This window comes from Theobroma cacao, chromosome 5 (assembly GCF_053813885.1).
Source record: "Theobroma cacao isolate CCN51 chromosome 5, ASM5381388v1, whole genome shotgun sequence".
NCBI classification, from domain to species: domain Eukaryota; kingdom Viridiplantae; phylum Streptophyta; class Magnoliopsida; order Malvales; family Malvaceae; genus Theobroma; species Theobroma cacao.
This window is the reverse complement of record NC_142643.1, coordinates 34490193-34557101: the sequence shown is the minus strand read 5'-3', so window position 1 is coordinate 34557101 and position 66909 is coordinate 34490193. Positions and strand designations below refer to the sequence as shown.

Here is a 66909-nt window from a genome sequence, read left to right as displayed (position 1 = left end):
AAAAAGATTAAAAAAAAATAACACTAAAATGAATATTTCATAAAAAGTAAAAAAAAATCTCTCTTTTCGTTGCAGTTAATTTTTTTACTATTTTTTAATCAAATTAAAAGTATAATGTTATAATTACAATACTTGATTAAACATTGAGAATAAATTTGGCCCATCACCTTAAATAAAACTGATAAATTTGAATTTTATTATCTTTTTACTTTTTCTTTTATTTTGAGGAATGAAACTTTGATCATATAAATATATATATATATGCAATTACCATTAAATTAAATATTTAAATGATGATTTATTTACTAATTAATTATAGATTTATTGCGCATTACAACAAAGCGACAAATTTGCGTGGCGAATATTCGAATTTATAGAATGGAACGATAATAGGTTAAAAATGGTGTAGCTTGCTTCTTTTTTCAGTACGTGAAAATGACTCTACTTTTACGTGATCAGGATCAACTTTTCCTAAGGAAGTGAGATTACTTATAACGATGTGATTGGATTACTTGACACAATGGCAACGTTTGCTATAAGAGCAGTTATTAACATTCCTTGCAACGTGAGTGGTAAGAATATTTTAAGTGAAATTATGCGATTAATCTCTATTTTTTATTTAAGAAATGTATTTAATTTTTATATAATAATTTTTATAAATTAAATTTTTAGACTTTTTGAAATTGATAATGTTAATTTAATGATTAATAATGTTAAAATTTTTTCGTTATCTATATTGACTTAATATTTGACTTTATTGACGTGATATTTAAATACGATGATATAGTATTGAATCTAATAATATAACATCTAATAATCATGTAATGATTATTGTTTAGGGACATAATCATTACATCATTATTGAATGCCACATCATCAAATTTAATACCACATCATTATATTCAAAGTTATTTATACAATCAAATATCATGTCAGCATAAATAGAGAAAAAATTTTAATGTCGTTAATGATTGAAATGATATTAAAATTTTTAATGGCATTAATGATTGAAATGATATTATCAATTTTGAAAGTATAAAGACTTATTTCTTACAAATTATTGTACAAAATTAAATCCACAACTTTAATCGAATGTAGTCATTAATTATATAATTTTATCAATATTTTATAATGTTTGGTAAGAAAAAAATCAATGTAATGAAACATTACATTACGATCACATTACACTTAACAAAGATAATCATACTACAACTAAAAATCAGTATAATCTCACTTTTCCACTTACTTGAAGGGTAAAAAATTTGATCACCATTATTATCCATTTTCACTTCAGCAAACAGTCGAAACCCTCTCCCATTCTATTCTAACCCAAGGGCATTGCCATTGGTCTCTTCTTCTTCTTACTCCTCCTAACTTGAAATCTGATTGGGTTATTTTGGTTTTGAATTTTTATTGTTGAAATCAGAATTTTTTCGGTTTTTCTTATTTGGGCTCAGGGTTGTTGAAATCTGATATCTTTTTTTTTTTTTCACTTCTATTGTAGGAAAACCAGACTCTAACCAAATCAAATCACTCAAAGTTTTGACTCTTTCGTTGGTAAATATTTTGATTTTTTCTAGTTTAAGGTTTAGATTTCATCCACCATGAGGCTTGATCCATACTATGCATGGTTTGTTGAAATTTTGGGATATGATCCAATTTAAAATCAATTGGTAAAGGTTGAGAAGTTTTTATTATATTTAAATTCTCATGATATCCCTAAATTAGTAAATGCGAGATTTATTTTATCAATATTTCAATACTTTCTCTCACGTGTAAAGATCGTGGATTTGTCACATGCAGGGATAGATTAAAAAATTTTCTTGAGTGATGTCATAATTAAAATAATAATTAAAAATAAATATATTAAAATTCATAAAGTAGAAGTTTTAACATTAAATTAAAGAAAATGTAAATTCAATACATTCATTTAATACTTCAAAGAAAATTATAATTGTCCAAGATGATTTTTCATATTTTGAATTGTTCTATGATAGTATCAGTAAAAACACTATCAAATATATCTTTTTCAATATATGTTACCAAGCAATCATTCATCCATTTGTCACTTATTCGATTGCGTAACTTGTGCTTTATAATTATGAATCCAAACTATCAAATTAATCAAAAATTATTTAGACATTAAATATTTAAAAAACTTAACTTGGATTGAAAATTACTTCTAGTTGAAGCTTAATTGAATTGTTTTGAGAAAGTGAAAAACACAGCTAAGGACCGAGATTAGAAATGTCACTGTAGGTCTTAAGAATAAGACTTAAATTTTTTAAGAAAGAGAAGTTTAGGTTTTGATTTTTTTTAATAGAATCTTAAATTATAGAAGGAAATTTTTTATCTTTTCATGTAGAATTTAAAAATTAATATATAAATTATTTTTTGATAAATCAATTTTTTTGATAATATTTAAATATTATTTTTAAAATATATATTAAAATATTATTAATATAAATTTTTTTTTAATAAAATCACCTTTTAACCCCACTTCCTATAAAATTACAAAAAAATTAATGGGTTTATAGTATTATTAAATATATAAAATTCTAAAAAATAATATAATAAATAAATTTTTTAATTGAGTGGTGTCATGTGACACCACTCTCATGAACATGAGTCCGCCCATGATCACATAGCATGAATCAACGAAGGAACACGCTCGGAAGTGCTAACAAATGAGAATAACTCTTACTCAATATCATGTTAAATTAAGATGGACATCCAATCTAAAACTAATTGGTTATAAGTGAAAGAAGCTCTTATTGTATTTATATGTTCAAGATATCTTTAATTTAACATATGTGACACTATCTCCATTTTAATATTTCCTTTCATTTATAGAAATCATAAACCTATCACGTGACATGGATCAACTGAAAAAGGGTCAATGAATGAGGCAGTGTTTGTTCTAATATTATGTTAAATTTTTAAATAGACATACAACCTAAAACTAATTGATAACAGGTGGAGAGGCCATTATTATATTCATTTGTTCAAGATACCTCCAATATAACAAATGTAAAATTTCTTTATCACCACTCTAATAATTCTTCTTACATGTATGGATAATGGACATAAAAATTGGTAACTCATCGTAGAGAGGACAACCTAAAAGCAATTGATTTTATGGTCGTCATGAGTCTCAGGTTAGTGAGTTGTCCCTAAGATGACAATTAGTGATAAATTGCTAATAAATGTCAAGTCGAAGTTAAATCACGCGTAGATTTAGTTTGTGTTTTATTATTAATTATGTTTAATTTATTATTAATTCTTTATTCATCTATAATATATCATATATATATATTGAAAATTATTTTATTGCAATTACAACTTTTTACTTATATTGTATACTAAAAGAAAATCATGAATGAATTTTTTTTTCCTTTGATAACATATGTCAAAATATTAATTAAAGTAGCTGTGTCCTTATATTAGAGGTGTTGGTGAACTGAATTCCAATGACATCCCTAAAACTCAAGTTGGGGTTGAATCCGAGCTGAGCTACCATGTTTCGGTTGGAGGCCAAGACTATTCAAGTCCAAGGCACTCGAGCTAGCTATAAAGTTGCTATATACAGTCGTTATGGGTCTGACCATGGGATGCAACATCCCACCTAACAATGATACATATACTTGTTGCTGTCATCTGGTGGTCAAATTTATTGTACGGGCTTGTAGAAATATTTGATACTACAATACAATAAATGGCTGCGAGAAATACAATAATGCAATATTAATACATTATACTAATGCATCATGTGACAGCGACCTAAAAGATTTATGTTATGGCCTGTCTTTTTACGTGGCCTTACCTTAGCTGGCTTCTCTTCATTCCTTATTTAAATTCTAATCAGGCTTGTCATCTCAATATATGAAGTGGCTTCATCACTTTTGCGTACTGCCGTACGACTTTCTCCGACCTTTTTTTATTTTATATAATATATATATATATATATAATATACTCATCTTGCTTTATTTGAAGTGCCTCAAAATTCTTCTTAATGAATTACACTGGTATTTTGTTATTGGTATTGATAATTTAAAATAAGATTTGTTAATTAATTTCTATCATTCCAATATTTTTTTATCGATTTGGCCCTAGCCGACGAGGGAGAGTAAGAGAGGAGAAAGAGGAAAACAAATAGAAAAAGAGAGACAAATAAAAATAAAGAATAAGAAAGAAAACAATTTAGGTTTTTTTTTATAAGTTTTCAAATACATTTTATAAAATATCTAATTTAAGATAAATACTTTTAATAAATAATTTTTATTTTTATTTTTAAATATAATATAAAATTTTAAAATTAAAATTAAATAATTTATACACCATAGTTAACGAAAACTGACAAAATGATCAATATGACATTAAAAATATAAGAATTATTAAGTTTTTTTTAATGGCATGAGAATGAAGAATCAATAAGTTACCTTTTAAATAATAGGACCAAAATGGTATGCCCGTAAAATTTTAGGATCAAGAGTGTAATTTATTCTTTCTTTTTTACATTTATTCTCTTTTTACTTTTTGAAATTTAAAAACATTCACCTTTGATATTATAACAGAATTTAATATAATATATATTTAAAATTAAAATATTTTTATTAATTTTCATATCAAATCAAAATAAAAAAAAATTCAAAGCTGAGGAAGCACATTTCTATCTCGAGATGGCTATTTGGTCCAAATTTATCAAAATTAAAGTACAGATATTACTCTTGGAGATACCATTTCTTTTTGTTTATCAAAATTAAAGTACGAAGATTCGTTCAATGGTAGGTTAGGGTGTTTTTTGTCAAAATTTTGCAAACCATTGAAAATAAAAAAATTTAATAATTTAATTTTTCAATATATATATATTTTTAAAAGTTGTGTAGAACTTATATTGAAAAAAGCTCAAATAAGCTAAGATAAAATCTTAGCTTAAGCTTATTGGAGTTACAAAATTTTTCAATATATTTGATAAATCAATTTTAAGAACCACTTAATGGAAGATTTTCAATACAAAAGTGTTGAAAATCTTAAGTAACTTTTAGAAACTCAATGTATTAAATCAATTTTATTTAATAAAATATTATTATTTAATTATATTAATCTTATTTTTTTCCTTTTAACCATTTATTCTTTCTCTTTTTAACTATTATCAATGTATTAAGTCAATTTTTATTTCTGAAAAAAATTTTATATTTAGTTACATTAATTTTATACTTTTTCATTTTCATCATTTATTCTTTATTACAACTATTATCAATGCAAAATATTTCTAAAATTATATTTCCCTTTTAAAAAAAGATACAATAAAAGATATACTAAACATATAATTTTATGAAGCATATCAAACAATTTTTATATTATAAATTCAGTACTTATATTTTCAGAATTCGAAATTCAAAACTTTACAATATCTTATTTTCTTGTACTGTATATTAATTTCAATATATTTACACATCCTAGAAATGAATTAAATCTTTATTTCGTCATTACTTAGAGGGAAAAAAATAGATTTAATATCTAGCAAAGTAATGTAATATAGATGTAGAGTTGCTCCAAGAAAAATAATGCTCGTGTGAGAAGCAAAAGAGACCACTTTGTTTTTTGTTTTTTGGTTTACAATATTAGTTATTTTTCATGCAAATAAATAAATGGCTATTTATTATTATTTATTACTGGACAGTGCTATTAAGAAGCTTAAATTGGCTGTCACTTCTACCCATGATTAATAATATATGGATAATTATATCACCTCTAACCATAATAAATTTAGTCACAAATTCAATTCTAAAATTAATACGGTGAGTTTTGTCTAAATAAATATATATTTTTTTGAAAGGTAAACAAATAAATATTTAGATTACCAATTTATACATTGACCAGAATAGTCCATGTCATGAAGGTTTTTTGTTTTTGACATTTTCTAAATATACAACAACTAAGTGCAGAATAATTTCATAATTAATATATATACATACATATATATATATATATATATATATATATATGCACACACTCCTTACATTTCAATTCTTTAACTACTTTTTCTTTTTTGAATTTTCTAAAATTATGATCTCTTTCTTTCTTTTAAATCTAAAATTTTTATTTTACTATACATATTTCAATATTTTATTTTATTTTTTTACAGTTTGACAATTAAAAACATGAAACATCCATCATATAAAAAATTAAAATTTTAATACAGAATATACTAACATAAAAAAATTCCGTTAAAATAAAATAGAAAAATAAGAAAGATTAAGTATTAGTTGGGTCATTTGCTTTGTTTTATTTTTTAAAAACCAATTAGCAAAGAGGTTAATAAACGAATATTGCTATGGTGACAAAGTGTCAACATTTATTGCTTTGACTAATGACATGGTTGACAAGATTAAAAAAATTCATAAATATGTGAAAATAAAATTATAAAATAAATAGTAATGTTTTTATTTATGTACTGATTTGAAAGAGCTCAAATAAATTATAGTTATTCTCTTAGCCAGGTAAGGTAGGGATAAGTTATTCCTATGGGTGAAGAGAATAAACTATTCCAAGTTTGATAAAAACAAAAAACAAAAAGCCCTAATGATTGGATTAACTATTCCAAGTAAAAAGTAGCTAATCCCCAAGAATAGAATGGAGTGGAATTGGCTATTCCCATGATCCAAATGCAAGGTTAAAAAGGTCACCAAGTATGATCTTAATTTAATAATTACTAGCAACACTATAGTCTTATCTTTCAAGTATTTTTTAAAGGCCTAGCCATAATAACATTAAAAAGGCCGTAATAGTTTCTCCATTAGGTAAATAAGGCATACTTTTAAACTAATCTTTAATTTTAATGGAAGCAAATAATATTGACTATCTTGTACCCATTAACATAACTTATAGGAGTTTGGTACCATCAATCTATTATTATTATTATTATTATTTTGATTAAAGGAAAAAAAAAGCAGAGAATGAGCCAATTAATCCTTTTGTTGTTTTGTTTTAGTTTTGTTGAGAAGTCGAGTCAATTCACTGCAAGTACACATCAGCTTTTGAACGGTAGTTGCTACGGCTGCTGACTCTTGGTGGACTCGTGCATGTCTTACAAGTAACTTGCTTGGAAACCGAAAGTGACCTTTGGCTTGATACGTTAGGAAATACAGGTGTCTATGCGTAGCGTTACAGGCTTAAAAGAAAATTATAAATTTTACATCGATTATCTATTATAGTATGATTAGGCATTTAGATGTTGTGAGATATTTTTTGTAAGATAAAATCATGAGTTTTAATAAATTAAATCGAACAACACTGTGGTGGTTAATATGAATCGCGACACAAAACAAGAGCTACTCACCCATGCTCAAGCCAGACTCATAAATTTTTAAGTTTTGATAAAGAATATTATTATATTAATTAAAAAAATATAGTTACTTAATTTTGAATTTAAAATATTAATATAAAAATATTTTAATTATTAATTATGTCAAGCAGACTTGATCCGACCAACCACATGGACAGCTCTAGTACTAAATTTATTGTCCATATATGGCATAACTTAAATGTCAGAACTTAGAATCCTGATTTTGATGAATTTCTTTCAATAGATTATTATTCTTTACTACATTAGTGATGGATTTTTTAAACTCCTCAAACAATTTTACAAGATTATCACATGTTCATTTATTAATTATATTAATTCATCAATTTTGTTATATGTGGTAATCCTCTAAATTTACTTGTACATGAAGCTCAAAACTCCACTATAACAATATATTGAAGAATTTCTCATAAGTTAATAAAAACTTTTATTAACTTTATATATATATATATATATATATATATATGAGTATTTGAAAATAATAAGTCTATATCCCTTCTTATTCGAAAAGTGTTCTTGAGAAAAAAAATTATAAAGTAAAATAATGAAAGAATAAGTATCAAGAGACACTCTAAACAAATTTGTACTAATCGCTGAACTATTATTATACCTTCTCATGTAAAATTTAAAATAAGATTTAAATTTTAATCTCTCTTTGGATTTTCTAATGTGTAGAAAAAAAAAAAGATGTCACAGATTCAATTCCTATTAACTATATGGGCTTCATTCAATTTTAAGTTAGTTTGTTGATTAATTTAACTTTGAATGCAATATTTATGTAATTTATTGGAGTAATGTTTCACTGGATGAGTATAATTTCTTGTACAAGTAATATAATCAAAAACAAAAAGTCAAAAGAATGGGTTGGAATAACAATAAGTGGTCTTAGAATTTATTTTTAACTATTCTAATCAACAAATAACTATTAATGAGGTAATAGCTATTTAAAATTATTACGGTTTTTATTTGACTTAATGGTAATTATATATATTAACCAAAAAAATGGTAATTATATATATATGAAATAAAAACATTTATGTCTCACGAGATTGGTGCTATTAAAGGTGTCTATGAATCGGGTAGAGCCATTCTTACCAAGCCTTTCTTTTTAAAAATCAAGGCTGAACCTAACTTGACATGCTCATTGAACTATTAATTTATTAATAAATCAGTAAATCATTATTTTCATATTGAAATCTTAATATTTTAAATAAATTTTCAAATTAAAATTTAATAAAATAATCTAACCAAGTTTCTAGCTAAAATTTGATGGCCAAGCCCAACCCCTAGATACTATTTTTATAAGACAAAAATATATCAACTAATTTTTTAAATAAAAATATCATTTTGTATCATTTTCAAAAATCATCGTTAGTGGTAGAGCGAAGATAATGTCTATAAAATAGTCATACTAGAAGTTCAATACTTGACAAAAACATAAAGTACTTGATGAAAAAAATTCATGTAAAAATTATATAAATAATTTCAATTACGTGTTAAGTACAAAATAAAGATATTTTTTTAACAACTATTGTATACTAAGATTGAATATCTTTAATTGAGCTCCACAGTCTTTCATAGAGTTGAAGGCCCATAACTAAGTCAATGTCAAAGTCTCGAATGATTTATTTTCAATGAGAATGATTAACAAATTTTTAAAAAAATTACCTAACATTTTAATACGAGTCTCGTTCTTAACGTGTTTTATAGTAGAAAATGCATGCTCTAATATTTTAGTAAGAGTCAAAACAAGTCAAATCAATATTTCAATAAGGAAGCAAACTTTTAATATTCTCTTATTCTTCACCACTTGACATAACTCAGAAAGTGTATATACATTTTTTTAAAGCTTGATTATGAAAAATGTTAAGCTTGAATAGATCTAGTTGATAGCTTAGATGCATTTTATCATGCTTAGTAAAGTCGTCAAGATAATATTTATTTGCAAAGTTGTAAATACTTTCAACATCAAACAATTTGAAATCATTCTAAATGTCCAAAAATGTGCCAAGAGCAAGCAACTCCGCTACATTTTCATTAAATCTATAATCCAATTCTTGTAAGAATGAGTCAATAGCAATCATGAACAAATCAACTCAACAATGATGCTCAATTATGGAATGAGACGACTTTTATCTAATTTATATCTAACCCCCAATGTCAAGAATCTCAATTTTATATTTCTTACAAAACTTCATTTCTGACATAAGCAAAAGTTTCTATCTAGCTTCTCTCAATTATTGGAGACACTTTTTAGTAAGTGATACTAAATGAATTACATTTAGTATGTCTTGAGACTTAAGTTGTAAAGCTTTTGAGAGGTCATTTATTATCTCCAACAACTCCCTTACAAGTTGTAAAATAAACATAAATTCAAATGAGATATTGGTATGTTATAAAAATTATAAAATAAAGAGCAAAATTATAAAATTATTATGAGAGTAAAATTATAAAATTCTAAAAAAATATAGGTATATATAAAATTAGTTAGGGGCAAAGTTATAAAATTACAAAAAAAATAACAATTGTTATAAAAATTTTAAAATTTTTGAGAGGGCAAAGGCCCCTACTAACCCCCCCTTCCACCCCTACTCATCATGATGGTTTATTTGTCATGAGATTCTTGATATTATAATGATAATATATAAATAGTGAACTAAAATCACTATGTTAATGTTAATTTATTTAGCCATTATAAATCACAATTAAAGATCATCATGTTAGTAGCCTATAGAAGTCAAACATTATTTAGTATAAAATATTTAAAATAAGAGTAAAACATCCTCACCTCCTTAACTTTTAGTTATAATTTCAGATGAGTTTATTAATTTTTGAAATGGACACTTTCTTCAAAAGTTTAAACACCGTTAACAAAAATAATGACATGATTAAAATATCTTTTCTTCTTTCTCCCATTTTTTTTTCTCTCAAACAATGTGGATGGCCAACAATGCTCTTATTCGCCGATCAACCACCTCACTACAAGTGTTCTCCAAAGAAGGGAACACCGATCAAGTGCTCTTTAGGGGAGGGGAGCACCATTGGGATGGAAGGGAGAGATCTAGTGCTCCTTTGAAATTTTTTTTACAAAAAAAATATAATAGTAATTTTTAAAATTAATAAAAAGTAAAATTATCTTTTTGATATTATCACGTCATCAAACAAATGAACATACCAATGATGCTCCCAAGGGAAGGAAGAGATGGTGCTCCCCTGAATTTTTTTTTACAAAAGAAAAAACTTATATAATAGTAATTTTTAAAATTAATAAAGGGTAAAATTATCTTTTCAATATTACCATGTTATCAAATAAACGAAAATATTAATGATTGACTAAAAATTGAACCTATGTATCTAGCAAAAGATTTTTTTTTTAGGACAAAGTGTCCATTTCGAAAACTAATGGACTTATCTAGAATTATGGCTAGAAGTTAATAGATGGGAGTATTTTATCTTTAAAATAATCATATTAAACAATTAATAATAAATCTTATAAAAATTAAAAATAAATATTTTTAAAATTATTTTAAAATACAATTTATAAATATTAATATCTTATTTCCTGTATAAAATATAAATTAAATTATGCAATCAACAAATATAAAAAACACATTATTAATATCATGGACAAAATAACTTGAGTATTTGGCTAATTGATTAGTGTATGATTTTCGTGCTTAAAGAACATATTCGAATTCCCTTTTTTTCAATTCCAAAAAAAAAAAAATATCATGGACAAAATAACTTTTAGTATTATAAATTAAATCTATTGATAGTAAATCACTAAAATTAAATAAAACATATATTTGATAAAAAACGAGAGAAATAACTTGTGTGACGGATCTCATATATATATATAAAGATGAGTCTTGGATTTATAAGTAAGGGTTTTCTTCCACTTAATAAATATGTCTTTTAGGTAAAAAGTATGATCTTGTAACTAGTGGTATTGGAACTTATCTAACTCTTCGTTGATGTAGGATCCTTCAAGAGAGATATGAAGATCGATGTAGGTTTATACCAAAGTGGATTCATCTCCTTTATGTGTGAAAGAGTTTATGCAACGAAAGTATTATACAATGAGTAGAATATAACGAGTCTCGTATCAATAAGAGATGAAATGAGTTTTGAACTTATAAGTAAGGCTATAAAACCTTTCCTCTACTCAATAGAGACCTTTCCTCCCCTTCATAGACATATTTTTTGAGCTGGAATATAATCCCATAACACTTACATGTAGCTTTGGATATTAAAATAGTAAAATTATTCATGAATTAATTTCACACATTACTAAACTTTTGAATATTACATATGGCATGCCCATTAGGGATAAAATTGGAGTCTCAAGTATAGAGTTTTTTTGGAATCTCAAATTTAGAGATCTCTTACTCCGAATCTTAAGATTTATGAAATACGAGAAAAATACTTCCTATTTTATATCTTAACATCATATGTGTAGGTATCGGGATATATAATGTAATATAATTATCATATTCAATACATAAGGAAAAGAGAAAAGAAAAATGATAAAAATTGCTTAACTAAATGAAGTTAAGTTGTCTGTCGAAAAGAGAGAAAAAAACAGAAAGAGTGAGAAATGAAATATTTTCCAAATAATTAAAAAAACAATATAAAAATAGAAAAAGAAAAAAAAAAGAAAGGATAAAGAGAAATAAAAATATAAAAGTAATTAGTAATCCATCTAAGCAAAAGAGAAAGCCAACATGGCCGGTGCCATCGTCACCGGATCTTTTTTGCCTTAAATAACGACTTTGTCTGCCCCAAACTCTCAAAAATCTTTTTCATTTCTTTCCTTCCAAAAACCAAAAAAAAAGAAAAAAAGAAAAAAACCTTCTCTCTTGTGTTCTCAATCTATTCTTCGCTTCACCATCATAATTCATTCATTCGTCCATCTCTCACTCTCAATTTGCAAATCTCAAAAAGTCCCAAACTAAAGAGATAAAGTTAGAGAGAGAAACGCTCACCCAACACATACCACTGCAATAATTCTCTTTCTTCTTTCCAAGTATCTTCCCTTTCTTTCCTATCTTTTAATTGCCAGCTCTGCTTAGCTCCTTCCCTTCGCTCTTCCAAACTCAAACAGAGAGATCTCTCTCTCAAGGTACCCTTTTCTTCTTCTTTGATCATCGTCTATTTCTGTTTTTCTCTGTCTCCCTTGGATATGCTATGATCAGAGGAAAGGCCATTGCTTTGATCACTTTTTTTTTTTTTTAAATTTGTGGGCTGTGGCTCATTTGGATCTCTGTTTTCTTTTTTGCATGTTTGATTTGATGCTTGTTGATCTGGGTTTGCTTGATCTTGTCTTAATTTTAATGGGTTTTGTTTCTTTTCCCTTAGTTCTTGTTTTGATCTGCTCGTCTGATGCTGATGTCAAGTTTTCAGATGTTCTACTTTTTTGTCATTAAGCTTGTTGATCATAATGGTTTTTGTTTGTTTACTGCTTGTTAAATCTTGTTTTTTTTTTTCCACAACTCTCTATTGTAAGTGTACGGAAATTTTTGAATTCTGTTTATAGCATTAGCTGTGGAAATGATTTGATTGTTATTGTAACTGAACATTAGAGTTTGAAAGATCTTAGCTTTGAGCCAAGTTTTGATTGATTGTTGGGTTCATCCAATTCTGTTTTTTCTTGCTTTTTGATCCCGTGATCGATCGTGGTAAGTGTTGCTTGGATAGCTGATCAATGGCACTAGTGCTAAAATTCTTTGCTGCCATGCTACCTTCTGTTTATTTGTGCGATCAAATCAAACAGTACATTGCTTTCCGTAGAGTGCTCATTATTGGATTGATGCTTCAGATGCCGAGATTTGAGCAAGTTTGATGAGGGTATTCTCCTAAGAGCTTGGAACAACTGCAAGCAAATACTTGATACTTGGCATGTGTGGGATAAGTGGACTTGTGTTAGATTAGTGTGGAAATGATGGATGATTGGTTTAAAGAATAGGAGTTTATTTTATGTTATATTTTTGGCTAGAAGAATAGGAATTTATTAACTTCGAATTAGGTGGAGTTGGCAATTATGTGCATATATAGAAAGATGATTATTTTTACTTTAAGAAAGAATGCTGATTGGAGATCCCCTGTCAATTATGTGAACTTCATCTTGATGTTTTAAGTTCTGCAATGCAAGATGCATGGACATAACACATTCTTCATGTTTATTCATGCTGAAAAGTTGCTCCTATTTCTTCATATATGGTGCAGGAATATGAAATTTGTAATCTGAGATCAACTTTGTGAAAGAGTTCTTTTGCATGCTAATTTTGTCATTAGTTGTAAGACCAGGATCAGCTAAGTGTTGAGTCTTTGGATGGATAATTATCATTAGGAACTGAAGATGTAATAAGTGTAGTAGCCTAAACTACTCGTGGAACATTAGGATTGGACAAGTAGATCTTATTTTTATAGCACCATGTAATATGGCTTGGGTGAATGGAAGATTAAATTCATAGCACATTAACTACAAGGACTATTTGATCAGTTTTCTTCTGTGGATCAACGTCCAAGCATTAATGTAAAGAAGGTGACAGTGTTTATGCTCATCAGTTGTCCATGTGTTTAGGAATTCTTTTAAGAAGATTATCATTCTCACAACCAAACGCATACTTCTTTGATAGTTGGTTTCTCAACTCATTATGAAATGATGATGGGGTTTCTTTGTTAATATAATGAGTATTCAAATAAATGGCAGTTTTCTATGGGAAGTTGGTCATCATGCTGCCTTGTGGAAGGTTATAGGGAAGGCAGTGTTGGGGTACTAAGTTAATTAAGGTTATGTGCAATAATTTTAATTGGAAGTAATATATGTTAAGTGACCTGGGTTGTGTGCTAGGACACATAGAGACACACATGCTTTAGTGGTTACTTGAATGATGAAAGAATGAATCAAGTTAACATGCATACGGGATGTCATCCTCAGAGGAGAATAATCAAATGCCAGTTGTTGATTTATTGTATGCCTAACCATTTAGATAAGTCTGTGCAGCTATGTTAGATGGACTTGGTACGGGTGGTCGCATGCTGCACGTTAATTTTTTTTGTATGTTTTAATTCATTTAGAGGTTCCAAAATACATGAAGTAGAAATATCTGATATTGGTCATTCAAGTATCTTGTTTTTCAATCTGGTAGGCTACTTGTCTTTGTCCTGGATAAACAAATCATTGTGTGTGTGTGTGTGTGAGTGCGCACTCTTTAAATTAATGGAAATCAGGAAAGTACCCCATCTTGCTAATCAAACTATCGTGCAGCTTGTCTGAAATTTATTTATGCTAGACCTTGATAATATATTGCCAACATTGGCTTGTTGCTGAAGATTGGGAAAAGCTGGCTCTTCATAGAAAGCAAAACTGATTTGCTTTTTTCCTGATTATTAGACTCTTGTTTTTTGTTCTCTGCTTATATAGTGCATTGTGAAATGGGAGCATATTTTTAGTCAGCTTAAATTGCTGTAAGTATCAGTTAAAAAGGTTTTCTTGTATTTTCTCCAGAGCTGTGAAGCTTTGTGCAATTTCGGGACTACTGAAGGTTGGATTATCAAGTTGAGCTGTACTCTTTTAACACAGTAATAAAGAGTTCTGAGAAATGTCTAGCTCTGCAAAAGTTCTGGATCCTGCATTTCAAGGAGTGGGTCAGAAACCGTATCCTTAAAATGAAGAGCATATAAGTTGTGAAGTTGTGCACTTAAATTTTGTTTTGGTTTTAGCTTTTTCTTTTAGATAACAGTATATTGATATTTTAATTGATAAGAGAGGTTGGAATCAATAACTATGTTGTTTCCAATGCCAGCAGGAAAAAAGAAAAGATAATGCCATCTGCTCTTTTTTTTTTTTAAAAAAAAAAAATTGAGATGTGTGCTTATGTTGCATATATGTCCTGGTAATTTCTTATGTTAAGGCTGTTGAACTTGACATCTTGTAGCGGGACTGAAATCTGGCGTATTGAGGATTTTCAGCCAGTTACGTTGCCAAAGTCTGACTATGGAAAATTCTACATGGGTGATTCTTACATTGTCTTACAGGTGCAGACTCTCTCTCTCTCTCTCTCTCTGGTGTGCATGCACACCTACACAACATTTATTTCTCTCCCTTATTTTGGGCCTTGATAACTCATTTAAAGTTTTCTTTTTTTTTTTTTTCATTTGCTCTTTTCTTTTTATATATATTTTTTGTAGACAACGCCTAGCAAGGGAGGTTCATATCTGTATGACATACACTTCTGGATGGGAAAAGATACAAGTCAGGTGCTGCTTCATCTACTTCTACTTTTATTAATTTGTTGTGGATTTAAATGTTCCTTCAAATGAACTAAAACATAATTTGAGATCATGCTGTCACATGTAGGATGAGGCGGGAACAGCTGCTATCAAAACTGTTGAGCTAGATGCAGTGCTAGGAGGGCGTGCTGTGCAGCACAGGGAACTTCAAGGCCATGAATCTGACAAATTTTTGTCATACTTTAAGCCTTGCATTATACCATTGGAGGGTGGTATTGCTTCTGGGTTTAAAAAACCAGAAGAAGAAGAGTTTGAAACACGGTTGTATGTCTGCAGAGGAAAGCGAGTTGTCAGGTTGAAGCAGGTATCTCATGCTCTTTACATAAGTTTATGAGTATGGATTGAAAGAAGAAAAAAGAAAAGAAAAGTTTGTGAACTAATTATGAACTTCCATTGAACATGAGATTATTGTGGATCAGGAAATACCATTTTTTATTATGCTCTTGCAGGTTCCTTTTGCTCGGTCTTCACTGAATCACGATGATGTATTTATCCTGGACACTCAGAATAAGATTTATCAGTTCAATGGTGCAAACTCTAATATTCAGGAAAGGGCAAAGGCATTGGAAGTTATTCAGTTTTTAAAGGAAAAGTATCATGAGGGAAAATGTGACGTTGCAATTGTTGGTAAGGGTGCATGCATTTACAGTATTGGTGATGCTGTTTTTCTAGCTTTTCTACTTCTCCACTTATATTTATCGAATTGCATGCAAGGTTCATTTATTTTAATCTTTCTAAAGAGGGCACTTTTTCGATCTTCACTTATATATGCGTAAATGGTCATCACTCTGCCAGATGATGGGAAGTTGGATACAGAGTCCGACTCCGGTGAGTTCTGGGTTCTCTTTGGTGGTTTTGCTCCAATAGGCAAGAAGGTTGCCGGTGAAGATGATGTTATTCCTGAGACCACTCCTGCTAAACTTTATAGGTAATTGTATCTTCTGTTTTTTCTTCTGCTGCAGAAATGAAAATTGAGTTGCATCTAGAATTTTGCTAGAGCTAGACACTAATGATATGTATCCTATTTTTATGTTGGTAAGAGTACTTCAGTTTCTTAGTTCTCGCAACCAGATTAATACGCAAAGAATTAATTTTGCATAGTTTTATTTATATTACTTATTCATGCATGCATGATCAAATACACTCTCATCGGAGATTGACAAAAGAAGAGAAAAACTAAAGGGCTTTGTAGCCATTCACCCTCTTTGTTCTAAGAGTTCTCTGAGAATGAACTTACTTGGCTGAAAATATTTTTATGTAGAGGTTTGAGAATTGTTTCAACTTTCTTGGCTGTGTCTTTTAGTGGGGAGGTGATCATCCTGTTCATATTTTCGTTAACATACTGTTTCATGCTGTATACTTGAGAAATTATACCTTAGAGAGTTTTTAATTTAAATAGTAGTGACCTTTGGAGTTTATGAAAATATTTATAAATTGTGTTTCTGATGTTATTTATAGAGATTATGCCTTTATATGGGTCTTATCAATTCTCCAATCTGATGGTGTTGATAACTACTAAGCTGGAACTTCAAGTATTCCTCTGAGTAGGAACAAGTTAGTGTTACCATTGTTTAAAAACAACTATACAAGAAAGCAAGCCTTTTCTCTCTATGAGGCGTTGGTTATATGCATCATAATACAGTGCTCTAAATCATATCCTTAGTAAGGTTAGTAAAAGTGAGGAGTGCAGATGTAGTATGTGTATAAATATAAAATCACACCATCGTTCTTCATGTGTATGTATATATGCTTGCTCTTCTATTAAACGCAGGCGGATTAAAACATGAAACTTGTTTTGTTTTGGTCCTATTTAGTCAGTCATATTTTTGGCACGTTATCAGAGTGGTTGAAGATGTTGAAGCTAAGAGTCAAAGTCATGACTCTAATGAGAAAAAAAGAAGTTTTTTGGTCCAAGGACACCTGCTTATAGCAGTTTTTAGGTCAGCTGGTCGCTAATCTAGTAGTTTATGAAGGTTTAGTCTTCAGATGTTCTTTTGTTTTATTTTTTCTAGAACAAGCAGAAGTTTTGTTCATTTATCTACATAAAGATGCTGGCTGGTGTATATAATGTGCTTCATTAATTCAGGTTGTTGCTAATATTGTGATTTTAAGGGTCTTAGTCTTGCTACGATTGGAGTCTTAACTGATATAATTATTTCCATGAAACTAGAGCGTATAGTTTTATGAAAATTTAGCAGTGTCTTTTTGTGTATCTTTTGATGATTTGGGAGCTGGGGGTTATCTTCTTCATCCCTTTGTTCTTCTACTCTTAATTCTATGTTGCTGTATTTACTGGATTATTCTCTTCGTTTCTAGTTCTTTAAGGCAAATCTTGTAGCTCCAACCTCTTGCCTGCGTGAAATCATCAGATAAAATTAACCAGTCGTTCCAAGAAACTGTTCATGGTACTGGAACAGCACTCATTACCCTTTTTTTTCTTCCTTGTTGCAAGCTTGCATCAAAGGCTTTTTTTATGTTCTTGAAATCCTTAAGCTTCCATATAGTTCTGTATCTGTTTTTATTTATTACCTTCAACATAACAACCCATAAAATCAAGCTGTCCTAATCCAGCTAATATTTTACCCTAAAATCTCAACCAGTGGAACCTTGTTAGTTCAAAGCAAACAACTCTAAAACCGTTTTCTCATTTCAAACTCTAGAACCCATTCTATTTAGTTCATCCAATCTGTTCAAAGTCATATGTTTCTCACATGTTCTTTTTGGAATTCCTGTCAATTATCTTTATGCTTCAAGAAATATAAAATCAAGTTCTTTGCTGTTATCAAGCATGTTTTGACTAGTACTGAAGTCATGGGCCAGCATTATAGATTAAGGTCAGAATTGTTAATTCTTACATTCTACGTCAATTGCCTCTTTTCTTTATCAAAAAGGAAAAGGAGATAAGATTATATATTAAAGCTTTTCCCGTGTATAGTTAATTTTACTGCAGTGAGTGAAAGAACACATTAAGCTTATTTTAATTTGTTCCCCAGACAGCCTTAAGGATATTTTTGTGGTTGCCATTATTATAGGTAACATAGATGAACTGAACTTTCTTTGGTAAGATGCTTGTGTTGAGGTAGGGCATCTATTGAGGCACTCCTGATTGAAATCCTTTTTGTGTTAATATTAGTTTATGTTACTGTTTTTTTAAAGGTGTATGTCTTAATTAACTGCCAATTTGAAATCACTGGTTCCTGTAGCATAACTGATGGTGAGGTGAAGATCGTAGAAGGCGAACTATCGAAAGGTCTCTTGGAAAACAACAAGTGCTATCTACTAGACTGTGGTGTTGAGGTTTTTGTTTGGGTTGGACGGGTGACACAAGTAGAGGATAGAAAAGCTGCCAGTCAAGTTGCTGAGGTAGAGCTAGAGTCATGGCATTTATATCTTCATGAATTTCAAGAATACAGATTCTCATTCCCTACCTTTTATCTCCAGGAATTTGTTGCTGGCCACAATAGACCAAAAGCAACACGCATGACCCGTGTCATCCAAGGGTATGAGACCAATTCATTCAAGTCCAACTTTGATTCTTGGCCTGCAGGGTCTGCAGCTCCTGGTGGTGAGGAGGGAAGAGGAAAAGTAGCCGGTAGGTTTCACTTAATAAGCTACAAATGACACTATTATGTTTTGTAAATTTACATTATTGAATGGTATTTTTCTACTGCTAGCTCTGCTGAAGCAACAAGGGGTTGGTGTGAAGGGGATGAGCAAAAGTGCTCCTGTAAATGAGGAAGTTCCTCCTTTGCTTGAAGGGGGTGGAAAGATGGAGGTCGAGTTACTAGTCTGTTTTTAGTTGGTTTTTGGGATTTGGCTTTGAAGACATAAACTGTTTACATGAGTATGGTATTGCTTGTTTGTCAGGTGTGGTGCATCAATGGCAGTGCCAAGACACCGTTGCCAAAAGAGGATATTGGTAAATTCTATAGTGGAGACTGCTACATTGTGCTTTATACCTACCACTCAGGTGACAGGAAAGAAGATTACTTTCTCTGCTGTTGGATTGGAAAGGATAGCATTGAGGTAATTAACATTGTTCTCGATGGGTTTAACATAATTTAAATTAATACACCCTTTCAGTCATTCATCTCAACTTTTTGTTGATGATAGAACTGCCTTCCACATTTTAATGGGAAACAGTGAACTTGATGTGTTATAATATAGACTAGAGTGCTGCCAAGATGAGCTCCTTGTCATTATTGAAAGAACAATAGATATGCCTACCAGTATGAGTGCCTCCATCAGATGTGAAATTTGAAAGTTGCCTTCCTAATTTCATGCACATCATCAACTAGGCCTGCCACATTATCTGGATTCTTAAGCTGCCTAATTAGTTTCCTTTTGGCAGGCTTACTCTATCTAGGCATTCATAGGTACCATTAATGGTCCCTAGTCAATCTTGAAGCATCTCTAATCGAACCATTGATGGAGGGTAGAATTTTGACTGCACCATTTGGATTCTATAAATATAAGATCAGGCTATGAAAATAGTGATGCAAGTGCACATACGGGCATATAACAGATCTAAGACCCTTCAGTTTAAGTCATGGAAATTTGTGGACAAATAATATTTGGTAAAATATCAGGCTATGAAAATAGTGAATTGAAGCACACATGGGTACATATAACAGATATGCAACCCTTCAGTTTAGTCATGGAAATTTGAGGGAGTCCTAATCCAGGTGCATCTGCAATGGGTGTGAATGGTTAGGGGTTCCCCATTGTAAAAAATACAGCAATTAGTGGCTGGGAATTAAGATTACTTGACAAATTAAACAAATAAAAGAAGATAAATTGAAGAAAAGTAAGGCCCATAATCCTCACCCATTCTGGAATCTGACAAAATTGCCACAGCACCCATGCTATCATGAACATAAAATTAAAAGGAAAAAGAAAAACCTGAAATCTCTGATATGAAGTTAAGAAAGAAAAAGAAAATTGAAAGCTGCTATATTTTTTTTCCCATTGATGAGGCTGCATTAACAATCACCTGTATCTTTGCTGGTGATACCTAGTGCAGCTCATAGTTTTTGTTTCTTAAATATAATTTTTACACGTTAAATTTCTTTGCAACAAGTTCAACTTTTGTTGTTACTGTTGATTTTTGAGAATTTGAGCATATTCTTTATAATTTGTTGTGCTTACTTCTTACGATGAATTGGCTTCTAACTCATATAGCGGTGACAATATCTACTTCATTCGGCGTGTTCTCTACATTGAATTTATATCCTGTTTTTCATTACTTTCCTAATCGTAGCTTCCATATGTCGTGTTTGCTGTATAGAAGAAAGAGGTGCTTATGTAGTTACATGTTAATATGATGGACTTTATTCTGGTGATGGTCATTCGCACTAGTTAAAATTTTATTTTCTAAAAGTATATATATTTCTTAATTGTGCTTATATATACATTTCTTAATTGTGCTTACTTCTTACGATGAATTGGCTTCTAACTCATATAGCAGTGACAATATCTACTTCATTCGGTGTGTTCTCTACATTGAATTTATATCCCGTTTTTCATTACTTTCCTAATCGTAGCTTCCATATGTCGTGTTTGCTGTATAGAAGAAAGAGGTGCTTATGTAGTTACATGTTAATATGATGGACTTTATTCTGGTGATGGTCATTCTCACTAGTTAAAATTTTATTTTCTAAAAGTATATATATTTCTTAATTCAGGAGGACCAAAAGATGGCTGCTCGGTTGGCTAATACAATGTCTAACTCACTTAAGGGGAGGCCTGTTCAGGTATCATATTACCTTTGGCTGATTGGTATGATTCTGAGGCTCATGTTCCTAATAGATGCTTCTTGCAGGGTCGAGTTTTTGAAGGTAAAGAGCCACCCCAATTCATTGCGCTTTTTCAACCTATGGTGGTCCTTAAGGTATTTATTTTGTCCTCATAGTTTAGAATCTCAATACCAATAACTTGGAAGATTTTGGTTTAGAATTGCTGGTTATCAACTAATTTTCCTATGATTGATTCCTCTTTAGGGTGGTCTAAGCACTGGTTACAAAAAGAGTATAGCAGACAAAGGCTTGACAGATGAAACCTACACAGCAGATTGTGTTGCTCTCTTTCGGATATCAGGAACCTCTGTCCACAATAATAAAGCATTGCAAGTTGATGCGGTATGTAATTATTGGTTGTTTTGACTCTTTTTGCCTTTTAAAATTATGTTTGGTTGGTGATTTGGAATTCCCAATGTTCATGGTTTTTCCTTAAAACTTATAGGCAAAGACTAGTTTACTGTTGTTTGGCAAGCAAGTGGATTTTAGACCATAATATTTCCAGTTGCCAGTATTAAGTGTAGAATCATGTTTGACGTTACATCTTTTTCAATTTGCACTGAGAAGTTGATAGTTTTAAGTTTTCTTTTGACTTTGAGAAATTTGATTGAAAATCCAGCAATTAAGCATGTAAACCATCAAATATTTGTGTGTTCTTTTGCCAAGTTTTCTGGAATTGTGTTGTTTCATTCTCAAAATTTACATTTCATTGCTGTAGCCTAACTTTAATGGCCTTTCCTATCTTAAATGATTTGAGATATTTTTCAGGTCTTTTTTTATGAAATATCCTATATTAAAGTGCTTTAGCATAACTCTTAACATCCCTTTCTTTATCATGCTTCAAGAGCATTATTGTATGTATCTTGGTAATTGTTCAGTGCTTGTCCAGAATCTTTCTGACCGTGGTAGGATGATTGGCAGTGTCCTATCACCATGATTTAAAATAGAAGAAATAGCTTGTCAAGCAGAAGGTCCCCGTCTCTTTTGCTATTATTTTTCTAAATTTCAAGCAATTTATCATCTGTCATATTTATTTAGTCAAGGAAGCTTCAAGCATAGTTCCGTTGGTTTTTTGTTTTTCCTTTTTTATTGTGGTCTCATTGTGCTTTAAGTTCAGTAGTCTCATAAAAGAAATTTGTTTTCCCTTGATAAGCTGGTTTTATTTGTCAATTACTCATGATTAATTACTAATGTAAAAGTGAACATGTGTGATAAATATTTATTTGTACTTGAAACTGAATTAGTTGCTGTCTTGCATTGGTTGAAATATTGAAATGTAAGTCTTCTGAGGATTTGGTTGTTTCTTAAGGACAAAACTCTACCTCTGGCTTTTGTTGTTCACTAATGCTGCAATTATGATTGTGAAACTAGTTAATAAAAGGTCTCATAACTCATGCAAGATGTGATTTGGAAGTTTAGGATTAAAAACAACTTTGAAAAGAGCAATTGTTGGTGAAATGATGGCCTCGAATCCTGAAATGTTAGATAAAGATTGTTTGATTTGAGAAGGTTTTAACTTTACAACTATGACTACCAACCTAGTCGATGTCATTAGATGTAATAGAAGAAAGCTAAGACTTTTCTTTATCAAGAAAGCTTGATTTGGTTCAAAACTTAAAGGCATCAAAGAGGCAGCGAAAAGAGTACTTGGTAAACACATGAGAAAGGAACATGAAAGCCTTGGGATTGAGTTAAGTGCTCATAATACACCTACCCGGATTATGGACGTTAAAGGGCAGAGAAGGGAACCAAAAATGCAACTTCCATAGTGCCTCCATTTATTTTACTAGTATCAAATGTGTGATGATGACTGTATTCCTGCAGTTGTTATTATGATGTGTGCAGCATCATGGCATATTCCTATTGTATCCTAGCTGCAATACCTCCTTGTTTTGTAACTATTGTTCAGGTGGCAACATCATTGAACTCTACTGAGTGTTTCCTTCTGCAATCTGGATCTTCAATTTTCACTTGGCATGGAAATCAAAGCACCTATGAACAGCAGCAATTAGCTGCTAAAGTTGCTGAATTTTTAAAGGTATATTCTTTGCAGAAAATTTTTTACTTTTGGTCTTTGGTGTGACACAAGATTCAAGAATGGGTTTATTTGGGAAACCTGGTGATAACTTGATGTAGTTACAGTCTAGCGTCTAACAAGTCAAGTCAACCAATTAATCAATACAACTAAACAATCTAAGTAATTTATGCCTATATGATCCTCTTCCAATGACATGGTAAGATTTAATTCTTAGATAATGATTATAGTTCTTTTCAGTTGACTGTTGCAGTTAACTTTTTATTTTATCACAAATCTCCAGCTGGGTACATTTCACAGTCTAGCATAATGTATCTTCCTGACATTAAACTTATGATTTGCTCCTCAATAATAAAAGTTAATAATAGCACATGGTTCTTTTAAACAACTTCCTTCCCATGTCAATCAATCATCTATAATCTTTTGCCTTCAGCCTGGAGTTGCTCTCAAACATGCTAAAGAAGGAACAGAGAGTTCTACCTTCTGGTTTGCACTTGGGGGGAAACAAAGTTATACCAGCAAAAAAGCATCTACCGAGACTGTCAGGGATCCCCACTTGTTCATGTTCTCTCTTAACAAAGGTGTCTTTCCTTGTTCTTAAATGTGATTTGCTTTAATATCAAATTTGTGCTCTATGCTTTCTTCCTCCTCCTTGAAGTTGTTGAAGAAGCTTATTACCATTCTAACTGTTCTTTCCATGATTTTATCTGTTTCCACGTGGATGCCTCAGGAAAGTTTGAGGTGAGTTTGAGACTTCTAATGTAATTGAAACTCCTTTCCTCCAGGTATCCAGTGTCTTCTACATGTAATTTTGCATTTTGTTTTGCAGGTTGAGGAAGTTTACAACTTCTCTCAAGATGATCTCTTGACAGAAGATAGTTTGATACTTGACACACATGCTGAAGTGTTTGTTTGGGTTGGTCAGTCTGTAGACACCAAAGAAAAGCAAAATGTTTTTGAAATTGGTCAGGTAATAAATAAAAACCTGATTTCTTTGTCATTTTATCCTTTCAATCTGCTCGTTATTCATTTTGAAGTTCTTTACAGAAATACATAGACATGGCTGCATCTCTAGAGGGTTTGTCTCCAAATGTTCCACTTTACAAAGTTACTGAAGGAAATGAACCCTGCTTCTTCACAACATTCTTTTCATGGGATTCCACACGAGCTACTGTATGTGTGTTCTTGACTAGATCTTTCTACTTTATGCTTGAGCTACTGTTACTTCAAATTATTGTTAGATCACTTTCATCTTCATCAGCAACAAATTATGAGAAGTTATATTCTCAGCTTGTCTATGCGAAATGGACAATATTGAGAAAATGCATAGCACATGGTTTAAATCAATGCAATTGTATTGTGGATGACGAAATGTTTGAATGTGAGTCTGATGGAGAGCCTGTAGAGGATTATATGACTATTTAACCACACCTTTAAGCATCAAATTTAGCCTGGGTTCATGAGTTTCTATCTACGCAGAAAAAAACAAATAAGGAGAAAAGAAAAAAAAAAAAACTTTAGAGCTGGTGTGAGGTGCAGGAAATAAGAAGTCAAAGCATGAGGACTCCAAAATTTAAACTGAGATGAGAGAGCCCCAAGGATGAAAAGTTATGATAGTATTATGATGATGCTACTTGGACCAGAGCGGAAGTCTTGATTAGCATAGTGCACTTTGTTAAAAGTACCATCTACTTCAAAAAAAAAAATTTAAATGAAAGGATCAAACCATTGAAAGCCTCTTTTATCTTGAATAAATATCGCAATTACTTTAATTGTTGCCACTCACAGTATACCAAAAAAAAAACGGTTCAGCTTATTCTATACCCACACTATGAAAGAGTTATGAAATACTATTTTGTTTCTTTAAGGGTTAACAGCTCTTCCACTGATATGGTTCATCCTTCCTTTCATGTGTGTTGCATTCAACTGCATATGTTTGATATATATGCTTAGATGTTCTCTTTGGAACACAGGTACAAGGAAATTCATTCCAGAAGAAGGTGGCATTGCTCTTTGGGGCTAGCCATGCTGTAGAGGTAAATTCTTTCTTTAATTCACATGAGCTGACCAATTCTCGCTATATGAAGTTTCTGTCAAGCATACAGTGAAATTTGGATCATAAAAATTAAATGGGAGTCTATTTTTAAGGCTCCTTGTAAGGGAAATAACTTATTAAAGCAGGTTTTGTTTTGATGGATTGAAAGCATGGATGAGATTTGTTATAATATTACTCCTTTTGATGTTGTTATATATGGCTTCCTTTTGGCTTCCTGTTATCGACTTTGCTTTGCTTATCCATTGTGGGCATCAATAATCATTTTTCTATAAGGCATATTGTTGCTGAATTTAATTCAGAAAGAGGAAGCCTCTTGTTTAAGTGACATGTAAAGAAAACTTTTAAGATGAATTAAGATATCATCTGTTACAATGTGATGACATTGAACTTCAGTAGCAGTTGCCTTAAGGTGGAGCCTTAGATCCTGACCTTGTTGTCTTTTTGGGTAATAATTTGAATTCGTAAATTAAGGATAGTGGCATTAGGTCTTATGTGAAGATGATAATCTCTCTCTCTCTCTCTCCATTCGTTTGCTAAACTAGTTCCCTGACTGATGGATTCTATGCTGCCGAGACAGGAGAAGTCCAATGGGAACCAAGGGGGTCCCACTCAAAGGGCTTCAGCTTTAGCTGCCTTGTCTTCTGCATTCAATCCATCTTCTGCAAAATCAACCCTTTCGGTAATAAACTGCTCCATGCCACTAAACTTTTTCTGAACCCTTTTCTATATACTTTTTTAATTTTGACTGCATTTACTTTTGAGTCTCAGTTAGTAACAGCTGAAAAGGAACTAGTAAGTTGAACCGGTTGTACCGTCTGAATTAGTTTGAGAATGGTAGGACTATTAGCTGCTTCGGTTTAGGAGAAAACAATTGTGCTTTATGGCAGCCTTTCATTGAAAATTTGTAATGTTTGAAGTTTTGATTCTTATATTCTGTTCTTTGCATTGTTGGTTTGATGTAGTTGGGCGCTTACACTGCTGACAACCCACCTAATGAAGTTCCCAAAACATTTGGAAGGGGGTGTTAGAAAACTGGAAATGAATGCCTTTTAAGAATACATGTAGGATTTCATTGCTAAGAGATATCACCTGCAGCACAAAAAGTAGTCTCTATCATGAGTAACCTATACTTGCTTACAGATATCCAAGTATAGTTCATCAACTTGCTTCATGTTGTCTTTTGTCTAATGAATTATTTACTTTCTGGCTCCTTTGAATAATGTTTCTCATCTATGCTAGCTGCCATTGCAGGATACCAAAAGCCAGAAAAAAAAAATTTATGTAAATGAAACGAGGAGAATTATGAATCCTGTTTCTTCTTAATTTTACAATGTTTAATTTGCCTTTTTAAATATATATTTTTGTTTTTGGCCGGACTTGTTTTGGATTATTATTTTTTGTTTTCCCCCTTTTTCCCGGTTAATTTCAGCTTCATAATGCATTTCTTTCCCCTTTCTTAATTAGCGTGAATATTAGTTCTGCTTATTTTCATTAATCATGTATGTTTTTACTTTAGGTAGCTCATTTGACTCTCGTCTTTGTATGTAACTGGATGCTGTGCTTATTATTCTTTCTTTTTGCTTTTCAGCCGTTTCGTTACTTTACATGTCATTATGTATTATTGTTTTTATATATGGAGATTATGACTGACGTCCTGTGTGCTTCTGTTTTGAGAATTCAAAGCATTCTTTTACTTTGCTTATGAATAAGGTATTTGATATGTGAAATTGTCGCAGGCCCAGGATCGATCTAATGGAAACCAAGGAGGACCTACACAAAGAGCTTCAGCTTTAGCTGCCTTATCTTCTGCATTTAATTCATCATCGGGAAGCAAAATTTCAGCACCAAAGCCTTCCAGTGCTAGTCAGGGATCACAAAGAGCGGCAGCTGTAGCTGCTCTTTCCTCGGTTCTTACTGCTGAAAAGAAGAAACAATCACCTGATGCATCCCCTACAAAATCCACTAGCAGCACTCCTGCAGTAACCAGCCCACCTCGTAAGAACTCTTGTACAATATTATTTTAAAAAAAAAAAAAAAAGAACCATTGCTTTAGGCTGATCCACAAGAAGTTGCTAAATATTCTTGGTGCAGCACCTGATAAGTAAATTTGACCTCCTGTCTTTTCATGTACTTTTTAAAACTGTTTCTGACGCATTGACTTTGTACAGCTGAAACAAAGAGTGAAGTGGACCCTTCTGAAGCAGAGGATTCTCAAGAAGTTGCTGAAGCCAAGGAGACAGGTGTAGTATCTGAAACCAATGGGGACAATTCAGAACCAAAACAAGAGCTGGAACAGGATGAGAATGGCAGTGGAAGCAGTCAAAGTACATTCAGTTATGACCAACTGAAGGCCAAATCTGACAATCCTGTAACTGGAATTGACTTCAAGCGGAGAGAGGTTTGTTGCGCCATTGATGTTTTTAAGTTCATTCTATCTTTGTCTCAATGTTCATGTCCTTACTATTCTTATTTCTCAGGCATATTTATCAGATGAGGAGTTCCAGACAGTACTTGGGATGGCAAAAGAAGCATTTTATAAATTGCCAAAGTGGAAGCAAGACATGCAGAAGAAGAAAGTTGATCTATTCTAGAGCATGAATTCATTCTAACCAGCAATCCCTCATTTAGTATGGTCTTCACTTCTGCCTGGTTTCATCGGTATAAGATGCCTGGATTGCCATGTCTAGCTTTTTGTCATTTGCCGTTTTGGTGAATGTAGTTGTGGTTAGTATCGGGATTGATTGTGATGTTGCATGAAAGAGTGATTTGTTATTTTTTTTTCCTCCCCCCTCCCCCTCCCCCTCCCCCTCTCCTCTTAGCGTCACTGCCTTTGTAATGATCACATATTGTAGTTGAGGACAGCTGGCAGGTCAACATTCTTTTATTTGGTTGGCATGTATCTCATCTTGTGATTATTCAACACTTTTTGTTTTTTTTGTTTTTTCATGTATTAATTTGTTAAAGAAGGTGGGTGTATATGATTTGCATTTGTATCGGACTCCAATATAAGTAATGAAAAGTTCATCATTTGAGAACATATGGTTTCATATTCTTTGTAAGAAAGACCAATTTTCTTTCACATTTAGGCTGCTCCATTCTCTTCATTATAGATTGAAGGAGATGAACCAACCATTTATGTAGTGTAAATTTTATGCTTTTGTTGGATGTTTTTGTAGTGTAGGTTCAGTTCAGGTGTGTACTTAAGGAAATGGATTGCGTTGTAACAAAGGTATCTTCTGCAGGTCGTTTTATCTTGATCTTATTTTACGCTTACATAATGAACAAAGTTGCTTATGTTGCTTCCCCATTCCAGCTATGTTTGCTCCTACTTGTTGGTTTATTGAAAATGGCGAGTCAGACAACACAAGACCATATCAATCTGCTTCTGGACTTTCGTAAGCCTCTTGCATATAGCACTAGGAAAAGCCATTCATTGCTGAATAATTTTCCCAGAGGAAACTACACAATGCCAAGGACCAACTGGCTCAATAAACAAGGGTGCATGGACTTTTGCAGTGCAGCAATATTCCCTCTTTTCATTTTCTTCCTCTTGCCCTCTTACCAAACACACAATACCAAGGAACAAGGGGTCAGGTTTTGGTTTGAATATTTTACCCACCCTTCCCTAATTATTAAAACATAAAATCCATGACCGTGAGTTTTGCCAAAATCAATGTTTGCTTGCTGTTGTATTCTCCACTATGGTTGACCACAGCAATCAGCTCTGCCACTACACCCCATAGTTATTCAATGAAAGACTAGGCATTTTTATAACATTAAAGTTATGAAAATGATGATGAGTGGAGTCAAGACAGCATAGGAGTATGAATACATAAATGACAGTTGTTGACTATTAGTGGGATTTTCTCTTCTTCTTAATTCCTCTCAGGGGTTTGTTTATTTTTAAGTTTCAACATTAAATAGGTAAGTAATCATTATCTTCACAAGCAAAAAGTCCTAGGCGTGGTCGGCTCCTTCTCTTTAACAACATTTTTATTTTGCTTATTTTATGCAATCTTGTGCTTTAAAATCAAAAGATTCCAGGGGTAAGTGCGTACTCAAATCTGTCAATTTATAAGAATATTTATGGGACTGCACCCAACACTACACTGGCAGTGATAAATATAAAATAATGCTAATTGAATCCACCACTTATCAAGTGTTTAAACAAACCATGAACCACAACTTTTCAGGGGAAACCCATCACTTATCTAAAGAGATCTTTCAGTCTTGAAAATACTTGTCATTTTGTTCCTAAATAATTTATACATGAACGAACAAAAGGCATTCTTGACAAACTTTAATTGATTATAATTGGCTGTTTGACAATTATAAAAATGAGATGATGATAGCCTTTTCAATTTGTCATCATTGCTGCTCCTTTCTTCCTTATTGGGTCCATCTCTCCAAGGGCCACAGCAATCTCCTTGAATTAATGGGATCTTGTCTAATCACAAGCTCCATTGCTTAATTAAAGTAACTGGTTTTTGTTGGTGAGCAGATGGAGCTCTGATATAAAATTATGTGCAAGCTTCAGTTCCTTTTCTTGATATAAATTGGATAAAGTCTAAAGTCCCGGGTGAGTTTGGAGCGCCAAAGATGAATGATTTTCTATTAGTAAAAGCATTCAGGGTCAGCAGGCCATTGCCAGCGCCAAGATTGGTGAGCATGAGGCCTTGATTTGCGCCTTGGATGTATGCTGCAAACATAAAGAGCAGTTGAGTTAGTCGAGTCCATATATTAAAAATATTCAAACTCGACTCGTCAGCAATATTTTGAGTTAACCCGACTCAATAGGTTAACTAGGTAATCACATCACATGACATGTAGTTATGGGGTGAACACTAACTTATAAAACCCTCATATGTGGTATAAAAATAACAAATATATTGCTTGTGTTTTCTCATGTGAGCCTATGACCCATAGGAAAAGGAACTCACATTCTTTACACACTGACTCAACTCATCTGGATGGAGTACTTATGCCTTATGATTGAACAAGTATTCTTACCAAATGAAATCTATTGAAATTTTAGTAGATAGTCAACTATCCTTATAATTATTCTTGTGATTTTTTCCTATTCTAGAGGTAACTTAGATGTATATTAGGTGTAGACAAACTCGTTATGAGAAAAGCTTGATTATAGGAACAAAGAAAAACTCGATAGTAGGAACAATAGCTTGATTATAGGATCTATACCTTTGACCCATGTCTATTTATGGACTGTACACATTCATTGAGTAAAAACACCAAAAAAATATTCTTCTCATACTCTGATTCTTCAACTTGGTATTAGAGCCTACTCACACCACCATGAGCAAATCTGCTATTATTATTGTTCAATTCGAAAGTTCATCTCTCAACACAGGAATTGTACTTAATGAGACAAATTATGATGTGTGGTCTCAAATCATGGAAATGCATATTGCTGAGAAGGAGAAACTCTCCTTTATTCGTGAAGACTCGAAACTACGTGTCGAAAAGAATAATGGATATGAAAAGTGATGTGTAGACAATCAAAAGGTCAAGAGATGGCTATTGATGTCTAGGTCTCCAAAAATTATGAAGTGATATATTTGCTTACCCACTACTTGTGATATTTGGAAAGCCCTTTCTAAAGCTTTTTATGATGGAGTAGATGAGTTACAAGTTTTCGCTTTAAATCAGAAAGCTTTCTCTGCTAAACAAAATGGCAGAGCACTCTCTGTGTATTATGGAGAAGTAACCGAAATTTTTAGTGAGTTGGATCATCGTGATAAGGTGATTATGAAGATTGAGAAAGATGTTGAATCTTACTGAAAATCAATTCAACGGAAAAGAGTGCAAATTTTTCTTGCAGGATTAAATGGTGAATTTGAACAAATCCGAGTGAAATTTTGAGAAAGCAACCTATTTTTAAATTGGAAGAATGTTATGCACTGGTCCACCGTGAATCTGTTTGATGCATAACGATGAATGGAGACTTTGAAAAATATGAAACTTCAACCATGGTAGCTCAAAACCAACCTCCTTAAAACCAGCAGAATCAATCAAAGTCCAACTATCATAAGACCATAAATGATGCCAACAAATCCACCTACAAATGCATTCATTGTGATCAATCTGGTCATACTAAAAGTAGATGCTTTGAAATCATGAGGTATCCTGAATGGTGGGATCATAGCCGTAATTTACGAAACAGAAATTCCAAGAAGATCTCCACTGCTGCAATGGTTGAAACAAAGGAAAAGGATGAGGTTGCTGAAAAGGCCTCGACATTGGCAGCACTTACAAGTAATGGTGGTAAAGTCTTAAATACGTCTACACCTGTTTCTAATAGTACATGGATAATTGATTCGGTGCTATAGATCATATGACATTTGATTCAAGACAAGTCTTAACTCTTAAAGCATCCTCACAAATATATGTGTCTATAGCCAATGGTGCTTCGACCTCGGTTATTGGGGAAAGATCCTTGTCCCTCACTGATACTTTGAATTTAGATTCTGTTTTAGTTGTTCCATCCGTGAACTATAATCTTTTGTCAGTTTCCCAACTAACTACCGCCTTATATTTTGTTGTAATTTTTTGGCTTGATTTTTATGTGTTTAAGGACATCCAAATGAGGTAGACGATTGGTTGTGGTATTAGGCGAGATAAGTTGTATTACCTAGACTTGGTGTCAAAGAGGTTGGACATATCACGACCCGGAACTCCCATCGAGCCCGTAACAACTGTCGCGACGTCCAGATAGGCACTCATTACCCCGAATGCCGATCGAAATCCAGCAAGGCTTAACATCAACTTCTGCATCTCCCTAGTGAGCGACAGTTATTAAATCTCACATTTGAAAAAAAAATCATAAGTCATTTTCAAATCAAAATAATAAAATATTACTTTCTGGCTCACAAAAGCATTTTCGTCATTTTTCTTCAAAAATACCAAAACTTGCCAAAAACATGGTGTAAAAGCTAAATATATTCATACATATTTTAAATTAAATAACTGAAGAATAAAATTACTTTTACAGTGACACGTGAGCCCCCAACCGACTAAGAAGATGTAGGGCTACGAACCCTTACTTTCTAAGATGCAACTCCGAGATTAATTTTCGTCTTAATCAACTATCAACAAATTGTCCTGAGCATGAAAAATGTATAGGAAGAAGGGGTGAGATTATAAAATCCTAGTTAGTAGACAGACATCATCAAAATAATCTAAAGCCGAATAATAGGAGACAATTAAAATAATTCATCCCAACCCATATAAATAATTGGATTTCATCCAATTACTCAACATGGCTTATGCACTTTTCAAAAACTTGGCCCTTGCCAAAAATTCATTCTCGGGGATACCCCGCGGAGGCATCTTACCGAGACCGCCAAGGTTGTTTATTGTCACACACACACAAACACATTTCACCTCTGACAACACAGCCGTTCCTTAGAGTTGGCTGAGTCCCAATTTCACGTGGTGGCCAGCGTGAAGTGTACTCAAATCCTACATCGGGAGTTATTCTACGCGCCTCTCCAATCGAGGTAAGCTCAATAATTGGGAACCGTGCCCCTCTAATTAGGCTGGCCCACAGAACCCCCGTCACTACAGTACCCACTTTATAATCCACCAACCAATAAACTCACAATAGTATGACATGACTCACTTAACACATTCATGGCAAATCAAAGCAGTTCACATATTCTTTAAATCATAAAAATAACTAGTCATACCCACATTTATCATAAGTCATTTAATGTAAAACCATGGATAAACAACACAATCATAGTATAGGTCTCCAATTACTCTATTTTTGAAATCATTATTAAATTTTCAAAATTTTTATAAAATTATTTTATAAAATCTCATTTTCCCATAAAACACAATAATTTTCCAATTAAACCATTTTTCCATAAAATCACACAATTAAATAAATCTACTCTAGATAATTAAGACGATAGTAAGTTTACTCACTGTTCTAGAAGTCGATATACTCCTATTTTCAATCCTCGGGTACAGTCCTTTACCCGTATCTAATGGCTCACCACCTAGCCATAATCCATGGCACATATTTCAATTAAATTGTGTCTAACAGTCATAAGCTATTTCAGGTTCGATATATATGCATGATATGAAATGAAAAATGCACAGGTAGCCATCTAGACCCGGTATTGACCTAAGTCGATTTTTCATCCAATAAATTGGCCAATGCATCCAATTTCACTCCAACTTTCTCCATTTCTTTTCCAATCCCTCAATTCACCAAGCACAACTAATTAACACACAATTAGGCAAATTTATCTTCACTTTTCTTCTTGGAACTTTCGGCCATTGAAGGTTCATGGGGAAAATGGATTCTTTTCTTGTTGTTTTGTTTCTAAACATGTTTAACTAACTCTAAACACCAACATAACTAAAAATCAAACAATTCCAACATCTTTCTCTCTCCATACCCATTTTGACGAGTCATAATTTCATCATAAAAACATGTAATTTAACCATGGAAATTAAGGAAAAATGCATGGGTAAGATAAATCACTAGCAAAATCAAAGAAATTTTACATTTGCTTGATCAAATCCTTGAATTCCAACACTTTCTCTTTGATTTTTCCCACCTAGGGTTTGTTCTTCCTTGGTTTCTCTTCTCTTCTGGTTTGGCTGATCACTATGGGAGAAATGGGCTGATTTTTTGCCTTTTTATAAAGAAATAATAAAATAATAAAAACATGACACATGGCATTTCCTTATTGGCTCAAATTTTAAATATTTGACTTTTAATTCTTTAATTCTCCACCACACATTTCTCATGTTTATCTATTTCCATGATGAATAAAATCCCTTGGTCTTGACAAGTGTCGGGGGTGAAAATTTACCGATTTGCCCCCGGAGTGGCAAAATTACCATTTCACCCTTATACTTCAAATTATACCGAAATTAAAATTTTTCACTTCTAAACTTCAAATCATACTCCAATACTTAAATCATACTCCAATAAGTCAAATTGACCAAAAAAATCTTTTCTAAAACTTCCCATTTTGTCCCCAAGTGGCAAATGATCATTTTGCCCTTAGATAGTGAAAATTTCGGTTTGACTCCAAATTGATCCTCGAACTCCGCATTACCATTTTGAGTCATCCCTGAACTGTGAAACTCTTAATTTCACCTTAAAATTCCTATTTGAACTAGTTTAAGGCTTAATCGACTTAATGATACCATTAGGGGCAATATCGTCTTTTAACGATTTCTCAAACTTCCTAAATATGTAACCATTCTATTGAGCATGTAAATGACGTCGTAATTATTTTATAGAATAGGGTTTGACAGGACAAGTTGGGTCAAGCTTTGAAGGTGGATGGCCACGAAGGAGAGAAGAAAAGATATGACATTTGGTTATGGCATCGACGTTTGGGGCATACTTCTTTTGGTTATCTCAAGAAGTTATTTCCTAGTTTATTTGCAAAATTTGATGTTGCTAGTTTCAAGTGTGATGTTTGTGAACTTGTAAAGCCATCGTGCTTCATTTCCATTAACTTTGAATAAAAGTCCAATTCTTTTTATAGTCATATATTCTGATGTTTGAGGCCCATCCAAAATCACCACCTTGGGTGGATCACATTGGTTTGTTACTTTTATTGATGATTGCACCATAATGACTTGGGTGTGGTTGATGAAGTCTAAAGGCAAAGTGAATTTGTTATTTTAAAAATTTCATAAAATGGCTCGTACTCAGTACAATGCACATGTTCAGGTTCTCCGTAGTGACAATAGGGGAGAATATCAAAGTACTAAATTAGGATAATATTTAGAAGCACATGGAATTATTCATCAAACTACTTGTACTGATTCACCACCACAAAACAGGGTAGCTGAGTGAAAAAATCTTCACTTATTGGAGGTTGTTCGTGCTTTATTGATAGAAGCTCATATGTCATTATTTTATTGGGGCGAATCATTAATTTTTGTAAAATATTTGATCAATCAAGTACCCTCAAGTACTATTGATTTCCAAACACCATCGCAAGCTTTTGATAAAGCAGTAGTTGCCCCAACTATCCCATACTTGACTCCGTATGTATTTGGTTGTGTAGCATTTGTACACCTTCATAAGCATCGACGCAACAAGTTGGCACCTCGAGCATTGCGATGAGTTTTTCTAGGGTACGTTACTCATCAAAAGGGGTACCGATGCTATCATCCTCCCACACAACGAATGTTTATTACTTTGGATGTAGTTTTTCATGAAAACTCATGTTTTTTCATCTGAGTCTAAACTTCAGGAGGAGTACTAGGAGGAAGTTCTAACTCTAGACTATGATGTTCACTTTCTAAAGAAGGGGAACTCCTTGAACATGGTAACCAGAATGTAGGTAACTTGGACTTAAGTGGTATGAATTTGGACCAAAGTGGCGACACACACTTAGAAACTGAAGTTGTGGTTTTATTGCCATCCGAGTTTCTTGCACCACAAGAAGTTGATACACCAAACCAATTGCCTACTAAAGATGTCCCTGATTTAGTGTCTGAATCATTTAAGAAACATTTACCACAGCGTCACACCAAAGGTATTCCTAAACCCATATATGAACTTAATATTTTTAGTAAAATTAAATATCCTATGAGTTATTATGTGTCTAACCACCGTTTGTCAGAATCCAATCAATCATTTGTGAATCAATTATCTACTATATTTATTTCTAACAATGTGTAGGAAGCCTTAATTGACCCAAGATGGAGAGCTGCGATGAATGAGGAAATGAAATCCTTACAAAAAAAATAAAACTTAGGAACTTGTTAATTGTCCACTAGGAAAGAAAACAGTTGGATGTCATTGGGTTTTTACTGTGAAGTACAAAGCAGATGGTACAATTGAATGCTTTAAAGTGACATCGGTTACAAAAGGGTACACTAAAACCTATGGAATCGATTATATAGATACTTTTGCACCTGTAGCTAAACTCAACATAATTCGAGTCTTGTTGTCTCTAGTTGTAAACTTGGATTGGCCATTACAACAGTTTGATGTGAAGAATGCCTTTTTAGGCGGCGAGTTGCCCGAATAAGTTTACATGGATCTCCCATCAGGATGCATGATACCAGAAAAACATAGCCAGAAGGTTTGTAGATTAAAGAAATCACTGTATGGGTTGAAACAATCTCCAAGAGCATGGTTTGGGAGGTTCACAAAGTCTATGATAACCTCTGGCTACCATCAGAGCAATTCAAATCACACTTTATTCTTAAAGAAACAACAAGATAAAATCATTGCAGTTATTGTGTATGTAGATGACATGGTGATCACAAGAAATGATCTTGAGGAAAGGAAGAAAGTACAGAGTTACTTGTCTAGAGAATTCAAAACGAAAGATCTTGCTCCCTTGAAATTTTTTCTGGGAATCGAAGTGTCCCGATCTAATAAAGGGATCTTCCTTTCTCAAAGAAAATATGCCTTAGACTTGTTACAAGAAATTGGTATGTCAGCATGTCAACCAGTTGATACACCAATAGAAAAAGGGTTGAAATTATGTGTTAAGTCTAATCAAGTACTAATTGATAAACAGAAATACCAAAGGCTTGTAAGAAGATTGATGTACTTAGCACATATAAGACCAGACCTTGCCTATGCTTTGAGTATTGTCAACCAATTTATGCATAATCTAGGAGAACAACATATGAATGTTGTTATGTGCATTTTAGGTGTTTAGAGTCTACTCCTGGAAAGGGAATTTTGTTTACTAAAAACATAGATTATCAAAGCGTGGAAGCATATACTGATGCTGACTGAGGTGAAGTAGTAGATGATAGGCGATCCACTTTTGGATATTTCACCTTTGTAGATGGTAATCTAGTAACATGGAGAAGTAAAAAATAGAATGTTGTTGCGCACTCTAGTGCAGAGGTTGAATTTAGAGGTATGGCACTTGGAGTTTATGAAGTGTTATGGATAAGGCTTTTCTTGAAAGATTTGGGCTATCCACTTAGGCAACTAATCAAACTATATTGTGACAATAAAGCAGCTTGTGATATTTCCCACAATCCGTTTCAACATGATCGTACAAAACATATGAAAGTTGACAAATTATTCATTAAGGAGAAGTTGGATGAGTGAATTATGGAATTGATTAAAATTCGATCAGAGGACCAGTTGGCCGATATCCTTACCAAAGCAGTTTCAAGTTAAGCGTTCTCAAAGTTTTTGGGTAGGTTGGGCATGTGTGACATCTTTGCACCAACTTGAGGGGGAGTGTTGAAATATTGGTAGATAGTCGACTATCCTTGTAATTGTTCTTGTGATTCTTTCCTATTCTAGAGATAACTTAGCTGTACATTAAGTGTTGATAGACTCATTGTGAGAAAAGCTTGATTATAGGAACAGAGAATAACTTGATTGTAGGCACAATAGCTTGATTATAGGATTTGTACCTTTGACCTATGTTTATATATGGAATGTACAGATTCATTGAGTAAAAACACCAAAAAAATATTCTTCTCATACTCTAATTTTTCAACTAAATCAACTTTTTATTTCTAATTTTTTAAAAATGTTTTTAAAGAAATATAAATTGGAAATATTTATGGACTAATCTTATTGATATCTCAAATTGTTCATTTAAACTAGTTTAAATTAAATTTATTATTATTTATGATAATGTTTCAAGTCATGCTAAGGTTTAAAATATCATGTTTAGCACTTGAATATTTGACTCATTAATTGGTACATAATCTCCCTATTTAAAGAATAAAATTCAAATCTCTTTCTTTCAATTTTTTTTTTTAAAATCATGTCCAAATCTATCAAACCAACGAGCTCGACAAGCTGCTCGATCTATGGACAAGTCTAGTATTCACAAAAGAATATCATTATTTTATTTTTCAGTTTCGACTTCATCAAAGTATCAAAATGAAAGTTGAAAACAAAGTTGAAGTTTGAATTCCATTTCTTTACTATTTTAATTCAGCGGTTTTAGTCTATCTATCACAATTTTAACAAATTTAACACTTACACTTTCACTAAAAGTTAATTTAAGAAGAATCGATAATAAATGTTAAAATTTTATTTTTAATTTTGATCACGTGACTTTTTTTGTTGATTGTCGCAAGATCTCAACTGAATCTTTTTGGTCACTTGACATACATTAACAAAAAAAAGGTGTAATATGCCAAAAAAAAAACTCTTAAACTATTCAGAAAAAATTAAATAAGTCCTTATACGTTTATCACATTCAATCAAGCCTTTATATAAAAAAAAATCAAGCCTTTATATTTTTATTTTGAGTCAAATAAGTCTTTTTATTTTTATTTTGAGTCAAATAAATTCTTATAATTAATGATTGACTTAGTCAAAATATCATTTGTTATTCTATATCGTATGACGCTGACGTGATATGTTAAAATATCATAATTAATTATAATATGACATACTAATATATCATAATTGATAACAATATGACATGTTAATTTGATATATAATATAATCATGTGACATTTTTTACCCCTTACATCAGTGTCATATTAATACCACGTAGATATAAAATGACAAATCATAATTTTTTTTAATAACAATTAATCAATCATTAGTAATAAGGGTTTATTTGATCTAAAATAAAAATATAAAAACTTAATTAAACGTAATAAAAAATAAAAATTTATTTAAATATTTTTAAATAGTTTAAAAACTTATTTAAGCATTATATCTAAAAAATCTATATTTTTTAATAAAAAATATTTGAGTTGGCACCGTTGCACTTGCACGTACGGCGCTTTATCTATATATTTAATTGTAGTGTTAAATATTTGAGAATAGGGGCGCCTAATCCTAAACCTTTGGGTGTCTACTTTCTTGCCCAACTCCTTACTTTGTGCTCAAGTTAAAGCAGCTAGAAGAGACGGTGCCCAATTTTTTCTCTCTCTCGTGCCCACCACTCACTTATTCATGCCTATTTTCTTTTCCTTTTTTTCCTCGTATTGTTGATTTTTTTTTTTTAGGTTCTTTGCATGTCAAGATTTTGAAAACAATGAGATGCGAAAGGTAATTGTTTTCCATCTTATAATTTGCATTTCGTTATTTTCATAATTTACATTCCATTTATGATTTTAAATTTTAATCACTTTCGTGTTCTCTTATTAACGTATTTCAACATTTTACTTTTCTTTAAATTATCTTAATTTTTCAAATGTCTAATTTAAATATTTGATACTCATAATTTCAAAACAGAATAAAGGGATTTTGTGCGTTTATGAGAAAAATATGTTTTGTTCTAATAAGATATGATACATTAATGCTGGTATAATCGCACTGATAAAAGTTTTTGATCCATCAAAGGTATGCAAGAGAGGTTAGGCACAGGCAAACTAAAAGACGGAAAGGGTGACATTATCTAGAGTGAATATTGGGAATATTTAAGAGAGGTGAGGAATAGTTTGTCTTGAATTAGGAAAACTCTCGTCTATAAGGGGACCAATATATCGAAGGAATTTATCCAGCTAGCATTTGTACATCCAATCTTCTAAAGTCTTTATCAACTAACAAGGTGGGAACCTATGCTAAAGTCCATTAGATAATGCATACATACATACGATACAATACAACCCCTTTGGAATTTTCTTCATTTGGCTTCCCCTTATTTCACCCCCTTTTAAAAAATGTGGGCCTTTCCACTCAAAATTTACGCCTTTAGTATCCTATCTTTTCTGGAAATTTTTATTTTTTGCCTTGTAGGGGCCCACAAGCATCTTACCCTTCAAAATCCAATCAAACTTGGGCTGTAATTTTCATGTATGAATCATGTGGTGACACGTGGCACGTTATTGGGTTGTCGGTGGAGGGATTGCCTTTTGTAGTGGAGGGTGAAAATGATGGACTTTTGGGGTGAGAGAGATATGGGCATCCGAGGCCATAATTTGCGTAAAAAAACACCCTTGTTCTAAGCTCTCGAGTCTTATATACGTATGGATGAATTATTCTACTTTCTTTATCTCTACCTTTTCAAATATTAACATTTTTAGCTTAATAAATATAAATAAAAAGGGCATAGTAACATCAACCCATAACCACTAAATTTATTTCGTCATCATGTTTATACATATCAAATTTGACAGTCATCACTTTTTAATTTTTAATATTTTTTATTTTTTTTTTATAAAATTTGAGATATATAATTTATAAACATGTAATAAATCTTACACATAACTTGGTCAGCATTACATGTTTTAAGTTTATCTAGTTAATTTATGTGCAGAAGAAAAGGAAAGGATATAGACATTTACTTAATGATATATTTTTTGGCGTTTTTCAATTATTTAGGAGAGAGAGAGTTGGAATTAAGACCTGGATTTGAAGAAGGAATTATGAGAAGCGACAATTATGAATAGATTGCGTTGCTCTTGAATAATTGGAGCTTTCATTTTAGCTAAATAGCGAATGAAAGCAGGGCCATTAAATGCATGAGCTAAGTAGAGGTTTATAGACACCACGTCCACATACGCTATCGGTTAGGATAAAGTATGTGAATATGCCTCCTCCCATTTATCATGCTCACAACTTGGACAGTACAAAACAACACACACTTGTTCCCCTTCTCTCCCTTGTGCTGTGCAAAAAGAAATTTGAGTTATACCTATTGTTTTTTATTCCAAAATTTCAACCCCAAATGTTCCCAATGGGATTCCAAATTTTAACTATGTATTAAGCTAATTGGATCTTGGAGTAATGTCTATGGTGTGTCTTGTGATTTACACTGGGAAAGCTGTTGCTAGGAGAGATATGAATCATATGTAACTCATAAGAGAAAACCTTACTATATGTTATGTTAATTAAAAATCAAAATCACCATGAATTATGTCACCAATTTATTAAATGAAATCGAATTTATCTTAGACCATAAAATATTTTAATCTTATCTAAAGCGACAAATTACTAACATAAACTAATCTAAATTAATTAGTGGTCGTGGTGCTAAGGAGATCATCGCAACATATTTGATAGGAGTGAAAGAAGAAGGAAACGAAGAGAGTGAAAGAAAAAAAAAATATTTTTTCCTTTTTTTCCTTTGTTGATTTGATAGAAGGGAAATAAGAAATAGAAATGAAATAGAGATGATTTGCATATTTCTCTTTTCTTTCAAATATAATATTCTATATTAATAAGAAAATATATATTTTTTACAATTCTACTCTTAATTATTTTTATTTTTTTATATAAAACATAAAGAAACAAACAAACAAACAATTTTCCTTCCTCTCTATCATTTTTACCTTTCCTGACCTTCTGTTTTTTTTTTTTTTCCTTTCTTTTAATTTTCTTTCTTCTTATCAAATACACTATTCACGTTTTTCTTTAATATATTATTCATTTTTTTAAATGGAAACTTGGGTAATCATATTGGGCAAATCTTTTTGACAAACTTGTCTTCTTAAAAGCAGAAAAATGATCAGCCAGTAGCCACACATGCAAAGATAAGTGAGACAAACTCCATCTCTGACCGATATGTATGTGATGACCGCTGAGCACCCTTCACAAGTCGGAGACCACTTCTTTTTAAATTAATTAAGAAATACATCTTAATTTCCAAAATACAGTAGAAAGTCCACATTTCAATTCATATATATGTATATATGATCTTAAATTATGTAAGAGATGGTTTATTCCTATTTTAAAATTTTCATTTTACTCATTTCAAAAATCAAATTCAAGATTTTTAAATTAAATTAAAATGCACCCAACATTCCGCTAAATGTTTAGTTTAAAAGAAATTAGAATGCAATTTTAACTTGTTAGTTCTAATTAACTAGTTTTCTTATTATTCCCTCTGAGAAAGCTTTACCTCTTGATAGTTTGTCTCAATGATGTTGAAGTGATAATTAGTGTTAACATTCATGCCTTTATGAAGCAATTCCATGTTAGCTCCCGAATCAAAGAAAATTGTTTTTTTTTTTTGGAAATATGAAACCAAACCTATAAGCTATAACATCAAAACCTTGATTTCCTTGCTCCAATTTGGGAAATAGATAACCAGTATGCAAGTGCAACCACACCATACAATGACTACCAAAAGACCAAAACCCCCCTAGACAAATATTTTTTTATCTGAGACGTGTCTCTTTTTAAGCAATCTGCAGCTTCTCCTACCAAATAAATTCTTCTCAGCAAAACTGGTAAAGGAAAATTTAATATGTCAGCAAATTTTTTTTTAAAAAAAATCAGTATTGGGAGTACCAAACCCAGATTTTCCTGCTTAGGAAAAAAAAAAAAAACTCGTTCATTTCTCATATTCTTACTGTAAATATTTAATGTTCATTTGCATATTCTAATGCCATGTGAATTATTACTGAGGGTTCTTTTATATATATAAAGGTATTTTGCATTTGGTTGGTTGGAAGAGAGGTGGCAAAAGTGAAAGCAAAGGCGCTTGAGCAGCACGTTTAAATGCTTTGTTGCTATAAAAAGGGGAAAAGAACAGTGTAACGCGGAGGGGAAGATCACATGCACATGGGTTTAATCAATGTGTTCACAACTCCCTACGAGTGTGCAGTTGCCTCACATTCTCTCCATGACTCTCCTTTTCTCACTCAACCATTTATCATCTCCCTATTATCTCTGACTGATCTCATTATGGAACAAAATTAATAATAGGGATTTTCTTTATTGCTTTCCATGTCTGGAAAGGTGAGCCAAATCAAGGAGGCTCTCGGCCTCTTGTGTCATGCTCCCAACCTTACATGTTACATGTCCTTTGTAAGTAACATAATATGGGTGATTTGGCTTGGGACATGAAACTGCAAAGATAAAGATTCATTTAAGCGCGATTGGCTATAAAGGGTCACGAAGGTAAAGTGCATGATAAAGTTGTTCTCTTCTTTATTTCTTTTTCTTTTAGCAAAAAAAAGAAGAAGAAAGGTAGCTTAATTAGTAGTCTCAGCAGAAGAATTCCACAACAAAACAATTTTCATTATTGGATCAAACCAAGAAAGTAGAAGAGAAGACTATGAGGTTCTTTTGGGATGAAGAACTTATGATATGTTAGACAAATAAATGAAAACAACATGCTAACTCGTAGTTCAATTGTTTTGGAGTCAAGCACGTGAAATTTTGCAAATACAAATACGTGCCAAAATCCGTTTTTTCTCCCCTCTGGCTCTTTCTTGTCAGGTACCCACCAGACATTTTTGTTCAACATCGTTTCTTCACTGTAAATATAATTCTATATATTTAAAAATATATAAAAAAAATCAACATATCTTGTTCTATATTCTGAAAATTCTAGTTCTTCTTTATTTCTTCTTTTGCAAATAAACACAAGAATGAAGAATCTACTTCACATGAACTTTCCTTTATAATCAAAAAATATTGTAAACATCTTGTGGAAAAAAAAAATAAAAACAAAAATATACAGAAGAAAAAAGAACAAAACTTATACATTTCTTTTTATTTTCTAGAAAGACTAATTAATTTTTTTTTTCTTTGTTCTGCTAACAATCCCTATAAACAGAAGATTCTACTTCACTTAAACATATTAGCTTCATCATTATGGAATTAAGATCACGATTACTATTACCACGTTGGATTACAGAATAATCCGCGGCCGAGTTGGAGCTCAAACCCATGAGTGAACTTGCTTCCTGAATTGACTCGGTTGACGTGATCAAGTGAACATTCTTCAGTATGTACCCATTGCCCACGAGTTGACTCAATATTCCCGGCTCGGAGATTGGATTCTTCTTCTTATGCTGCATGGTAGCTCTAACTATTTCGGTCAACATTGCGTTCGCTAATCTACGAATTCCCCTAGCTCCACCCATCAAAATCGCTGAGTTGACCTGACAGTGGGTTTTCTCCGAGTTCCTCTTGTTATGCTTGCTGGAGCTGTTTTCCTTGGTCAATAGATAAACCGACTCGGGACTCCGATTCCTGACACGGCCGAGTGGGTCACTCAGTAACATCAAATTTTTAACATCCAATAACATCATATGCTTAAAATTTCGCCTGACCCTCCCTAATAACATTGGGTAACAAGCCCATCTTCTCAAACTCATTGGAACGTGATCTAGAAATCCAGCCAGCGAGTTCTCCGGATCCAACTCACTCACATCAAACCCCACAACCGAGCCATAAGTCAACCGAGTCGGCTCACCTTCAGCTTCAGTTGAATTACTATAATTCCCTCGGCTCTTCTTTCCCCAAATAGGCTCCCCTACACCTTTCTTCCCAGATTTCCAAAACTGGGTCGGGTCAAAACTAAAGACTGAGCCACGGGAACCCTTACTATCTATCTCTTTGTAGTGTTGAATAAGTTTCAAGAACGACTCGTTCTCTTCCTGAATAACAAAGCTAAATCTTGAGGATAACAAAGACGACCCAAAAATGAAAACAATGTCAGCTTTTGAAGTGACGCCTGACCTATGCAAGACTCGTAAGAACAGCCTGAGCTCCTCTTCACTTACATCTTCAACAACATGGCTAACTACAAGATCGTTCATGGCTTTTGTGCCGCGCCTATACAACATTCCCATCCCTTGTAAAGCAAATGAAGAGGAAGAAACATTAGACTTTTTCTTGACATGTGGGGGTTGATAATCCCACATTGGAAAGAACCGATAGGAAGAAGAGGAAGAAGAAAGTTGGGTTTTTTGGGATAAGAATCGACGAGAGTTTTTGATTGTGGAGGTGGTGGTAGTTGGGGTTGGGATGGTGGGTTCAAAAGTTGAGAGAGTGAAGAGGAGAAGAGTAAAGAAAACTAAAAGAGCACAGATTGAAATGGTAGATTGAGCCTTGGTGAAAAGGAGGCTGGAACTTGTTCTTCGAATGAATCTCGATGTGGTGTTATCAATGGAATTGCTGATTTTGTTTTGGTCCTCAGGGAAGAACACGAGGAGTAAACCCATCCCCCTGTTTTCTTTGTTGCCGTTGCTGCTGATGGTGTGGGTGTTGGGCTTAGCTGCTGCGAAACCCATGTCTCTCTCTTTCCTTTTTCACACACTCCGCTTTTTTGGCTTGAAGTGGGCGATTGTGCCTTTCACAAGGACGAGGGTAGGCACCAGCGTGAGGCTAAAACTGCTAAGCACGTTTGTTCAATTCTGTGCTTCTTTTCTTTACTGTTAGAAAATTTATTTGTTTTTTTTAATGGACTTGTATTCTAATTTGTACATTTATTGTTTAACTGTCCTCGTCTTTTTCTGTATTCGATTTATTATTTTGTCCTCTCTTTTTTTGGTGAACAATATTTATTTATTTTTCCTCACTGCTGCTCCAGTTTATTTGCCTGAGTCCTCTCATTAAGAATCTTTTATCTTTTCTTGGATTTTCTCTTGCGATTGTAAAAATTTATTTTGATTAATTTGTGTTGGTTGCCCTCAATCGATTCCTGTATGTGGTAAAAGCAATTTCTTTAGACACTGAAATAGTGAAATGTGGCCAGTTGTTCTCAAAGTCCACTTTGTTGTCTGCCAGAAAAAAAAAAAAACAAAGAGAAAAGCCCACTTTTTCTAAGGTTTGCTAGATGGATTGGCATCAAAAAGAAAATGCAAAATTTTTTAATAATTCACAAAACTTTTGCCAATAATTTATGGAAATTAATTTAATCTCATGCACTAAAGATGTAACTTTGAAACTCTAACAACGCTACATTATAATTAAAAATAAATAAATGATTTTACCTCTCATTTTTATGTAGTTGCATTGACGAAGAAAAATGAGTAAATTGAAAATAATATTTGGTTTGCCAGAAATTAATTATGATTTTAATTTGAAAATGTAGATTGTAACATGGCGCTCCCACCTCAATCGGTGGTTGACCATTGCGTCACTTGTAACGGCGAGAATGAATGAGGAAGGAGCACCACGTAGCTTGCCAATTCATGTCCATCGTGCGGTGATACAAATGTATCACCGACACCCGTCTCCTCTCACCACTAATTCATATTCAATCTACAAATAATGCTTTACTACTATTTAGTCTTCCATTTTCATTATATAATAGTTGTGACAATGTTTCTTACTTCCGTCCATGAGAAACTTAAAGGTGTACTTAGAGATAAGTGTTACGAGATTATTATTTTTTTCAAAGGTTAATTTGAGATATGCAGAATTCATTATTATAATTTTTTAAAGATATTTTTATTTGCTTAATATGAAATTAAAATATCTTATTTATTTTTTTTGAAATGTTTAATGTACTACAAACCGGATGTTATGGAGATGACTTTTTTAAAATTCAATTCTTGGCTTAAACTAGGGTTTTTCATTATATATCATTTTATTATTTGAAACACTAAAAATATTTTTATGTTAATATTTAAAAATTAAAATTAAGTTTAAATCTATTATTAATTGATATAATAATACTCTTAATCCAGATTCAAGCTTCCAAAACTTTGCGCTGGACCCAATTATGAATTTGTATGACCGATCCAATCAAATATTATTTTCTTTATCATATTAATTTATTAATTTTTTAAAAATATATTTTTATAAAATATGTGATAATCTCTGGTCCGCTACAATTGTAAGAGATAATTTTTCTTAGATTTTTTTGTTCTCGGTACAATGTTTATACGAAAAATGACCATAAGCAAGTGAAAATGTCGTATAAATAAATTACTTTGAAAAGAGAAAAGAAGAACTCATGCCGACAATTTCCGATATGCAGATATGAATTGGGAGGAGGAGTCCCTTTGGAAGGAATGGGGTAACTCGTCCAATTAATTGGTAAGCGTACAAGTGACAGCGGGTAGGGTCTGAATCGACATTGTACTAAACTGCTTCGACGGACAAAGCTAGATTCTTAACCCATTCAATTCTACACCATAGATTCTTCGAAGCTCAATAGAAGCAAGGCGCGTGGGCCACAATCTCTCTCTGTTATTTTATTTAGTGAGCATTGACGCCTCATGTCGGTTGCTTCCTTGGGTTTGGCTTTGATTATTTCCCATTTTTGCTGTTAATTGGAATGTCAAAGCACGCGTCTGAAATTGAAAGTGAAGCAGCCTGACAGGAGCCGGCGCCCGGATTGTCCGAGAGACGACAAAGACGAAGTGAAGGAGGATGGGTCCCACCCCTCCCCTTTGCCCGTCCCGGTGCGTTTCTGTTTCGACGGTCGATCTTTTTCTGATTCTGAATGGAAGTTTCCATGAAAGCAAAAGACACGTGTCGCGTATGTTTTGCTACTTGGAATCCTCTGCCTCTGCTCTTACGTTGGAAAATGAAACTCCAACACTCTTCGCCCTGGACTCATCTGCTTATATTATTATATTAAAAAATAAATAAATTGATAATTAATTTGATTCATTTTAATGTATTAAAAAAATAGTATCCAATATAAAAATTTTAAAGAGTCCCTAAAAAACACTTATTAACAAGTCCCATAATCTAAAGGTTGAAACGGTTACATAAACCTGCACTTTGCATTGTGATTGGTAATTATAAAATTTAATAACAAATGTAATATCAAATAATGTAAAATTTGCAATACAATATTTTGATTAAAAAGAATGTCTTTTCAATTTCAAAATCAAATTGACCTTGTTTACTTGTTTTTACACATGATTTTAGATTTACCCTAAAGGAAGATGGTTAATCACAACTGCAACACTAGACAAAACTAAGTAAGTAATATTGTAAGTTATATATTACTAGACAAAACTAAGTTATATGGTTAATCAGTTCATCTTAAATTTCATTCATTTAAATACAATTCAAACTCCTAAATTGATAAATAAGTTTTTGGATTCCGATTAATAGATGCTTAGAGACACTATCTAAAGATAATTTTTGAATACTCGTTAATAAAATTTTTAATTATTTTTATTTAATACATTATTCTCATTAAATTCAACAAGATATAATACATCCGTTACATTTTTTATTTTATAAATATATCCTTCACTAGTACCATTAGACACAGTTAATCTTTTCTTAAGTTTTATATTGAACTCCAAATGGATCTAACATGTAAGCTAAATCCTAAAATAAAAGTTTTCCTTTTAGCTAGCGTGGAACAATCAATGCTATTGCTACTGACAAAAGGAAATGTCGCTATATATGTAGAGGTGTCCATCAGTCAAGCTCCTTAACTGAGCCCGCAGGCTTTGACCCACTATTAGTTGGACTTGGTTAGTTTTTTAAGCTTGTGTTACGGGACATTATCCTTTCCCTAAAAGGTTAAGGGTTAATCTGATGGGATATATAGTGCCTACATTCATAAATTCTGATATTTTTCTTATTTATTCGATGTAAGATTTTGTAATATTTTCACCCATCTGAATTCACGATGATTTCATCATGGTAAGGTCATTTTGCCTTCTCCATCCATTAGAGAGTTTAGGGTGATATCAGAGTCGAGTTTAGTTGGTTTTGATACTATTTTATCATGGGATCATTATCTTCTTTTTACAAAGTTTAACTTGATGAGATATGTAATGTGTATGCTTATAAGTTCATGATCCCTCCCTTACCCATTTGATGTGAGATTTTGTAACACCTACATCAAGTATTCCACCATGTCAATCTATCACATTGTCTATTAATTAGTGGCGTCTTATACTAAATCATTTCACCACGTCATTGTTTACAATAGTTTTGACCTTTTGATTTTGATTTTAGCTTTGTTTTTGCTAATTTTGACTTTAAGATGAAGAAATTTAAAGTTTTTAAGTCAATTGCAATAATTTGACGAGAGATTTCTCAACATTTGAATTTTTATCCCTTGCCACTCTTTGCATTTAAAGACACTAATACTCTCACTATAAGTGATTTTTTGACATTATTAAACATGTTATCTCTTTCAATTATTCTTTTCACATTGTTTGAATACAGAATCAGAATATGATGCTTTTTCAAATTTGACCTAAATCACTTTTGCCTTGTCGATTAATAGAAGGTATGGCATTATACTTCATTGTGATAATCAAAGTGTTATCTACATTGCTCACAATGATGTGTTTCATGAGCGCATCACTCATATTGGGATTTTTTTTTTATTTTGCGCGTCATCATGTTATACTTATGGGACTTTTCATTATTCTCATCCAATCTAATCGCTGATATTTTTATCAAAATACATCTTCTATATCGATTTCAAAACTTAGTTTTCAAAGTCAAGTTGGCATTTATCATACCACTTTTTTTTTTTTTCCTTTTTATTATCATACCACCTTGAGTTTGAGGAGTATTAAAAGAAATGTACAAATTTAGTGACACAAATAAATTATGATACTATAAGTAATACAATTAGATTACGATCTTGTTAGTTTTTTACATATATTCCTCGCTCGATTTTATATAATACATAATTTAAAATATAATTTTTATTTTTGTAGCAAAGCAATTGGATATGTTTCGTGGCAGTAACTACATGCAAGAAAGCTTTGAAAGAGTAGAGGGATCATGGGACTCACTTGGAAAAAGAAGAAGGAAAAAAGATTATGGGATCAAATATTTTCACCAACTAGAGAAGTCCCACTGCTAGATATTGGCCCAAGAATTGAAACAATCAAATTAAATTTCGACGCTAATTAGATATAAAGAAATGGATTGTGGCATATATACGTAGTCGGAAGCATGATTGAAGGTAATATTACGGATCGGCATGTTTAATTTCTGGCTTTATTGCACGGTGACACGGAAATCATTCAAGCCCATTCCCGCGATGACGTCGGCCAAGAAATTAATGGCAGCAATTGTCAAGGGATACTCAAGTGATCAACCCGTGTTTTATATATTTACAGCTTCTCCAATGAGGTGGCTGGCTATCTAGCTAGGTAGCCCTACAATATACAGTTGTTAAGTTTTACCACCAACATCTTATTTAAAATGAAATCCTGGTATACACTTGATCGGAAAGATGGAAAAGACTTCCTTAATCGAGGTTTATTGGATTGTAGGGCAAATGTAATGATATATGGTTAGGTGTATTACAAGTCGGAATCTGATTAAGGGAGCAAGCCTTATATTAAAGCAATACCTGCAGCCTGCAGGTCCGTACAGTGGTCGGTATGTGGGTCATATAATTTCGTATTCACCCAGAGAGGCATACGTACGTCCCTCGGCTTTAATATTAAGGTTGATGTTCTCCCACTTAATTTCCTCTTTTACCTTACCACTAAGCTTCATCCTATATATACATACTACGTTACGTATATCCTCTCACCTCCACCTTTACCTACCCCACGGAAACCTTGCTTTCAAATTCCAAGCATTAATGGTCATGAAATCTTTCTGCCCGAGTGTTAATTAGTCACAGGACTTTGAACCATCACCTCAAGCGTCACCTCACCATTGCTCTCTCCAATTCGAGACAATTTCTTATTGCCCTTGGAAGATGCATAATCAGGACGGATTATTATTTTAATATATTAGCAGATTTAGGTAATTGACATGTTAACACATGTGCATGCATTAAATAATTAATTATTAAGTTTATGGCAGATGCATAAGATGATTTTGGAGAAAGGATTAATGTTAAATATTAGCCTTGTGGAATTGGGCTAAAGAACATTGTATGGGGCTGCTTGTGGAAAGAAGCCAGATAAAGGTTCGACTGAAACAGGCAAAAGCAAAGCCATGCCACACATTAATTTGGTTTGATCTGACTCTGAAAATGAACAAATAATAATAGAAGGGCATGTTGGGTCTTCTTGCTCAAGCCCAAACTTATAAGGCTTAAGCCCATATCATTTGCACCCAGGAGAAAAACCCAGACCCAAACCAAGTCTTAAACCCTTCTTCACCACCGTCTTAAACCCTATACCTACCCCAAAATCTGTTTCAAATCACCACCATGAAGAAGAAACAGACCCCAAATCACCCAGAGGAAGACATTAGAGAAAACCCAAACGAACTCGAACTCGAAAACGAAACCGAAACCCCTTTCAAAGATGGGACCGATATTTGCCAGCAACTCATGGACCGTTATTCCAAATCAGCCGCCCCACAGCATCGCCACCTCCTCGCCACCGCCGCCGCCATGCGTTCTATCCTCTCCGCCGAGTCCCTCCCTCTTTCCCCTCCCGCCTACTTTGCTGCCGCCATTTCCGCCCTCGATGATGACTCAGCGACCACCCTGGATTCGACGGCAGTCGGTGCGCTTTTGACATTCTTGTCGATTGTGGTTCTTCTAGTTCCAAAAGGAGGGATTTCGAGTGACAAGGCGAAGGAGGCGGTGGAAGTTGTGGTGAGGGTGGTAGGGAAGGAGGGGCTTGGAGTGGCGAGTTTGAGAAGCGGGGTTAAGTGTTTGGGGGTTTTGGTTGATGGGTTTTGTGATTTGGAGGATTGGCATTCGGTTCGTTTTGGTTTGGAGACATTGCTTGGATTCGCCATTGATAAACGTCCCAAGGTTTTGTTAAGATATTTATTTAGACTCTGTTTACTTGTTGCTTTTATTACTTGCTTTTCACAGCTTAAATGACCTTTTGGATGCAAAAGTCGAAAATATTTTTTAAAGGACTGAAGGTTACAAACTTTAATTTTAGAGATAGGAAAATTCATGATTTTGCTATATTCTGGTCAATTGTGTTTTAATTTTGATACTTCCTTTTAAATTTTTTCTCGTTCTTAACAAAATAAATATATTAATATATATTTTTTATCTTTTGCTTTCTATTTTTAACCATGTTTGAAGAAGTAAATAGCAAAGCAATAAAACAGGGTATTATGTATTTATTTATTTTTGCTCACTCTCTATTTGTGATGAATGTTATGGTCTCTGTTTGCATTATGTTACGGAATGTGTCATCAGCATCATTATGTTGTTTTTGGTCTTCTATGCATGATGATGCTTTCATGCTTAGGTTTCACAGGATGTAGTTTTTGTCAATGAATGCTATAATAAAAAGAACATAGAGATTAAAATGGCTTCAGAAGAGTTTGATAGTTTCCTAAGTCCTTAGGGAGTTCTTTGTATTGGAGCTTGTGTGCTCATGCTCTTATGCATGGTTTTCTTGTATAAGCTGCATTGAGAGCTACATACATCCCAATCAAGTGTATCTGTAAAATGGCCCTTAAGTTAGATTGAAGTAATCCTTCACTATTTGTGGAATAACCCTAGCAACTTGCTAGTGATAGTGACTTATTCGTAGAAAAAGAAGTAAAGAAAGTTAAGTTGATGTGTTGACTTAATTTTTTGTTGCAGGTCCGTAGATGTGCCCAAGAATATCTTGAGAAGGTTTTTAAGTCTTTCCAGTCCTCAATCGTTATCAAGGAGGCAAGTAAATTAGTGCTTTCCTTGCTTAAAAAGCATATGCCCCTTGCGCTTACCTTAAGTACCATTAAGAGTGGAGATGATTCCAAGGATGAAACATTGTCAAAACCTGAAAATTTGGAGGTCCTTCATATGTTAGATCTGGTGAAGCTTGCTGTTCCATATCTCTCTGCCAAAGTCCGTTTAAAAATTTTATCAGAATTACGTAAGCTTATGAGTTCTGAGTTCTCTTCACTTACAAGGAACATTCATAAAACTATTGAAGTACTTTTTGGAAATTTAAATGTTGAAGCAATTATACCAGAGATGGAGAACATTATAGTTTCTCTTGCTTCTTATGTCTCTGGAGAGAAGAATCCTGTTGACACTCTCATATCTGCATCAACTTTGTTAAAATGTGCTTTAGACAAACTTCATGCTGGGGAATCAAACTCGTGGATGAAGAACGTTCCTTTAGTTTTTGGTTCTTTAGCAGGTATGCTTTTTCATATGTTTTTTCAGATATGACATGCTTATCTTATTATTACTATTAGTTATGAGAAGATATGATACGCTTATTACTTTGTCTTCACAAATGGTAATGGACTTTGGCATTGCTAAACTTGGTTTTTCCTTGTCTTGCAATCTATTATTGGATACAGTGGATCATCACCACCTTCTGTCATTCCTTTAAATAGCAATCAGAATATAGTTTATTGAATATGTTTTCTCCGAATGAACAGTTTCATTACTTCTTGTGATGATTTCTCAGAGGTTTTTCTATGGTGATGCTGCTTGTCTTATTTATTAATATTTCTGGTAGTTAAATGGTATTTTGTAATATGCACATTTTTTCTCTTTCAAATGATTCTAAATTATTGTCACACAGTTGAAACTTATTTTATAGTTTGAAGTTCCTAGACTGAAGATCTCTCTATTGTAATATTCCTAGAAATCAACTGTGCCCATTTCCCTCATGGCATTACTTTTGTGCGACATATTAAAACATGCCTTTACAATTGTTCCAGAACACTTTGGCATGTTGTTTACTGGGTTAATGTTTTACTTTCCATATTGTCAATCTAATATAGCGAATTTTGAATGAAAACAGTAATCATCAGCAATTTACCATAGTATAGAACGTGGCATCATTGGTTGATTGATCTCAGGGCCAATTAAAATGTGAAAGTATCTTTGTCTAGATGTCTAGTTCTGCTTTGCATGTGAGACATAGAGTTTATCTTTATTCTTTAATGCGATGGAATATTTGTTGCTGTTGCTGCTGCTGATGGTTTTCTGTTGGATGTTGTGATTGCAATGCTGAACTTTTAAAAAATTTTATTCCTCTCATAATGTTGTCGATGTTGATGTAGTTCTTTTGACTTCTGAGGCTAGCACAACATCACTGGCATCAGTTATTATGAAGGAGTTGATTAGCAACCATATAGATCTGAAGTCTTTCTCTGCTGAAAACAATGGTCTTGGAAGTGAGGAAGCAGATGCAATAAAATCTATATGTGCTATCCTTGAGAATACCCTTAGTTCAAGTGATGGAATTCCAAATGAGCATGTTATGGCTGTCTTGACAGTTTTGTTTCAGAGACTTGGTATGCTGGATTGTTTCTTTACTTGCTGCATAAGAACTGTACAATTGTACATATTTTCCCTATGGCACCGGAACTGATACTCTAGATTCATGCGAACTTTTTACAGATGTCTGATTAATAGTAATGTGTATAACACCATAACAAATGAGGTTCTTACTATAATTTCATTGTTTGTAATTGTCCTTAGAGAGCTATATGCAAGTGCTTGGCTGCGTAGTGCTACGTTTCTTGACTGACATTGTGTCTAAAACTGTTAATTGTCATCTCATGGTTTATTAGTAATTCACATTAAACATATATATTACTCTGAAGGAGGAACTTCTCAAGATAAATGTGATGAAGGCTTAATGGTCCCGTGCATTTATGGGACTAATTTAGTTGAGTGTTCTCAACAGGGCTCTCATAATCTATACTTAAAATTGATGTGGCTTAGGTCCAATAACCTTCATCACTAGAATTGGACACAAAAGTAACAATTGGATCTCAGTCAAAACAAGTTGTAGACATGATTTTTGAAATTGTTAGTGAAGATGGTTCAATTGCTTTAGCTAATGGAGTTAAAACTCCCCTGGGAAGAAAAAAAAAAGGGAGGATAACAAATGTGAAAATTGATTTCATTCAAAATTGGTGGTCTTCATTATAATTTTAGTATAAACCCTTTTACAGGCTATTTTCTGAACCAAAATTAGAAATCCCTAGTCATGGTAAGAGCTAAAATCATATAAATTACCTTCTAAAGCCTATATCTATAAAATGAATTTTAGATTTCTTTGTACAATGATCAAAAACAAAAATAATGGAGCAGTATTGTGACAAGTTGTTTGCCCTTCAATGTACAATAGATAACTTATTTCACTTAGAGAACCTAAGACGAAAGAATGTGAAATTTTGTCATTAGGACCTAATTGTTGGTCAGGATTGCATTCTTCCTGCTCAGTTCAAAGTATGCATGTTTACTTGTGCAACAAATTCTGCTTATACTTGTGCTTCTATTGGTTGTAGGGGAATCCTCATATATATTTATGAAGAGCATTGTACATAAACTTGCTGAGTTGATGAGTCTTGCTAAGGGGGACACGTCTAACATGAACCATGTAAGTCTTGGCTTTTTCTTTTCCTATTTGTTCTCTTGTTGATTAGTATTGTGGTTTTAAATTGCTAATATAATTTCAGATTTAATTTGTCAATATTCTGTTTTAGTGTTATGACATTTTACTGAATTAAAATTTTTGTTTTAGCAAGTTATTTATTTTTTCACTAAAATTTATTCTTGGAAGCGCTTATTGATATATCTGCCTTGTACTTTTGAAAGTCACAACTTTTATGTGACATGTTGCAAGTAGGTAGAATAAATTTGTAAAGAATGGAAAAGTTTAGCAAAATCAAGGGAATGCGTATTTTAGAGATACAGAGATAAGTGTAAAGATTGGGTTGTTATTGTGTTACAAGGAGGTCTTTGTTTCTGTTTAGTTGGCATGTTTGGCCTTTAGATTATGAGTAAGCAAGATAGCCTGCATATTCCTCTCTTTCTGCAGGGTGCATTTTAATATATTTAGTTTGAAAAATGTGTGCTGTTTGCCACATTTAGCTATGCCCATGTACATCCTAACAATTTATCTGATTAGAGGTTTAACATTGATGCAACAAGATGTTGCATTATGTTGTGCCAATTCTATATATAATGTTAGTTCACTACTTCAGCTAGAGTATCTTCCTTGGTGATAACTGGAAAGATTATTGATATCCTTTTTTATTACAATTTGCAGCTTCAGAATTGTATAGGATCAGCAGTTACTGTTATAGGGCCGGAAAGGATACTGACTCTGTTGCCTATAACCCTTCATTCGGATGACATCAGTTATTCAAACGTCTGGTTGGTACCCATATTGAAAGACTATGTTGTTGGAGCATCTCTCAGGTATTATATGGAGAGTATAGTGCCACTTGCAAAATCATTTCAGCTGGCAAGTTCTAAAGGTACTTTTCTTACACTTGGAAATTTTCTTCACAGCATGGTTATTATTAGATTTGAATATTGAAGGGTAAAGATGCACATAAAAAGGCACCTGGAAAGATGGTATGCTTAAATTGCTGTGAACCTACCGGATTATGATTCTTTCAAGGATATTTTGAAGGCCAAGGATTTAGTTGACATTTTGCTTCTGAATATGAAGATCCTTATCTGGGACCTGACATTTTGATTGGTTTAATAAAGACTTACAATTAATATCTAAATATCATCTCTACAATCAGTAGTGTGAAAACTGTAGCTGTGCAAAGTGACTTAAACATTCTTTCACTTTATTCGACTTCTGTGAGTTGCTCTGTTATTGTTACTTTTCACAATTCATCTAGCCTAACATCCCGTTGGCTGGTTTAAAGTGGTTGGACCTGTCCAACTTTTGCAACTTGATGGAATATGTGATGCAAAACTTGTCTTTTTTGAAATAGTTTTTCATTATTATATGTCTTAAAGTTTCAATATAGGGATTCCTTTACCAAGGCAAAGACATTCAACCCCATTTGTTAGGAGATGTAGTTGTTGCCTTGCCAAAGCTTTTATCTGGTTTGTAGTAGGTGTTTTTGTGCCCTACAGATGACATTGGCCAACCATTCATTGAGAAGCCTATCATCTCTTTTCTTTTTCTTTTTGCTATGTAGCCTATCATTTCTTTACTGTGTATAAAATGAAAAAGTGTATAACAGCTCAGAATGAGATTATCTACATCTGCCTGTATGGTACTGGTTCTTAATTTATAGACAAAATTGGATTTATTGTGCTGAGCATCTACTCCTTCTCAGTATCTCTCTTTTTCTCTCTTGTTTTAATTTCTATTTCATTGTAACTATACTACTTGGACAGCTATCTCTTGTGCCTCATAATTCTATGTATTTTGCTTTCTGAGGTTTTTCTTGAACTGTAATTTATGGCAATTTCTAATTTTTTTAAAAAATTTTTGTCCTTCCTTTTTTTCCACTTTATTCAGTAAAAAAGTCTGTAATTCGTCAAGATCTGCAGGATCGTGCTCATGGTCTCTGGGGATTACTACCTGCCTTTTGTCGCTATCCTATTGATATGCACAAGACGTTCAAAGCTTTGGCTGAACTTTTGATTGATATTCTTAAGGAGGACTCTTTTATGGATGAAAATATTGCTTCTGCCTTACAGGTAAGGGTTCTTTTTTTTACTTCATTTTATCTTTATCATCAATATTATTGTAAGTACTAGAACCTTATGATAATCCTTTTTCCAAATAAATTTTTAGGTTGTTACTTGTGTACTCTTGTATAATATCCGTATTCATATTTTTTTGATACAAAATCTTTTTCATAGATTCTTGTCAATCAAAACAAAAGTATACTTAGATCCGGAAAGGATGCTGGTAAGGCAAATAATTTCACAGTGAGAGATTCTGTATTAGAGCTCAGAAGTTCAGCCTCATATTCAAAGAAAAGTGCAACCAGAAACATGAAGGTTTTGTCGTCATGTGCTCCTGCATTGCTTCAGGCTCTGAGTGATGTATTTGTTTGTTCACTTCCAGCAAAGCGCTTATATCTAAAGGTTCACATCTGTCATTCTTTCAACATCATTAGGTTTGAAATTTGATAGACTTATGCAAATTTCTTTACTCTGATGAAGTGAAAGGTTCTTTGTTGGGAAACCAAATTGTGTGAGATTGATATATATCCCCTTTCTGGTAATTTGAAACACTGGTTGATGTCTTATTTATATAATACTTCACATATATTCTAATCTCTGTCTCAGGATGCCATTGGATGCTTGGCTTCTATCACAGATTCTTCTATTACCAAAAGGATTTTTGTGTCATTGGTTCAGAAGCTGCAGTTCATTGATGGTGAAGGTGAAATTGGAAAGCAGGCTGCTAATGCCAATGACTGCATGGAAAAAGAGCAAGGCAATCTTAGTACTACGGGGAAAGATGCACACAGGTATGTTGCAGACTTCACTTCTTGAATTTAAAATGCTCCAGTTGAGTCAGCAGTTTCTTCTTCTGATAGTTTGCAAGTCTTTAACAGCTTCTTAATTTGCCTGTATTTCTGTATTGTGTGGTTTTTATTATAAATAGGGATTTTGTGCTAGCCATACTTCAGTTCCTGAAGTTGAAGAGCCATTATTTCAGGTCCTTGATAATTCTATATCTACTATTTTAATGATGAATTATCAATACTCTAGCAATGTAAGACCTTGAGTGGAAGGTGCTAGTATTAGCCAACAAAAACTGGTTGCATGACTTACATGTGGTGATGTGATATTGACCTAATTTCATTCATACGGTATTCAAATTCAGTACTATTATACATGCTTTTGATTTAATAGATTGGTTTTGCTAATGTGCTTAAAATGAGAAGCCAAGTTAATTGATTTGGGCAATCCCAACAAAAATAGAAGAGTTAAGGATTTTTGGGATTTGTGTTCTTGAAACTCATGGCTTCACTGCTGCTACACATGATGGTGGGGATGGATTTTGGCTTCAGATTGACCTCCTATCAAAACATACTGTTCATATGGTGGCACTTTCCTAGGAGATATTACATCTAACCAAATCAGTTATGGCCCCTAAATTCCAACAACATTGATACTTAACACATTGTCTTAACCCAAAATCATATGATCAAATTAAAGCAACTAACACATTTCAGGGACCATAATGTAGCTTACTCTCCTTTTAACCCTAACTGACTTTATGTGACTTGATTGGTTGTTTTTCTTTACCAGTTATTTGAAACAGTTATTGAGGAGGCCCCCTATTTATCAAACAAGGGACTACCAATCATATTGGTAGAAAGTAAGCATTAAATGGTTGCTGATGTTGCTTGACTCTCTGCAACATTCTTTTGGGAGTGACTGTCCCATCCTTTATCTCTACTGCAGGCATTTGTTGTTGTCATTATAGAATGTGGAGTTGTGGACATAAGATGTGCCATTTACTTGAATCCTTTGTTCATTTTGCGGGTATGGCCATGTAACAACACTTCCTAGGAAAATGACTTGCAAGGCAAAAGGTCATTTAATGTATATCATTGGCTTGAAAATTTAACTACATTGACCTCATCAGCCTAAAGGAGAGTGCTTTCTATCTGCTCCATTTGCATTGAACCATAAGCAAATCTGTTTACAAACTAAGAGTGAATGTCTTTGGGAGCATTGAATGGATGATTCTAGTTGACTTGCTTTGGACTTGACAAAAGTTTTAAGAGCTGGCAATCTCTTTATGGAGTGTTATAGAGATTGATGATGGTGCTAAGAAAATTTATTTTTATGCAGGTGTGTTATACTGGAGCTGGCATCTTCTTTTGTTGCAGGAGCTGAGGAGGATCTTATTGATTTTATCTATGCTTTAGTAAAGCAAACTTTTCAGGTATTTAAGATATCTGATTATCTCTGATTGGTGCTGTTTGTGTTATTTTTGACACTAACTAATCTAGTTAGTATATGTTTATTAACCTCTGGCTTTTAGGAAACTGACGAGATTGGTCATTGTGAAGCATATTTCACTTTAAGCAGAGTTTTAGAGGTATGTGTTCTTATATTTTTTTGGTTCGTTATTCATAATCTTCATCTTATGTTAGGAGATATAATTTTCCTCTTTTCCGTTGTGTTATGATGCAGGAACATGCTTGGTTTTGTTCTTCCAGAGTGGTGGAGTTGATTGATCTATTACTTGGACTAAAATCTCCTGCTGATATTGCATCTCTTAGAAGCCGGCTTGATTGTTTTAACATCCTAATGGTTCAGACCTTGAAGGTTCAATCTCATCTAAGCTTATCCTGTTTGAGAAATGAGATTCCTGTTCGATTATGCTTTCATGTATTCTATTCTTTATGGCATATCTGGTCATCTGATTTTATATCAGAGCAAGATGTAACTGTTGTTATTTTCTCATGCACTTCTTATTGATTGTGATTCATGCTTTAGATTATGGTAATGTCTCATCACAATTTAATTTGGTCAAACAGAGAGTTTAGCATTATTGCTGATTTATGCCTCTGAGAACCTTTTTTTTTTAAATGAACCAGTTAAACCTTAGTTGTGTAGTTCTCTTAGGGCCTCTTGCCATGAAGAAAGTATGACAAGCCTGTGGTTCCTTCTTTAAACAACTTTGATCACTCTTTTGAAAATAAGAGCTGTTATTGGTGCTGTCGCAGTAATGGAGAATTGGCCTATTGCAATGTCATTGATGCCTACATGATGGAACTTGCATCCATTCATTGTAGACTTAATATCTTTCTTTTTTTTTTTTGCAAAATCATGTACATTTCTCTTTTTGTCTAGCTTCTATGAAACCATTCGTTTTGGCAGCACTGTAGTTGGCTGGCTTTTGTTCACATGGGTCTAATACTGTGCCCTCTGGAGAACTAAATGTAGATGGCAGCTGAATTCCAGTTTGAACTTTCAAAATTCTTGCAGATGAGCTCATTGGAAGAAAATACAAAGCCATTTCTCATTCTTAATGAGATTATAGTCACATTAAAAGATGTAAGAGCTACTAAAGAAGTTTAATTATTTACTTTTGTTCTCTTCTTTAGTTTATAGGGTAATGCAGCTCATTGTATTTTTATTTATATTTGATATGCAGGGGAAGGAAGAACCTAGGAAAGCAACTTATGATATACTCCTAAAGATGAGTTCTACCTTAAGAAACTTGTCAGATCTCAGATCTGATCCACCCTATCACAAACTGATTAGCATGGTAAGGGTCATTTCGTCTGTCTACATGTGTATTCTTCTTGTAAAGAAATTTGGCTGCTTTGACTTTGTATGTATTTGTATCAATGTTTTTATATGTTAGACTTCATTACCAGGGCATTAAGTGTTGAAAATATTTATTCAGAAAACTATATAATAATTCTTTTAGATCAGCTAGAATGGTCTTAAAGCAGTAGCCTTTTCTTGCAGGTAAGTTTTAGAGTAAATTAAGAGAAGATGCAGGTTTCATTTCCAAGACAAATGTAGAGAACATAGAGTCCATCTCTAGAGGCTAAAATGTCTTCCTCCAGTAAAGTGGCATGCTGCTCAAAAACATGATGTTAACCCTTTAAGTTGGACACATATTTGTAATTTATGATATTCATGTTTAAGAAAATTCTTGACACTAGAAATCTGTTTGCTGTTTTTAACTTATCCCAAGTTGCTTCAGATAGTTGCATTTGCAGATGATATCTGTCAACTTGTTGCACCTGCATATTATTATCACTGACATCTGAATGCTAATGATAACTTGTATATAACTAATGACGTTGCCTACCATACAGATAATGGGATATCTTTCTGGTTCATCTCCTCACATTAAGAGTGGAGCAGTGGCTGCACTATCAGTTCTTGTATATAATGATCCAGAGATCTGTGTTTCAGTGCCTGATCTTGTTTCCTCTATTTTATCTTTGCTGCAAACTAAAGCTGTGGAAGTTATAAAAGTAAGCTTCCCTCGTGCCAAATTAAGATTGTCTTTTATTGCATTTTGCTGAAAAATAATTTTGCTTCTCAGTAACAAGGTTTTTGTACAATGTTGACAGGCTGTTTTGGGGTTTGTCAAAGTCTTGGTGTCCTCCTTGCAAGCTAAAGACCTGCAGAATTTTCTTTCCGACATCATTCATGGAGTTGTCCAGTGGTCATCTATCTCGAGAAACCATTTCAGATCAAAGGTAAGTAGAATTTCACTTTATATAAATATAGACAGTTCGAGTTGGAGGATTTTTTCATATCTGTGCATTCATTCTTCTATAGGTCACTATAATATTGGAGATTGTAACAAGGAAGTGTGGTATTGCTGCCGTTCAATTGGTTACTCCAGAAAAGCATAGGGGCTTTCTGAATACTGTTATAGAGGTAACGATTTCTTATATTTAGCCTACTAGTTTTATTTCAGTTTAAGAAAATTGAAACATGTTGAGGAATACATTGCATACTCCCCCAAGACATTTGGTAAAGGGGGTGATGAATTCTCATAGTGAGGAAAATTGGCTTTGGTCTCATAGGAAGGCTTTGAATCCTTTTCTTGCACTCCTTTCTTTCCCCCTGATCTACACTTTCATTTGATGTCCAGTGATCTCATTGATCTGAAGGTGTAAAAATGTTTTATTAACAAAGTTTGTCCTGGAATAAAGAAAAAGGTCTTCCTTCACACCAGTGTGCTAGACCCTTATTCCTGATCCCAGTATGGTACCTAGTATCCATTTTGCTCCCAGAATATGTGGTTAATCTGTGCCATTTTAAGCCTCCTCAGATGTGTTTTATGAAGATCCTACTACAATGTGACATGTGGGTATATATAATTTCTATCTTATTGCAGAACCGACGTAGCAAAACAACTCCCAAAGAAGTTGATGCTAATGATGCAGAGACAGTACTTGTGGATTCGTTAACTGAGGGGTCTGATCTCTTGATGCAACATACTTTGTTTTCTCTTGTATTTTAGTTTATTATGGGTTGTGTGCATATATATGTCTTCTAACTACCTGTTGAATATTACTAGGTCTCAAAAGAGGAAACACAAGGGATTGGGTACGTTTCAACAGAAAAATGACTTTGTAGAACACAGAAAGAGAAAGAGGGACAAAAGAGACAGTGGCAAGCTTCCTGATTCAAGTGAACCTGGTATATCCGCTGCCCATGGTGGTAGAATGAAAATGGCTAAAGGAGCTAAGCACGTGAAAAACTCAATGAAGGGTCATTCAGATGGAAATGGTGAAAAGAACAAGAAGAATTTCAAGAAAAGGTTTGCCAGAGGTCAGAAGAGAAAGATGGATGAGGTGAGTAGGAGCAAAAAGGATGAGGCAGGAAGTAAGAAACATTCTTTCAAAGTAGGAAAACAGAAGAAGTTGCGTGGTAAATAACACAGCCAACAAATGAATATACACTCAGAATAGTGGTTGGTTCAGCAGAGCTGGACAAAGATTTTATTATAGTTGTCTTCTCACTAAAGCGAGTTATTTTTTCCCAATCACGTTGGGGCATGAGGGATTGAGGGTGTTAAGGCACTCTGAATTACAAACCCAGACAGGCATGATCCTATCTTTTGCCGAGAGCCATTGTAAAATCATAGTGTCGGAGGCACTGTTTACAAGCAAGAGCCATGAGTTTAACACTCAAGATGGTGATACAATTTTGTTTCATGTATATTCCTTGTCATTACAAATTTTGTGCGCAGCGGAGAGCTCCGAGATAATGTTACTTGCGTACTATATTTTGTGTGGATGGAGGATTTGGTGTCGTTGGTTGCAATTTGTATGATGCTACTATCTTTTACTCTCCCTTTACTTTCTATCCCTCTCATAAGTCAGGAGTTTGCCTTTTATGCTAACTCTTATAACATCCTATAACTTTATGAAATCCTCAAAAGAAAAAAAAAAAAAATAAAAACAACAAATTTCATAACGCCATTTAGAGTTGTTAACGGATAGAATACTTGGCAATTTTGAAACATTAACCCTTATTATTATTCGAATTTGAATCCTAATGCTTCATTCATTACTAACTATATGAACCCCTTTAAATATTTTGTTGTATAAAATAATTTTATTAACTTTGTCATGAGTATAAAATTACTTGAACTTGTACTAGTATAAAATTTTTTTATTAATCTCTTAATGAGTATTTAATTATGCAAATTTGTATCGTATAAGATAATAATTATATTTCAATTTACATTTATATAATTTACCAATATAAAAGTAAATAAATATTAAATTTAAAGTTTAAATCATAAATTGTTTTAAAAATATTTCAAATAATTTAATTAATAAAAAATAAATGAATAAACATTTATACTCGGATTGGAATATCGGATATCCAAACAGTGATACTCATACTCTATCTAACTTTGAAATGATTAGAAGGTTGAAACGACGTGAGGTAATTATTATATATCTATCTATTCCTCTATATTAAAAGAAGTCCATTAGGGTCACACGGATCATATTGGTGCTGACATGTGGCTTTTTTCTTGGTTGGAACGTGATGCATACCTCTACATTAAAGGAAGCTCATACGGATCATATTGGTGCTGACATGTGACTTTCTCTTTGGTTGGCATGTGGTGCATTGTGGAGGGGTTATTTTGGTGTGTTGGGGAAGTTGAGGTGTTTGGTTGCGTTTGGGGTGTGTTAAGGAAGCTGAGGGGTTTGGTTGGGTTGGGGGTTATTTTTGGGCAATGGAACTAGGGAATGCTCTCCCCAACTCCTCATGTCTTTTGGCTTGCTTCTAGAGTCACCTCTGAGCCGGTTGACATATTTTTTTGGGTTGGCTTTTGGTTGCTCTCTATAGTCATTAGTGAGCCGTGGAAAGCCTTTTACACTCATTTGTGATCGGCTAGAATAAACTTGCATGTTTGGGAATTTGACAAGGGCTTTTTTTGTTGCCTTGGGGAATTTTTTCTCATTTCTTCTCGGCTTGGTTTGGTCGGGGATATGTTGAATGGTTTCATTGGGTCTTTTCCCCTCTTTCTAGAGTCACGTGTGACTCTTTGGGTTTCTTGGTTGGTTTTAGGATTTGTATGCAGCCGATTGATGTTGTTTGGCATTGTCATTTCCATGTTCATCAATGACTTCCAATCGTCCTTGCTTTCATTTTTTGGGTTCTTAGAAGTTTCTATTTGTGTTTTCCAAATTTGGGTTTTGTATTTTCCTCTATATGCATTCCTTTTTTCTATTTATCTCGTTCGTTTGTTGGAACCCTATTTTTATTATTTAGTTTTAATATGCTTTTCTTTTATATGACTTGGTACTTTCATTATTGCTTATTGATGTTTTATTGTTGTTAAGTGTGGTAGTTTTTTGTATGTGCCTTCTTCTTGATATTAAATAAAAAGATAATTAAACCATTTTGATATTTTTGATCTCATTTTTACAATTTTGGTTTGTCATTATTATACTGTTTATTTATTGATTTTTTTCCTTGTTTTATGTAAAGGAGATTTGGGCAACTCTTTTGATTAAACAGGTTAGTTAGGCATTTGTTATCTCTTATTTGATAATATAGCTAAGTTTGATATTCATATTTTTATTGGTTTAGAGCAGCAATGTTTTGTATTATCATTTATGGTTGAATTTAAGTTAGAAAAATATCTTTCTCATTGTTAAGGGAAGGATTGGTTGCCAAATAAGATCGATAAGCTGCGGTGTAATCTTTTTTTCCTTTAACTAAAAAAAGGATGATTGCTCATTTCAAAACTTGACCATCCCATGACTATGCAATTGTCGTTAACTTATTATATTGAATTGTATCATTTATTTCTATTGTGCATTTTCTTGCTACATAGATTTTAAAGTCAATCTGTATTGATGTTACTTATCCACCTTATAATGATTTTCATGAGAAATTTGTATTTTCTGAACATAAATGTATGGTTAATATTTATATTTCATTTGTTTCATGATTAATTTTTATATTTTCCATTTAAAAATTTTTTACTCGAATTTGCTATTTGACTATCTATAAAAAGAGCTGGTGTTTTTATAAACTTGAGAATGCTCTCTATGTTTTCTAATGTGAAACTATTATTTTCTAGTTAAAACATAATATGCTATTGTTTGTAAACATCGCTTATAGATGGGCTGATGATTTTGCCTGTTTGTTTTCTTTAGTAGCTATTGTAAATGATTTATTTGTTTTAACGATCATGGATTTCTATATTCATTCATTCATTCATTCGTTTATTATTATTTTTTTTATAGAGGACTCTACTTTTGTTTTTGTGTGAGCACTCATAACAATTGTAAGTAATTTCAATTATCAGTTATAAATGCTTTAGGGTTTAAGGTAAATTGATTTTTATTACAATAATGTAAGACAAAGTTTGATTTGGTTGAACAAGCACATGATTAGATATTAAAAGTCATCTGTTTGGTTGCATTTGTGTGTTGTAGAGAAATTACAAAGTTAACATACTGATTATCCTATGTTTGTTATTTATATTCACTGTTGATTACATTTGATTTAACATAGCGCTTAATTGAATAGTCTACATGATTTGCGAATTTGACATGCCGGTTGTGTTATGTTTGTTATTTTTGTTCTTTACTTATTGTATATGATTACCAGTTATAATGTAGTATTTTTAAATTTATTCATAGTCTGTTGCAAATTTTGTGTATTTTGGTTTGTACATATCCTACTTGCACCATGTATTGATTTTTTATTTCTTCCTTTGTTGTCAATGTGTAATTGTTTAAAAGAATTGTTTAGAGTAAATATTAGTATCTTCATGTCAGTTTTATTTGATTCGTGTTTATTGTATTGCAGTGTACCTGATGATTACAAAAACAAGATTAGCAAATATTAACAGTGTATATTGTAATGTGCTCTCGACGTTTCGCATTATTTCATCTTCAATTCCTGCATATTATTGTTTTTTTTCTGTTTTATTGTTTAATTGATTTTTTTTAAAGTCAACATTTATAGTTATTATTTAAATAAAGGAGAAATTTTTTTTAGCCCTTAAAAATAACATGTTTTTGCAAATAAGCATCGAGATAATTTTAACTGTTTTTAGCCACCAGAATAGATTTTGGGATAAAAATGCCTTTAATGAGCCATCTTTGTTAGCGTGCACTATCAAATAGGCAGAAAATGGGAAAAAATAAATATGCAAAGA

At 32.7% G+C, this 66909-nt stretch overlaps 3 protein-coding genes and 1 pseudogene across 6 annotated transcripts; 3 read left to right on the top strand and 1 right to left on the bottom strand.

Annotated features, from left to right (window-relative positions):
- The first annotated feature begins 12161 nt into the window (after positions 1-12161).
- Positions 12162-28585, top strand: LOC18598921 (villin-3-like). Of its 2 annotated transcripts, XM_018121538.2 has the most exons (24): positions 12162-12489; positions 14878-15027; positions 15308-15407; positions 15561-15629; positions 15730-15966; positions 16112-16289; positions 16458-16590; positions 18866-19025; positions 19104-19254; positions 19337-19437; positions 19530-19688; positions 21347-21415; positions 21484-21552; positions 21662-21799; positions 23367-23495; positions 23926-24073; positions 24223-24233; positions 24322-24462; positions 24540-24665; positions 25466-25528; positions 26126-26227; positions 27285-27543; positions 27717-27946; positions 28026-28585. In XM_018121538.2, the coding sequence occupies exons 2-24, from the start codon at positions 14972-14974 to the stop codon at positions 28137-28139; spliced, it is 2943 nt and encodes a 980-aa protein (XP_017977027.2). In that variant the 5' UTR covers positions 12162-12489; positions 14878-14971; the 3' UTR covers positions 28140-28585. The 2 variants fall into 2 exon arrangements, with proteins under 2 accessions (XP_017977027.2, XP_017977028.2); XM_018121539.2 differs by lacking the exon at positions 26126-26227 and having other exon boundaries at positions 12163-12489.
- Positions 28586-30861: 2276 nt separating this feature from the next.
- On the top strand, positions 30862-31895 carry LOC148762808 (uncharacterized; annotated as a pseudogene).
- Positions 31896-43828: 11933 nt separating this feature from the next.
- Positions 43829-45601, bottom strand: LOC18598920 (uncharacterized). The gene has a single exon (XM_007028658.3). The coding sequence runs from the start codon at positions 45466-45468 to the stop codon at positions 43987-43989; it is 1482 nt and encodes a 493-aa protein (XP_007028720.1). The 5' UTR covers positions 45469-45601; the 3' UTR covers positions 43829-43986.
- A 5658-nt stretch (positions 45602-51259) lies between these two features.
- On the top strand, positions 51260-63568 carry LOC18598918 (ARM repeat superfamily protein). 3 transcript variants are annotated; one of them, XM_018122075.2, is made up of 18 exons: positions 51260-51845; positions 52641-53184; positions 54062-54295; positions 55298-55389; positions 56062-56272; positions 57307-57464; positions 57630-57857; positions 58062-58246; positions 59583-59676; positions 59776-59832; positions 59928-60062; positions 60684-60794; positions 60895-61008; positions 61571-61732; positions 61832-61960; positions 62043-62144; positions 62608-62687; positions 62791-63568. In XM_018122075.2, the coding sequence occupies exons 1-18, from the start codon at positions 51291-51293 to the stop codon at positions 63149-63151; spliced, it is 3552 nt and encodes a 1183-aa protein (XP_017977564.2). In that variant the 5' UTR covers positions 51260-51290; the 3' UTR covers positions 63152-63568. The 3 variants fall into 3 exon arrangements, with proteins under 3 accessions (XP_017977564.2, XP_007028716.3, XP_017977563.2); XM_007028654.3 differs by having other exon boundaries at positions 57283-57464; positions 60726-60794; XM_018122074.2 differs by having other exon boundaries at positions 57283-57464.
- Positions 63569-66909: the final 3341 nt, after the last annotated feature.

Excerpts from the sequence above, each read along its gene's own strand:
- LOC18598921 (XM_018121538.2), top strand. The coding sequence starts at position 14,972 with ATGTCTAGCTCTGCAAAAGTTCTGGATCCTGCATTTCAAGGAGTGGGT. Across the intron at positions 19,026-19,103 it reads CTGCCAGTCAAGTTGCTGAG|GAATTTGTTGCTGGCCACAA; the intron begins GTAGAGCTAGAG and ends TTTTATCTCCAG. Across the intron at positions 21,800-23,366 it reads AAGCATTGCAAGTTGATGCG|GTGGCAACATCATTGAACTC; the intron begins GTATGTAATTAT and ends ACTATTGTTCAG.
- LOC18598920 (XM_007028658.3), bottom strand. The coding sequence starts at position 45,468 with ATGGGTTTCGCAGCAGCTAAGCCCAACACCCACACCATCAGCAGCAAC.
- LOC18598918 (XM_018122074.2), top strand. The coding sequence starts at position 51,291 with ATGAAGAAGAAACAGACCCCAAATCACCCAGAGGAAGACATTAGAGAA. Across the intron at positions 51,846-52,640 it reads CCATTGATAAACGTCCCAAG|GTCCGTAGATGTGCCCAAGA; the intron begins GTTTTGTTAAGA and ends TTTTTGTTGCAG. Across the intron at positions 59,677-59,775 it reads TAGTAAAGCAAACTTTTCAG|GAAACTGACGAGATTGGTCA; the intron begins GTATTTAAGATA and ends TCTGGCTTTTAG.